Source organism: Coregonus clupeaformis, unplaced genomic scaffold, assembly GCF_020615455.1.
Source record: "Coregonus clupeaformis isolate EN_2021a unplaced genomic scaffold, ASM2061545v1 scaf0800, whole genome shotgun sequence".
Classification (NCBI taxonomy): domain Eukaryota; kingdom Metazoa; phylum Chordata; class Actinopteri; order Salmoniformes; family Salmonidae; genus Coregonus; species Coregonus clupeaformis.
Genome location: NW_025534255.1, coordinates 188,082 through 241,303, shown reverse-complemented (window position 1 = coordinate 241,303; position 53,222 = coordinate 188,082). Strand labels below are relative to the sequence as shown.

General features: G+C 45.5%; 1 pseudogene; it reads left to right on the top strand.

Annotated features, from left to right (window-relative positions):
• The first annotated feature begins 6,566 nt into the window (after positions 1-6,566).
• On the top strand, positions 6,567-49,168 carry LOC123485685 (annotated as a pseudogene).
• Positions 49,169-53,222: the final 4,054 nt, after the last annotated feature.

Here is a 53,222-nt window from a genome sequence, read left to right as displayed (position 1 = left end):
CCCTCTCCCCTCTCCCTCCCCCTCCCCCTCTCTCCCCTGTCCCTCCTCTCCCCCTGTCCCCTTCTCCCCTCTCCCCTCTCCCTCCCTCTCTCCCCCTGTCCCCTCTCCCCCTGTCCCCTGTCCCCTCTCCCCCTGTCCCCTCCTCCCCTTTCCCCTCTCCTTTCTCCCTCTCCTTCTTTTTTTCCTTTTTTTCCTCTCTCCTGTCCCCTTTTCCTCTCTTCCCTCTCCCTGTCCCCTCCTCCCCTCTCCCTTCCTTCCTCCTCCCTCTCCCTCTCCCCCCCCCTCTCCTGTCCCTGTCCCCTCTCCCCCTCTCCCCCCTGTCCCCTCTCCTTTTCCTCTCTCCCTTTCCTCTCCCCTATCCCCCTATCCCCCTCCTTCCTTTCTCCCTCCTCCTTTTCTTCTTCCTCTCCTCTCCTCCTCTCCCCCTCCTTTCTCCCCCTGTCCCCTCTCCCCATGCTGTGGGTGTGGTATTGGGATTGCGGGTGTTATCAGCATTGATTGGTCACACTGGGGGCTACTTGAGGCACATATGTGTGTCTGGAGAAGCCTCCCACCCCTCTCTCTCTCGGGGACAGATTTAGGTTAAGCCTTAGGCGACAATTAAAACTGTCTAGAAATTCTAGCGAAGAAGAAAACAAAATCCAAATCCTCTAGATGGAATATTGTAGCAAAGTTTTTTTATTGTCCTTTCCTTTTGTCATTTGAGTGATCATAAGTTGTCCACTTGTTTTGCTAACCACAGTACATGGAGATCTCAAACACCCTTAGTGAAGTTGGTTCTAGTAGTGACCACCAAGAGGTAGGGAGGTGGTCACTGCCAACCGTAAACATTTAGTGGATGACTGGTTACATCACAAGCTAAGAAAGCTAAATCACAGGGACCAAATAAACAGCAGTTGTTTTTGAGAAGAACTTGCCTAGGTTTACTCAAAACTAGATTTGGAGCTGCCCCATAGGAGAGGCATGAAGAGAGGGTGTTAGAGTAGAAACAATATCCCATTTTTTCACCTTCAAATCTGATAGAGATAAGAAGAAGAGATAAACTTGAGGTAGGAGAGAGAGAGAGAGAGAGAGAGAGAGAGAGAGAGAGTAGAGAGAGAGAGAGAGAGAGAGAGAGAGAGAGAGAGAGAGAGAGAGAGAGAGAGAGAGAGAAAGAGAGAGGGCAACCAGTGAAGCACAAACACCATTGTAAATACAAACTATATTTATCTGTCTATTTATTTTCCTTTCATACTTCAACTATTTGCATAGATTGTTACAACACCGTACATAGACACCCTGTAAAAATGAAATGCTTTGTAACACTAAAACTAGTGGCAACTGGAAGCTGCCACCACCTTAAAAGGAGAGACGAAACCTTAACTTTGCTGGAGTATTGAAAGACATGATTGTGAGGGGTATTAAGACAGATTGAAGGGGTGTTCTGAAACCTTCATCCTGAGGTGTTCTGAAACATGGTGTGTTGTTACACCATATAATCAAGAGTTGTGCAACACCTTGCCAGAGACTGGGAGCCTTAACCCGAAAAAGGTTGAAAACACTCTTTATGGTGTTTGAGTACTGTGTTGTGCAGAATTAGATCCCTTCTCTTTTGGTGCTGTTTTCTCTCTAAAGCTCCTAAACACTATGATGGTGTTTCACATCCTGTCTAGTGCAGAATTAGATCTCTTATTCTGGAGTTTCCAAATATTGTAAATGGGAGTCTCTCCACTTGTTGTGTATTCCCTGCTCTTACAGTGCCTTTGGAAAGTATTCAGACCCCTTTTAGAAATGTTTGCTAATTTAAAATACCTAAAAATGGAAATATCATATTTACATGTAAGTATTCAGACCCTTCAGTACTTTGTTGAAGCACCTTTGGCAGCGTACTACAGCCTCTAGTCTTCTTGGGTATGACGCTACAAGTTTGACACACCTGTATTTGGGAGTTTCTCCCATTCTTCTCTGCAGATCCTCTCCAAGCTCTGTCAGGTTGGATGGGAAGCGTTGCTACACAAATATTTTCAGGTCTCCCAGAGATGTTCGATCGGGTTCAAGTCCGGGCTCTGGCTGAGCCACTCAATGACATTCAGAGACTTGTCCCAGGCAATCCTGCGTTGTCTTGGCTGTGTGCTTAGGGTCATCTGTCCTATTGGTAGGTGAACTTTCGCCCCAGTCTGAGGTCCTGAGCGCTCTGGAGCAGGTTTTCATCGGATCTCTCTGTACTTAGCTCCGTTCATCTTTGCACTTGATCCTGACTAGTCTCCCAGTCCCTGCCACTGAAAAACATCCCCACAGCCTGATGCTGCCACCCCATGCTTCGCCGTAGGGATGGTGCCAGGTTTCCTCCAGACGTGAAACTTGGCATTCAGGCCAAAGAGTTCAATCTTGGTTTCACAGACCAGAGAATCTTGTTTCTCATGGTCTGAGAGAGTCTTTAGGTGCCTTTTGGCAAACTCCAAGCAGGCTGTCATGTGCCTTTTACTGAGGAGTGGCTTCCGTCTGGCCACTCTACCATGAAAGGCCTGATTGGTGGAGTGCTGCAGAGATGGTTATCCTTCTGGAAGTTTCTCCCATCTCCACAGGAACTCTAGAACTCTGTCAGAGTGACCATCGGGTTCTTGGTCACCTCCTCACCAAAGGCCCTTCTCCCCCGATTGCTCAGTTTGGCCAGGCGGCCAGCTCTAGGAAGAGTCTTGGTGGTTTCAAACTTCTTCCATTTAAGAATGAGGAGGGCACTGTGTTCTTGGGGACCTTCAATGCTGCAAAAATGTTTTGGTACCCTTCCCCAGATCTGTGCCTCGACACAATCCTGTCTCGGAGCTCTACTGGACAATTCCTTCGACCTCATGGCTTGGTTTTTGCTCTGACGTGCACTGTCAACTGTGGGACCTTATATAGACAGGTGTGTGCCTTTCCAAATCATGTCCAATCAATTGAATTTACCACAGGTGGACTCCAATCAAGTTGTAGAAACATCTCAAGGATACTCAATGGAAACAGGATGCACCTGAGCTCAATTTCGAGTCTCATAGCAGAAGGGGATCTGAATACTTATGTAAATAAGATATTTCTGTTTTTAATTTTTATAAATTTGCAAAAAAATTGAAAAGCCTGTTTTCTTTGTCATTATGGGGTATTGTGTGTAGATTGCTGAGGGGTTGAATCCATTTTAGAATAAGGCTGTAACGTAACAACATTTGGAAAAAGTCAAGGTGTCTGAATACTCTCTGAATGCACTGTATATGGTGTGTTTACAAACTCTTCATCGGTAATTCCAGAAGGTCAAATGTACAGTATTATGCTCAAATGACAAAAATAGGTTTTGGTGAAAATACAAATTACGTTTGTCCAGGATAATAATTGAGTACAAAATTTACTTTTTCAAGACATGATTGAAGCTTCAAATGCTTTATCTTTTATTTACTAATTATCAAATGACAAAACATTGAAAGTCTTAAAAAATGATATTGATGAAGAATGTTCAAAGAACTATGGTATTTATCATATTCCTCCAAAATCAACAGAAATGTGGCATTATATGATGACTGCTAATGTTAGCAGTAGCACTCTACACAAACTTCAGACTTCAGCCCAGGGCTCAATGCCGATCCACCTTTATGCTGATGTCCTGACCTGAGTCTTTATTTCAGATGAATTGAATCACACTACAGTTAAGTTAGATTATATGGTTGACAGTTGACAGTTCAGTTGGCATTAGACTGTGATCCTGGTCTTGATTGACTTTGGTTAGGATTGGCCAGCCGGTGGGTAACGTAGTATGTTTGTTTTTCTGCAGGAGACAGAGAAATAGCTAATAATAGCAAGCAATGATGACAGTACATGAATGTATAATTAGGTTATCAAATGCTATAATATTAATAAATTGCAATATGAATGTAATTATTTAACATATCAACAGCAATATGCAAAAATAAAATACTTAAGCTATGCAAATATAGTAATGAGATTACAATATGAATGTCAAAAGTGGGATGCAATAACGTGGTGTGGTAGGCCAAAGCTAGAGCAGGTTAAAATGGCAGTGGCTATATAGTGTAGCATATAGTATGTGGGGTACACATCAAACAGTAGATATAACTCATAAAGCTAGTAGGCAAACAAGCCAGCAGTATTAACTGAAAAAGCAGGCCTTAATTTGCATAACAAAGTGTGAAAGGTGCAAACAATGAGGTGTCAATTACCAACTACATGTAGCATCAAGAAAATTGATCAATTAATCAAAATGGCTGTTTTACTTGGACTATTAGCATTAGTGGCCAACATGCTATACAAAACAAATGTTCTTATTGAGTCAATTCCTTTTCTGTTTCCTTCTTCAATGTGAGAACATTGTGTACTGACGTTTTTCTTGACGCATACTTTCTGTCTAAGTACGTGAAAGGCCAGAATACAGGAGGCGCCCGAGTAACGTTCATGTTTTTATACTTGACCATAGAGTTTGTTAGAGGGAACACCAGCCCACGAATGCCCTCTTTCACCTCCGCCTCAGACTGGGGGAATGTTGAACAGTACAGAATCACAATGTTTGAAGTTCATATTTTTCCTTTAATCTAAACATTTGTATTCTGATATGAAGGTATGAAAAATAAAAGTGGAATTTCACACAAAAACATTCTCCTATGCCTTAGACTTGAGATAAGTTGATTTAAAGTGGTCAATTTTTAATTGCATTGTTAAGTCTACTTATCTCAAGTCTGAATTGGTCACCATGTGATCAGTGTAAGAAGGGTGGTTCAGCACAGTAGTTTACTCCTGAAGACTGGCTGAGTGGGGTAAAGCAGTGTTTTGACAAGCAGGATATCTGGGTTCACATCCACCTCCTCACATGAATACACTTTATTAATGTTACCTCTGCTATAACTTACATACCCCTAAGCATTTTGATTGTAAGATTATTTCTAATCTCACAAAGTTGCCTGGCAACTGTAGCCTATAATTAGTGCCAAAGTCTACCCTAGGAAAATTATGTAATTCTTATTTAAAATGTAATTACAATATTGACAAGTTCTGTCAATATTTATAATCAATCAGTATTTATGCTATAAACCATTTGCAATTTAAAAACATTTGATTATATGAGACACAACGAAAAAAATAAAATAAAATGCATGCATGCAGAGCAGAATTAGGCCGATACCCACTAATTATCAAAATCCAGAAAAGAGCAGTTAAGAATTCTATAACCACTTAAAAGGAAATGATTCCAAAACCTTCCATAACAAAGCCATCACCTACATTTACATTTTAGTCATTTAGCAGACGCTCTTATCCAGAGCGGCTTACAGTTAGTGAGTGCATACATTTTCATACTGGCCCCCGTGAAAAACTAACCCACAACCCTGGCGTTGCAAGTGCCATGCTCTACCAACTGAGCTACAGAGATATTAACTTGGAGAAGAGTCCCCCAAGCAAGCTGGTCCTGGGGCTCTGTTCAAAAACACAAACAGACCCCACAGAGCCCCAGGACAACAACACATTTAGACCCAACCAAATCATGAGAAAACAAAAAGAGAATTACTTGACACATTGGAAAGAATTAACAAAAAAACAGAGCAAACTAGAATGCTATTTGGCCCTAAACAGAGAGTACACAGTGGCACAATACCTGACCACTGTGACTGACCCAAACTTAAGGAAAGCTTTGACTATGTACAGACTCAGTGAGCATAGCCTTGCTATTGAGAAAGGCCGCCGTAGGCAGACCCGCGCTCTCAAGAGAAGACAGGCTATGTGCACACTGCCCACAAAATGAGGTAGAAACTGAGCTGCACTTCCTAACCTCCTGCAAAATGTATGACCATATCAGAGACACATATTTCCTCAGATTACACAGATCTACAAAGAATTTGAAAACAAACCCAATTTTCATAGACTCCCATATCTACTGGGTGAAATACCACAGTGTGCCATCACAGCAGAAGATTTGTGACCTGTTGCCACAAGAAAAGGGCAACCAGTGAAGAACAAACACCATTGTAAATACAATCCATATTTATGTTTATTTATTTTCTCATTTGTACTTTAACTATTTGCACATTGTTTACAACACCGTATACACGTAATATGACATTTGACATGTCTTTATTCTTTTGGATCTTCTGAGTGTAATGTTTACTGTTAATTTTTATTGTTTATTTCACTTTTGTTTATTATCTACTTCACTTGCTTTTGGCAATGTTAACATATGTTTCCCATGCCAATTAAGCCCTTAAATTGAATCGAATTGAGATAAAGCATGTACTATGGAGGAGGTAGGGTGATAGGGCAGAGAGAGAGAGAGAGAGACTGAATGTGAAGGGGGTGGGAGGAGAGAGCGAGAGAGGGAGAGAGAGAGAGAGTGAATGTGAAGGGGTGGGGAGGAGTGGTTTGTTCTTACTCAGTGGCTGTATATAGAACTCAGTGGCTTAAGCCTGACTATACAGTGCCTGAGTGAAAGAAGAGAGAGAGAGAGTGAGGGAGAGAAATACTTTCTCTAGTTACTGAGAGGAGAGAGCAGCAGGAAAGAATATCAGATTTCACAGGACTGTGTTTTCCATTGGATTACAAACAAGAAGAGGGGGAGAGATATTTCACAGAACACACATACAAGGTAAGAAGATATTTTATTGAACTTGTTCCCCTGTTACAGTACCTCTTTCCTAACCACCTCTGATCCTCTCTCTCATTGTGTGCCAGATCAGGCAGGTGCAGGTTTCAGGTCATAATCCATTGTTTTGGACAAATTTACACAAGGCTTGGATGGCTTGTTTGAAGTACTTTTGATGGTAAACCACTGAATAAATTGTATGTTTACAAACTAGTTGGATTTTTCTTGCCATGCTAGTTTTATGATAATGTATCTGTAACAAGCCTTTTGGTTCAGTTACGTACAGGTTTCCTAATCCGATTCTGTGGATAGTTTGTTTTCAGGGTGTGGATTGGTCGGACGGACATGACAACAGTAATGTAACCCACATATAATACTAACATATGAGACTTGAATATGTGCCATAAAAGTGCCATAAAAATGTCTGAGTGTACAGCTTGTTATATATCCTACATAATATGATTATTGTGAACTTTGTCTTTGGACTATGTCTCCTGTGTTATACCAAGGGAGGTTTGTGTGACACCTGTAAAATAAATGGTTTCTTTATTGAGTGTAGTCTTGATTTGTGAATAAAAGTAAACAGAACTCAAGGAGTCCATGACACAGTCTTAGAACTCTATAGAAATACCTCACTCCATTGAAATGCTTTTAGACTGATACTGACTGGGAGTGCTTGAGTCTAGTGGGACCTGTAGTAATGTTTCAGCTGACTGTCTTTGTCTGGATTTGAAGAGTTGAGAGAGAAAATAATGTGAGGTGGTGTGTGTGTGTGTGTGTGTGTGTGTGTGTGGTTGTTTGTCTGGCTGTCTCAGAACAAGTAGAATGATACTGCCCAGGTGAGATGAAACCAGGGCGTGTTGAGCTTGTTCAGTGACTCCATACAGTATGAGGAAAACAGGCAGCCAATTGACTCTTCAAGTTGTTGCACAGCTGGAGGAATTTGGTTCTAGGGCACTGCCTCCCTCTTTGATTTCCTAGTCGTTATGGGTTATAATAACTGTGTAATGTCTATAAGCTGGTTGTGTGTGTGAGTGTGTGTGTGTGTGTGTGTGCAGCAGCAAGGCTACAGATGTCTACAGTACTGCAGCACCGTGCCATTCTGTATGTCTGAGGCACTCCGTGTCAGACTGGAACCAGACTGGACCCAGCAGACCATATCATATTCACAGGGATTAGATACACAAGACAAAGCTGCTGTCTACAAAGAAAAGTTTGATTAGCAAGTAAGACCTCCAGAGGACATAGGTTTACTGATCAATAGGTTTATTGATCAATAGGTTTACATGGCTTGATCAATAATGGAAAGTATTTGCTGTATTTGCACCATACAGGCTGTTTTCCTTTAAACTTTTTGTGTTTTTTTTGCCTTTTGCCTCAGACCGGCTCTTCACCTCTCAGAGTCATTGTCTTTCCAAAGCATATTGCATGTCCTGTATGTGAATTCTTCTACTAGATTATGTAGGGTAAACATGTGACACAATTTTCCCATTCAATTTGCCCATCACCACTACCATCAACACCATCATCAACCACCATCAACACCATCACCAACTACCATTAACACAATCACCAACCACCATCAACACCATCACCAAACACCATCAATACTATCACCAACTACCATCAACACCATCATCAACACCATCACCAACCATCATCATCATCATCAACACCATCAACACCATCACCACTACCATCAACACCATAACCAACTACCATCATCAGCATCACCAAAAACCATCAACACCATCACCACCACCATCAACACCATCACCACCACCATCAACACCATCACCAACTACACACACACACAGGCACACACACACACACACACACACACACACACACACACACACACACACACACACACACACACACACACACACACACACACACACACACACACACACACAGACACACACACACACACACACACACACACACACATACACACACACACACGCACACACACACATCACACACACACACACACACACAAACTGTCCCAAACTGTCCCAATACTTTTGCAGCTCACTGTATATATGGCTATGGCAGATCATGTCTATCTAAATATACAGTAGAATGCATATAAAAGAAAGAGACACACACACACACACACACACACATACATGGGTACACACAACTCAGTCACAAACACTTGTATAATCCCATTTATACTCCAGTTGACGTGTCTGGCTCTCCAACAAAGACCCCAGAGGATTCTGGAACACATCCACATGGACATGGAGATAATATTGACCACTCCTTAATAACCCAGCAGTTGTTGTTGATGTGTGTTATCCCTGATTAGCCCCTGTTCCTAAGCTGAAACTCAGTGATGCATGAACTCCCACATTTCACTCTCACTCTCTACACAGCAAATTGTGCCGGACAAACATTGGCCACCGTGTGTGTGTGTGTGTGTGTGTGTGTGTGTGTGGGAAAGTTACAGAGGCATAAATATTATACCCCCAAAAATGCTAACCTCCCCTGTTATTGTAATGGTGAGAGGTTAGCATGTCTTGGGGGTATGATTTTTTGTGCGTCTGTAACTTTCTCACTCATCATTATTTATGATTCATTCAGGACTATCCATAATTATGGTAGCATCCACATTAATGTAGAAGTGTTTAGAAACATATTATATTCTTATTTACAATAAAAGTGACTCCAAAATGACACAATACAGTATTTACCATTAATTTCTATTGGGCACAAAAATAATCTGAAACACAACCAAAACAAACAGCAAATGCATCCAACAAGTTTGTAGAGTCACAAGCTTGCGGCTATGAATATGGGACCAAATACTTAACTTTTGGCTACTTTAATACACATAAGTGAATTTGTCCCAATACTTTTGATCCCCTATAATGGGGTGACTATGTAAATAAAAAGTGCTGTAATTTCTAAATGGTTCACCCGATATGGATAAAACGACCCTCAAATTAAAGCTGACAGTCTGCACTTTAACTTCACAGTCATCATATCATTTCAAATCCAAAGTGCTGGAGTACAGAGCCAAAACAACAAAAATGTGTCACTGTCCCAATACTTTTGGAGCTCATTGTACATGTGGTCTGTAGGACAGGATAGAGAGTGAGGCATGCTCTTCGGGACATTTCCTGAAGTGCTGACAGATTAGCTCTGACAGACAGCAGGAAGTTTGTCTGTTTCCGGACCGACATGATAACATTATACTACGGAGCTGATAATAATGTAATGCCCCTCGTTTCTGACTGTGCCCTGGTGGCATGTCCCTTTAGATAAAAAGTCAAGTATAGCATTCAGTGCTATTTTAGTGTGGCCGCATTCATCAAATTATTAAGCAAAAGAGACTCCAGAGAGCCATATTTATACCACTTAAAGGCTGTATCCCAAATGGCACCCAATTCCTTATATAGTGCACTACTTTTGACTAGAGTCCTACGGGCCCTGGTCAAAAAGTAGTGCACTTTATAAGGAATAGGGTGTTATTTGGGACACAGTCTAGCAATGTCTCTGACTTGAAGCAATTGAAACACAGTAACAATATAGGGCAGTTTAACCTTTGTAGCTTTAGCTAACAGTTGTCCAAATTGAAATAGCACATCCTTTGTCCGCTATAGATTTAATTTGAAGAGTAGTAGCATTTTAAAGCTTTGTTGAGAGGTCCCTTGACATTTTTACTTATGTCAAAGCTACATAATTTACAAAGCGATATGTCCATTCTTGTTGATTATAAACACTTATTACATAAAAAGGTGCTATGTTACTATTCTTACTAGTTCTTTTGAAATAATCTACACCTACATGACAGGCCTTATTCAAAAAGATCTTGTTAAACACAGGAAGAGGTTTAAAGAAATACAGTACTTCAATCATCAGTTGCTTACAGTAGGTTCACACTTTAAATCAAATCCAATATGTTGTTGTATGTTATCACAGTTAGTTGATGCTTTTGATACACTCTATGGCCCTGTTGAAGATTGTGAGTGGATTGTTTAATAAAGGGACCAGATGAACCTCCTCCTCCTCCTCCTCCTCCTCCTCCTCCTCCTCCTCCTCCTCATTCTCCTCCTCCTCCTTCTCCTCCTCCTTCTCTCCTTCTCCTCCTTCTCCTCCTCCTCCTCCTCCTCCTCCTCCTCCTCCTCCTCCTCCTCCTCCTCTTCCTATCTTCCTAAGCGCTCTCTCCAGCTGTTAAATGACCCACTGAGGGTGACTTTAGGGGTTACTGTTAGATTTAGACTATATTCTCCTACTGTGTTAGGCCCACTTGATGGTCTACAGGACTGGGCCTATAACACATGGTTTTGTTAATCTTATTCCAAAATAATCCATTACTGTTAGATTTAGACTATATTCTCCTATGGTTATGAAAAATGGCTGATTATCTACAGAACTACTTCTGCATCCTAACAGATGTTCTTCTTTGTCGCTTCTGTCAGGGTGATAATGAAGCTTCTAGCAGCCACAGCTGTGGTGCTCCTCCTGGTGGCGGTGGAGAGTATGGCGGCCAGAGGCACTTCCAGGAGGACCAAGAGGGAGCTGATGAGCACGCTGCATATGGGGGGCATCAGGGACCCGTTTGGGTCGTACTGCGAGCGGCGGGGTGGCTGCTGCCCGGGTCGGGACGATCAGTGTACGGTGCCCTACCTGGACACCATCTGTTACTGTGACCTGTTCTGTAACCGCACCGCGTCTCCGACTGCTGCCCCGACTTCTGGGGCCACTGTCTCAGCATCTCACCCCCTTTCATTGGTAAGTTAAAGGGTGTGTGTGTGTGTGGAGGGTGTGTGTGTGTGTGTGTGTGGAGGGTGTGTGTGTGTGTGGAGGGTGTGTGTGTGTGGAGGGTGTGTGTGTGTGGAGGGTGTGTGTGTGTGTGTTATGGAGGGTGTGTGTGGAGGGTGTGTGTGTGTGTATGTGTGTGGAAGGTGTGTGTGTGTGTGTGGAGGGTGGGTATGTGTGTGTGGAGGGTGGGTGTGTGTAGGTGTGTGAGGGTGGGTGTGTGTGTGTGGAGGGTGTGTGTGGGTGTGGCGGGTGGGTGTGTGTGTGTGTGTGGAGGGTGGGTGTGTGTGGAGGGTGGGTGTGTGTGGAGGGTGTGTGTGTGTGTGTGGAGGGTGTGTGTGTGTGTGTGTGGAGGGTGTGTGTGTGTGTGTGGAGGGTGTGTGTGTGTGTGGAGGGTGTGTGTGTGGAGGGTGGGGTGTGTGTGTGTGTGGAGGGTGTGTGTGTGTGTGGAGGGTGTGTGTGTGTGGAGGGTGTGTGTGTGTGGAGGGTGGGTGTGTGTGTGTAGGGTGGGTGTGTGTGTGTGTGGAGGTTGTGTGTGTGTGTGGAGGGTGTGTGTGTGTGTGGAGGGTGGGTGTGTATGTGTGTGGAGGGTGTGTGGGTGTGTTTGTGGAGGGTGTGTGTGTGTGTGGAGGGTGTGTGTGTGTGTGTGTGTGGAGGGTGGGTGTGTGTGGGTGTGGAGGGTGGGTGTGTGTGGAGGGTGGGTGTGTGTGTGTGGAGGGTGTGGTGTGTGTGTGGAGGGTGGGTGTGTGTGTGTGAGGATGGGTGTGTGTGTGTGTATGTGTGGAGGGTGGGTGTGTGTGTGTGTGGAGGGTGTGTGTGTGTGTGGAGGGGGGGTGTGTGTGTGGAGGGTGGGTGTGTGTGTGTGGAGGGTGTGTGTGTGTGTGGAGGGTGGGTGTGTATGTGTGTGGAGGGTGTGTGGGTGTGTTTGTGGAGGGTGTGTGTGTGTGGAGGGTGGGTGTGTGTGTGTGTGTGGAGGGTGGGTGTGTGTGGAGGGTGGGTGTGTGTGTGTGTGGAGGGTGTGTGTGTGTGTGTGGAGGGTGGGTGTGTGTGTGTGGAGGGTGGGTGTGTTTGTGTGGAGGGTGGGTGTGTGTGTGGAGGGTGTGTGTGTGTGTGTGGAGGGTGGGTGTGTGTGTGTGGAGGGTGGGTGTGTGTGTGGAGGGTGAGTGTGTGTGTGTAGGGTGGGTGTGTGTGTGGAGGGTGTGTGTGTGTGTGGAGGGTGTGTGTGTGTGTGTGTGGAGGGTGGGTGTGTGTGTGTGGAGGGTGGGTGTGTGTGTGTGTGTGAGGGGGTGTGTGTGTGTGGAGGGTGTGTGTGTGTGTGTGTGTGGAGGGTGGGTGTGTGTGTGGAGGGTGGGTGTGTGTGTGTGGAGGGTGTGTGGGTGTGTTTGTGGAGGGTGTGTGTGTGTGTGTGGAGGGTGGGTGTGTGTGTGTGTGTGTGGAGGGTGGGTGTGTGTGTGTGAGGGTGTGTGTGTGTGTGTGGAGGGTGGGTGTGTGTGTGTGTGGAGGGTGTGTGTGTGTGTGTGTGTGGAGGTGTGTGTGTGTGTGTGTGTGTGTGGAGGGTGGGTGTGTGTGTGTATGTGTGGAGGGTGGGTGTGTGTGTGTGGAGGGTGTGTGTGTGTGTGTGTGGAGGGTGGGTGTGTGTGTGTGGAGGGTGGGTGTGTGTGTGTGGAGGGTGTGTGTGTGGAGGGTGTGTGGAGGTGTGTGTGTGTGTGTGTGGAGGGTGTGTGTGTGTGTGGAGGGTGTGTGTGTGTGTGTGTGAGGGTGGGTGTGTGTGTGGAGGGTAGGTGTGTGTGTGTGTGTGAGGGTGTGTGTGTGTGTGTGGAGGGTGGGTGGGTGGGTGGAGGGTGGGTGGGTGGGTGTGTGGAGGGTGGGTGTGTGTGTGTGTGGAGGGTGGGTGTGTGTGTGTGTGGAGGGTGTGTGTGTGTGTGTGGAGGGTGGGTGTGTGTGTGTGGAGGGTGGGTGAGTGTGTGAGGGTGGGTGTGTGTGTGGAGGGTGGGTGTGTGTGTGGAGGGTGTGTGTGTGTATGGGCCTTCCATTTAGGATTAAGACAGAAAGGCCCAGTACAGTGGGAGACTACTGTAGCCAAAGGCATAATAACTCCACTAACCCTAGCCCTACTGACAGGCCCCCAACCCTAACCCTAGCCCTACTGACATGCCCCAACCTAACCCTAGCCCTACTGACATGCTCCCAACCTAACCCTAGCCCTACTGACAGGCCCCAACCTAACCCTAGCCCTACTGACATGCCCCCAACCTAACCCTAGCCCTACTGACATGCCCCAACCTAACCCTAGCCCCTACTGACATGCCCCCAACCTAACCCTATCCCCACTGACAGGCCCACACTGAGTGGCTACTATAGGACTACTGAATGAATAGCAACTACCAACTGCTAATCTTATACGCACAGGCAAAGTTATTTGTTCAGTTGTCACAGACGCTTTACAATTCGATAACGCTCTAGGTAGGAGGTCACATTGGCCTGTGAAATATGAATAAGCACACTGGTTATTATGCTCCACATCCAGTATATCTCTGCTAGTTGTTGCAGAGGTGTAAAAAGTTCCAGTGGCAGCAGGGCCGTACCTGAGAATAAACCCAGGAACAGTGGTCTTCTTATTAGTCTGAGACAGAGGGAGGGGGGAGTCCAGGGAGGGAGGGATGTATGAATGGAGGTCAGGAGAAAGAATGCGCGCTATGCAGAGGGAGGGAGCGATAAGCGACAGGAATGGGACAGGAGGCAGGGAGAGGACGAGGCAGGTATGTGCTCACTAGACAACATGGGGCATGTTCACACACACACACACACACACACACACCCGTGCACACACACACATACACATACACACACAATCACACCTTAGCCCAGGGTTTCACAAACTCGGTCCTGAGGACCCCAAAGGGTGCATGTGTTGTTTTGTTCTAGCACTACACAGCTGATTGAAATAATCAACTAATCATCACGTTTGATTATTTGAATCAGCTGTGTAGTGCTAGGGCAAAAAACTAAATGTGCACCCTTTGGGGTCCCCAGACCGATTTGGGAAATGCTGCCTTAGCCTGTGGGAGGTGGGGGAACAGAAAGGAGTGACACCTTCATTTCTCACTCTCTCTACCTCACGTTCTCTCTCACTATCTCTCAGCTCACCTTATCAGAGAGCAGCTCAGACAAATACTGTGGGATGAAGTCCAAAACTATTTCACAGAACAGAACAGCACAACACAAAACAGAACAGCACAGATCAGCAGAGCAAAGAACAGCACATCACAAAACAGAACAGCACAGAACAGCATAGAACAGCATAGAATAGCACAGAACAGCACAGAACAGCACAGCTCAGAACAGCACAGCTCAGAACAGCACAGAATAGAACAGCACAGAACAGCACATCATAAAACAGAACAGCACATAACAGCACAGAACAGCACAGAACAGCACAGCTCAGAACAGCTCAGAACAGCACAGCTCAGAACAGAACAGAACAGCTCAGAACAGCATGGAACAGAACAGCACAGAACAGCACAGCTCAGAACAAAACAGATCAGAACAGCTCAGAACAGCACAGCTCAGAACAGAACAGCACAGAACAGCACAGCACAGAACAGAACAGAACAGCACAGAACAGCTCAGAAAAGAACAGCACAGAACAGGACAGCTCAAAACAGAACAGCTCAGCGGCAGCTTCTGATCCTCCTCCTCCTAGCACTAGAGGAGAGGTAGAGGGGAGGGGTCACCAGAGATGGTGTAAATGTCTATCTCAGTCAGTCCAGGACTTGAACTGGACATTGAAATGATTCTGTAAACCTTTGTTGACAATAAAAAACATTGGAAAGGAAATAGTTTTGAGAATACCTGGAATAATAAAACAATAGGAATAAGACATTTATACTACATTTTTTGATTCAAACTCAATCGCATGTCCAACCCTATACTGTTACCACACCTCTGGAGGCTAAATGGGTGTGTGGGTTTTGTCTCTGTCCAGTGAGGGGTGGGAGGTGTGGGGAAGAGTGGCGCCCCTGTCCCCTGCAGACCCGGTGGAGGTGGCAGGGTTGTCATTTAATGTGTATGTGTGTGTGTGTGTGCTTGTGCGTGTGTGTGTGTGCACTTGTGCGTTTGCGTGTGCGTGTGTGTATATGTGTGTGTGTGTGTATGTAATGAAGTTCGTTAAGGCATGAGGCGTTTGAGGACCTGGTATTCTGGGAAACAGAGGATAAAAGCCAACAGGACATTCCAACAGCAGATTACTGCAGCTCAGGGTTCCCCAGACCCACCTCACAGCCAGGGTGTTACTGTTAACTCTCTCACTACACACTCTGTAGTGTAGAGTGTCTGTCTGTAGTGTGGAGTGTGTGTCTGTAGTGTAGAGTGTGTGTCTGTAGTGTGGAGTGTCTGTCTGTAGTGTGGAGTGTCTGTCTGTAGTGTGGAGTGTGTGTCTGTAGTGTGGAGTGTCTGTCTGTAGTGTGGAGTGTCTGTCTGTAGTGTGGAGTGTCTGTCTGTAGTGTGGAGTGTCTGTCTGTAGTGTGGAGTGTCTGTCTGTAGTGTGGAGTGTGTGTCTGTAGTGTGGAGTGTCTGTCTGTAGTGTGGAGTGTGTGTCTGTAGTGTAGAGTGTGTGTCTGTAGCTTAGAGTGTCTGTCTGTAGTGTAGAGTGTCTGTCTGTAATGTGGAGTGTGTGTCTGTAGTGTGGAGTGTCTGTCTGTAGTGTAGAGTGTCTGTCTGTAGTGTAGAGTGTCTGTCTGTAGTGTAGAGTGTCTGTCTGTAGTGTGGAGTGTCTGTCTGTAGTGTAGAGTGTCTGTCTGTAATGTAGAGTGTCTGTCTGTAGTGTAGAGTGTCTGTCTGTAATGTAGAGTGTCTGTCTGTAGTGTAGAGTGTCTGTCTGTAGTGTAGAGTGTCTGTCTGTAGTGTAGAGTGTCTGTCTGTCTGTAGTGTAGAGTGTCTGTCTGTAGTGTAGAGTGTCTGTCTGTAGTGTAGAGTGTCTGTCTGTAATGTAGAGTGTCTGTCTGTAGTGTAGAGTGTCTGTCTGTAGTGTGGAGTGTCTGTCTGTAATGTAGAGTGTCTGTCTGTAGTGTAGAGTGTCTGTCTGTCTGTAGTGTAGAGTGTCTGTCTGTAGTGTAGAGTGTCTGTCTGTAGTGTAGAGTGTCTGTCTGTAATGTAGAGTGTCTGTCTGTAGTGTAGAGTGTCTGTCTGTAGTGTAGAGTGTCTGTCTGTAATGTGGAGTGTGTGTCTGTAGTGTGGAGTGTCTGTCTGTAGTGTAGAGTGTCTGTCTGTAGTGTAGAGTGTCTTTCTGTAATGTAGAGTGTCTGTCTGTAGTGTAGAGTGTCTGTCTGTAGTGTAGAGTGTCTGTCTGTAATGTGGAGTGTGTGTCTGTAATGTGGAGTGTGTGTCTGTAGTGTAGAGTGTCTGTCTGTAGTGTGGAGTGTCTGTCTGTAGTGTAGAGTGTCTGTCTGTAGTGTAGAGTGTCTGTCTGTAGTGTAGAGTGTCTGTCTGTAGTGTGGAGTGTCTGTCTGTAGTGTGGAGTGTCTGTCTGTCTGTAGTGTGGAGTGTCTGTCTGTAGTGTAGAGTGTGTGTCTGTAGTGTAGAGTGTGTGTCTGTAATGTAGAGTGTCTGTCTGTAGTGTGGAGTGTCTGTCTGTAGTGTAGAGTGTCTGTCTGTCTGTAGTGTGGAGTGTCTGTCTGTAGTGTAGAGTGTCTGTCTGTAGTGTAGTGTGTGTGTGTGTGTAATGTAGAGTGTCTGTCTGTAGTGTAGAGTGTCTGTCTGTAGTGTAGAGTGTGTGTGTGTATCCATGGGAGGGTTGTGAGGAGATTCTTTGAGTCAGCCGCTCAGATCTTCCACCACAACAGGATCAAAGTAATCATTAATGTGATCCTATCTTCTGGCAACATCTTATCGAATTTCCTCCTTTTGTTTCATTCAAGGCTCCTGTGAAAGAAACGGACACAAATTCCTCTCAGGACAAACATACAAAGAGAACTGCAACTTATGGTAAGTGTCTCTAACCGCTTTCTCTCTTTCCTCTCTATATACCTTTATCTCTCCTTCAAATCGTCCTCTTTCTCCTCTCTCTCTTCCTTTCTTTACATGTCTTCTGATGACATGACCGTTCTGGTGTACCACAGACAGCCACGTTTCCATGGAGAGTTTTGGGGCCTTTTCTCATGATGCTGTCTCATTCATAACTCTTCTACATAATCTTGGGACCCCTGTTCATTCATTTGGGTTATTGTAGCTAGCTATCGCCTTCATCTAATGAAAGAGTCTTGCATCTTATCAAACAAGCAGCCTTAGAAAACAATGGCAAGACATGGCATCCCATCACACTACAATGCAGCACTTAGCATTGGGCAACATTAGGCAACATCGGGCAAAATTGGTAAACATTCGCAAATTTGAGCAACAGTGGGCCTTGTGGGGGCTAGAGCAGCCAGGTTACCCGTGATACAAGTCAGTATTCGACGTCCATCCATGTCTGAGGACATCAGGAGAGTACTTCGAAACCGGCCACTAGGGGCAACAGCGAGCGCTGTTATCTTCAAGTAGGTTTCGGTTTTGCTAGGGTGTTGTGGAAAGCGATGGCAGATGGGTGTAAGTATCTGCAGCTGATTCCAAAGGTTGCACGTTCTAATCCAGTGATAGAAAGTTATTTTTGTTTTAAGCCTATCCCAAACCTTAACCCTTACCTTAACCATTTGGTTAAGGCACTGCATCTCTGTCACTACTGACCCTGGTTCGATTCCAGGCTATATCACAATCCGGCCGTGATTGGGAGTCCCATAGGGCGGTGCACAATTGGCCCAGCGTTGTCGGGTTTGGCCGTGGTAGGCCGTCATTGTAAATAAGAATTTGTTCTTAACTGACTTGCCTAGTTAAATAAAGGTTAAATAAAATAATGCCTAACCTTAAGATTTCAGAGTTAATGCCTAAACTTTATCTTACACACTTCGAAATTTGACGTTTGCAACAACTTCGAAATTTGACGTTTGAGAAACATGGATGAATGTCTAATTCTGACGTGAGACTGTGAGAGCTAGTGGGGCTATAGAGGCAGGGGTAGGATGTGCTACCCCTAAACGCTACACTCTTAGAAAAAAGGGTTCCAAAAGGGTTCTGCGGCTGTCCCCATAGGAGAGCCCTTTTTGGTTCCAGGTAGAACCCTTTTTGGTTCCAGGTAGAACTCTTTTTGGGTTCCATGTAGAACCCTATGTGGAAAGGGTTCTACATGGAACCCAAAAGGGGTTCTACCTGGAACCAAAAGGGTTCTACCTAGAACCAAAGGGTTCTTCAAAGGGTTTTCCCATGGGGACAGCCGAAGAACCCTTTCTTGTTCTAGATAGCACCTTTTTTTCTACGAGTGTAGAGAACTGAACACATTCCTCAAATACCCAGTGTCCACCTCCTCTCCTCCTCCTTCTCTCCTCCTCTCCTCCCGCCCTCCATCTGTTCCTCCTCTTTACAGCGATGTTTTACAGTAATGAGAGGGACAGCAGAGCAAACTGGCGACAGGTAAATACTGTACATCAGCCTTTCTTCAAGTCTGGGAACACAGTTCTGGGTTTCTCATCTACAGCAGGAAAGCAGTCTCCTGCCTGGCTGAGAAAACAGTAGATGTTCTGATCCAGTTTGGCACCACATACCTATGCCAGTCAGGGTTCTCAACTCTGGCGTACTTTAAAAAAAGTACAGAAACAGACTCCATGCTGAGCATGACCTCAGGGTTGCACTGTCATAAACTGAGCCCAGAATAGACATGCTTGTTGAAGCTTCAACCAGCCACACACCTCTCATTAGGACTGTGTGTGTGTGTGTGTGTGTGTGTGTGTGTGTGTGTTTTCTGGTCTACATCTGTGTGATGTGATCAATCAGTTTATTCCAGTTCAGAATGAAAATGATTTATTGTATTTTAACAGCAACAGTTCCAACCTAGACAGATATGTAAGAGTGTTTTTAATGGGGGAAAAATAAACATGAATAGCTATTTCATTTCATTGTTATTTGTTTTTGTCTATATTGCATTTGTTTTAAGCATAAGGGCAATTAAATGTACCCGATATTTACGTATAGTTTAAGAACCCCTGCTGTACATACTGAAGACCATGCACGTTCAGTTTATCTGCTAGTCTGTATGTTTATGTGTTTGATAGGCATTAGAGACCACAGGAGGCTGCTGAGGGGAGGATGGCACATAATAATGACTGGAACGGAGTGAATGGAATGGAATCAAAACACATTGAAACCAAGTGTGTGATGTATTTGATACCATTCAACTTATTGCCACGAGCCCGTCCTCCCCAGTTAAGGTGGCACCAGCCTCCTGTGTCAGAGACCCAATATGGCATAAACCTTATATGGGATTTTCACCCTTTCAGCTGTGCATTACTCTAACCCAGGCATGGGCAACTTTGATGTAGATGGGGGCCACAAAAATTTGAAGTCATCATGAGGGGCTGCAGTTTCTCGCAGGTCTGCGTACCCACATCCCACACCCACATTGCGAGCAAAACATTTTAGTGGCCTCCCTCTTGACAGAGTTTTAGAGTTAATTTTACACAATTCTACACATTTTGCCATGGGGTGTAGAGAAAATGTGACGGTTTTAAAGCAAGTTTGCTGCAATTCTACACATTTTGCCATGGAGTGGTGAGAAATGTTTGCAGTTTTTTGTATGATGTCTGACTGAGACTGACTAACAAGAGCAATGGGGGCCCCCCGGCCGGTAATTCGACCATGATAACAAGTTTAGACAGCTGACCTCTACACTAATTTAGCAATCTAAAAACATTGACTGACTATCAGTGACTGACATAAGAGACATTCTAACACACAGACACCTGGAAAACCTATCTCAAACACACAGACACCTGGAAACCTCTTTCTAACATACAGACAACTGGAAACCTCTTTCTAACACAAAGACACCTGGATAACTCTCTCAAACACACATACACCTGGAAAACTCTCTCTAACACAGGAATATGTAGAAAGACAAAACCAGGTTATCTCATAGACACCAAACTCTGTGATTTAATTGCATTGAGTTCTCCTCACCTGTAGCTTTTCAATTGGACTCTTTGATTTGACTTAATTGCATTGAGTTCTACTCACCCTTAGCTTTTCAACTGGACGAATTGCATTGAGTAGCCCTCACTAAAAGCTCTAGGCTTTTTGTCTTTATGGGATGGACTGTTTTTGTTCTAATCACCTTGCATGTGGGGTGTGGATGGTTTTCCTGTCCGGGGGATATACAGTCATTCAAAATAACAGAGGGGACAGCGGGTAGGGGATAAGGGGTGAGGACAGTTTCCAGGATGAGGGGTGGTAGAATTCCTCACCTGTCTGCTAGAATGGTTTCTCACACCCCGCCACGGGCAGATTTGCAGAGAGTTTGTTTGGTTTGGTGTGTGTGTGTGTGCGCGCACACTGGGGATGCAAAGGCAAGTGTCTGTGTGGCGTCTGCCCCCATTCATGTATCCATATCGTATTTATTTTCATACTCATGCAAAATGTCCTGTAGCTGTTTCTCTGGGAGAGTCTAACTCCTGCCATATTCATGTCTGCCTACCCGACCTGGGTTCAATACTATTCGAAATCTTTCAAATACTTTCAGCGTTTGCTCTAGCCAGACTGGAGTGCCAGATGGGTGGGCTTTGTAGTTTGGGGACTATTCTATTGGGCTATTAAGCCAGGCAAGCTCAACCAAGTAGATTAAGTATTTTAAAGGATTTCGAATAGTATTTGAACCCAGGTCTGCTGCATAGCTTCAGACTGGTAGTCCTGAACCCTGTCTCATATCAAGACAGGAGTCTATTAGTGGCGACCTAAGGGTCAGATAGGAGCAGAGATATTAAAGGGGAGCCTATAGACGCCCAGTCTAGCCTTGATAAATGGACCTACTGTGTCTCCCTCTTCTCCTTTAAGAGAGACGTTTGGAGGTTAAATAAACACAACCTCCCTGGTAAAAATAAACCCTGCTTTCAGTACAGCATGGACCTGCATTTAAGTGTAAATTCCCCTTTCACTGTTAAATTCAAACAAAAAGGTCACACGCAAGAAACACTCACAACCATTCATGCACTCACACACAAGCATGTAACGTACACACACAGGTAGGCACATACAGTATGAACAAACACACACGCACGCACACACACACACACACACACACACACACACACACACACACACACACACACACACACACACACACACGCTCCCCTACTCTCCTCTCATTTCCCATGTGTGCATATTGTTCCTAACACTCCTACACACTCCCAGGCCATTGTGTCTTTTTAACACACAGGGTTTTGGGTGGAAGACAGTTTCCATTCCTAAATAACCAAGCACTCTCCTTGTCCCTCTCCCTCAGTGTGCCCTCCTCTCCCCTCTCTGCTCTGGTCAGCCCCCACTGTCTTCATCTCTCCCGCCTACTCACCTTGGCTGACCATTCTGATCTCCAGTAGGCTAATGTATTACAGCAGTTACCTCATGACCAACACCACACTATTAACATGCAGCTCAATTGGTAGAGCATGGCGCTTGTAACGCCAGGGTAGTGGGTTCGATCCCCGGGACCACCCATACGTAAAAATGTATGCGCACATGACTGTAAGTCGCTTTGGATAAAAGCGTCTGCTAAATGGCATATTATTATTATTATATGCAGTTCAACATCTGCTCGAGTACCTGCGAATGCTTTGTCCGGGGCATCTACAGCTCTAGAAAAAATTAAGAGACCACTGCAAAATTATCAGTTTCTCTAGTTTTATTATTTATAGGTATGTGTTTGGGTAAAAATAACATTTTTGTTTTATTCTATAAACTACTGACAACATTTCTCCCAAATTCCAAATAAAATATTGTCATTTAGAGCATTTATTTGCAGAAAATGACAACTGGTCAAAATAATAAAAAAGATGCAGTGTTGTCAGACGTCGAATAATGCAAAGAAAATAAGTTCATGTTCATTTTTAAACAACCCAATACTGATGTTTTAACTTAGGAAGAGTTCAGAAATTAATATTTGGTGGAATAACCCTGATTTTCAATCACAGCTTTCATGCGTCTTGGCATGCTCTCAACCAGTCTTTCACATTGATGTTGGGTGACTTTATGCCACTCCTGGCACAAAAATTCAAACAGCTCGGCTTTGTTTGATGGCTTGTGACCATCCATCTTCCTCTTGATCACATTCCAGAAGTTTTCAATGGGGTTCAGGTCTGGAGATTGGGCTGGCCATGACAGGGTCTTGATCTGGTGGTCCTCCATCCACACCTTGATTGACATGGCTGTGTGGCATGGCGCATTGTCCTGCTGGAAAAACCAATCCTCAGAGTTGGGGAACAATGTCAGAGCAAAAGGAAGCAAGTTTTCTTCCAGGACAACTCTGTACATGGCTTGATTCATGCGTCCTTCACAAAGACAAATCTGCCCGATTCCAGCCTTGCTGAAGCACCCCAGATCATCACCGATCCTCCACCAAATTTCACAGTGGGTGCGAGACACTGTGGCTTGTAGGCCTCTCCAGGTCTCCGTCTAACCATTAGACGACCAGGTGTTGGGCAAAGCTGAAAATTGGACTCATCAGAGAAGATGACCTTACTCCAGTCCTCTACGGTCCAATCCTTATGGTCTTTTGCAAACCTCAGCCTGGCTCTTCTTTGCTTCTCATTGATAAAGGGCTTTTTCTAGCTTTGCACGACTTCAGCCCTGCCCCTAGGAGCCTGTTTCGAACCGTCCTCGCTGTGCACTTCACCCCAGCTGCCGTTTGCCATTCTTTTTTGTAGGTCACTTGATGTCATCCCTACGGTGGTTGAGTGACATTCGAATGAGTTGGCGGTGATCCCGGTCAGTAGAGAGTCGTTTTCGCCCTCTGCCAGTCTGTAGCTTTGTTGTCCCCAATGTCTGCTGCTTGAACTTGTTCTTATGAACCACCGTCATTTACATTTAAAGGATGGAAGCAACCTGACGCTCACTGTATCCCTCTGCCAGTAAAGCCAGAATTGAACCCTTCTTTTCCTCACTCAAAACTTTCCTTTTCAACTCTTTTGGCATGGTCAATAGTTATTTTTTGATTAATATTACTTTTGAGGTACTATTAGTACTGTTTTTGCCATCCATCTGGTCCTATTGCAGGAGGATAGTGAGGACCACAGCAGTGGTTTTTATACTTTTTCTCGTTAAATAAGATTTGGTTCAGGTGATCACCTAATCAGTACCTATTTCAGTAGAATGAGGTGTGCCTGTGTTGGAATTCAACAGACACTGGAATGGAATGGCTGTCATACATGTAGAGATGCTGATTTAAGAAAAATGTGTATTTGTGTTTGAATGTGTAAGTGTGTGTGTGAGTGTGTGTGTGCATGCGTGTGTGTATGTGGATATCTGTGTATGTGTTTTTGTGTGTGTTTGTTGATGTTTATTTGTCTATCACCATGTGTTCCTGTCTGATAAGCCCAGGCTTTTGTGTTCCTGATAGAATCTTCAGCGGAGGCTTTGAGTCATTAAGCAGTTGGCTGTGATAGCTCCTGGATAACGCTTTGTCTAATGGAGGTCATCTCTGTGGCAGCACCTCCCGCTTTCAGCAGCTATATCATTCATCTGGCTGTGGGGTTATCTTCCTATTGATCTGACTCTGGGCTTCTGTTGGATCTGGCCTGCGTCCCAAATGGCACCCTATTCCCTATTTAGTGCATTACTTTTGACCAGGCCACATAGGGCTCATGACTCAACTCTAGTGTAGTCTACTGTGTGTTGGCCAGTGTCCTATAGTAGAACAAGTGTCCCATAGGGGTAGACTATGGTATAACACACGGCCATAGCCACAGTAAAATGTTCACTGTGAGGGGATTATAGTGACGTATAAACCCAGCTAGAGTATAAACATGGCTGTGTTTTCACACAGAGAGTGCTGAGAGGCTTTGTGCCACCATTTGTGTTCATGCCACAACCCCCCACAATGTCCTTTTCACTGTGTGTGTGTGTCTTTGACTTTGTGTGTTTGCGTGCATGTCTTTTGTATGTCTTTTCGTGTTTCTGCCTGTCTGCCTGTCTGCCTGTCTGCCTGTCTGCCTGTCTGTGGTCTGAGAGGGGAGAATCTCCCTGCTGGGTATCATCCCTAGCCTCTTGTTTCCAATGGTGAAGTGTGACGGGGAATCTGAGCTATGGTCTCCCAGTGTTCACACAGCCCTCATATTTCACCGTCTGTCTCTGTACCAGACCTAGACCTCAGAGTGCGTTCTGTTGGCCTCAGGTTCAGGTCTGTGCCAGGGTAGCAGGGTGTGTGTGTGTAAATAGTAGGGGTGTAACGATTCGTTTTAACAACGATTCGATTTGTATCACGATTCGTGGTTGTCGATACGATTCAAGGACGATATTGGTTCATTTAGAACGATACGATCCGAAGCGATTCAGTGACTTGAAATCGATTCAGTAACCTTTAGCCAAAAATTCAAACAGTGTGACTGAAATAAATACCCGGATACTGGACAGTGCAGGTGAAGTTTCCTAGATTCCTGTTTCTTGTAAGGACCGCAATGGTGGCTTGATAATTTCTCGCTCGTCGGCTTCTCCTCTGTCGTCCGCCATGCTATGTTTTGTTGTCTTTGCGCCTTTGCGCTGCTGCTGGCGGGGGCGATGACGTCACGGATAGGCAGACTGAATCGAGTAATGTTTAAAGCCTTTATCATTAAAAAGTGCTAAGAAAAAACATCCATATAAAGTCTGACGTGCTTAAATCCAATGGGTTATTTCCTAGTATCGATACAATCGATTTATTACATTTTAAAACGATGTTAGATTGATATATGTTGTCCAAAAGGCCAACTCGCGAGCACAGATCGATGTAGTTGGATCATAGGAATATAAATCGATATAGCGATGTAGTAGATGGATCGTTACACCCCTAGTAAATAGCCTTGGCTTATGCGAGCTGGAACGGCTCATAGGGCAGGAGCCTATCTCCTGTTTCTGTAGCGTGAGGCAGCTTGATGTACCAGTACACCCCCTGGACAGGACGCTAATATATCTCAGGCCTTACCCCAAATCTATCTCCTTAATGTTGAGTGCCAAGCAGAGACGCATCAGGTCCCATTTTTATAGTCTTTGATATGACTCGGCCAGTGATTGAACTCACAACCTTCCAATCTGAGGGCAGACAGTCTAACCACAAGGTCACTGAGTGTGCATGTGTGTCTGACTGAATGTTGTCCCCTGGAATGTTATTTGTTAGCTAATACACATATTGGACCTAGCATGACTAAATGAGAATGTTTCGGTGGTTCTGACTGGGGAACTAGACAGGGACTCCACTCTATAAAATAGGACCACAGATCCAGTAGACTTTATAGTCTGAGGTTTATAGGTACAAAAGGGTTCTTCGGCTATACCCATAGGATAACCCTTTTGGTTCCAGGTAGAACCGTTTTTGGTTCCAGGTTGAACTATTTTGGGTTCCATGTAGAACCCAATGTGGAAAGGGTTCTACCTGGAACCAAAAATGTTATTTTAGGTTGTAGATAGCACCTTTTGTTATAAGAGTGTAGAGCTGTGTGTGAGAGAGACCAGTGATAGGGTTAGTATTATCTTAGGATAACGATAAGGTAAGAAGTTAAGTCATCATCATCATCATCATCATCATCTTCCTTTAGATAGCACAGTACATGAACCACCTGTGTGAGTATGCACTGTAACTCATTATGAATGCATACAGTAGATTGCTATTAGGAGTCATGAGAGCTAGTATGAATGTTTATGGCTAGTATGAATGTTTATGGCTAGTATGAATGGTTATGGCTAGTATGAATGGTTATGGCTAGTATGAATGTTTATGGCTAGTATGAATGTTTATGGCTAGTATGAATGTTGTGGCTAGTATGAATGTTATGGCTAGTATGAATGTTTATGGCTAGTATGAATGTTTATGGCTAGTATGAATGTTTATGGCTAGTATGAATGTTTATGGCTAGTATGAATGTTTATGGCTAGTATGAATGTTTATGGCTAGTATGAATGTTATGGCTAGTATGAATGTTATGGCTAGTATGAATGTTTATGGCTAGTATGAATGTTTATGGCTAGTATGAATGTTATGGCTAGTATGAATGTTTATGGCTAGTATGAATGTTTATGGCTAGTATGAATGTTTATGGCTAGTATGAATGTTTATGGCTAGTATGAATGTTTATGGCTAGTATGAATGTTTATGGCTAGTATGAATGTTTATGGCTAGTATGAATGTTATGGCTAGTATGAATGTTTATGGCTAGTATGAATGTTTATGGCTAGTATGAATGTTTATGGCTAGTATGAATGTTTATGGCTAGTATGAATGTTATGGCTAGTATGAATGTTTATGGCTAGTATGAATGTTTATGGCTAGTATGAATGTTTATGGCTAGTATGAATGTTTATGGCTAGTATGAATGTTTATGGCTAGTATGAATGTTTATGGCTAGTATGAATGTTTATGGCTAGTATGAATGTTATGGCTAGTATGAATGTTTATGGCTAGTATGAATGTTTATGGCTAGTATGAATGTTTATGGCTAGTATGAATGTTTATGGCTAGTATGAATGTTATGGCTAGTATGAATGTTATGGCTAGTATGAATGTTTATGGCTAGTATGAATGTTATGGCTAGTATGAATGTTTATGGCTAATATGAATGTTATGGCTAGTATGAATGTTATGGCTAGTATGAATGTTATGGCTAGTATGAATGTTTATGGCTAGTATGAATGTTATGGCTAGTATGAATGTTATGGCTAGTATGAATGTTATGGCTAGTATGAATGTTTATGGCTAGTATGAATGTTTATGGCTAGTATGAATGTTTATGGCTAGTATGAATGTTATGGCTAGTATGAATGTTATGGCTAGTATGAATGTTTATGGCTAGTATGAATGTTATGGCTAGTATGAATGTTTATGGCTAATATGAATGTTTATGGCTAGTATGAATGTTTATGGCTAGTATGAATGTTATGGCTAGTATGAATGTTATGGCTAGTATGAATGTTTATGGCTAGTATGAATGTTTATGGCTAGTATGAATGTTATGGCTAGTATGAATGTTATGGCTAGTATGAATGTTATGGCTAGTATGAATGTTATGGCTAGTATGAATGTTATGGCTAGTATGAATGTTTATGGCTAGTATGAATGTTATGGCTAGTATGAATGTTATGGCTAGTATGAATGTTATGGCTAGTATGAATGTTTATGGCTAGTATGAATGTTTATGGCTAGTATGAATGTTATGGCTAGTATGAATGTTTATGGCTAGTATGAATGTTTATGGCTAGTATGAATGGTTATGGCTAGTATGAATGTTATGGCTAGTATGAATGTTTATGGCTAGTATGAATGTTTATGGCTAGTATGAATGGTTATGGCTAGTATGAATGTTTATGGCTAGTATGAATGTTTATGGCTAGTATGAATGTTATGGCTAGTATGAATGTTTATGGCTAGTATGAATGTTATGGCTAGTATGAATGTTATGGCTAGTATGAATGTTTATGGCTAGTATGAATGTTATGGCTAGTATGAATGTTATGGCTAGTATGAATGTTTATGGCTAGTATGAATGTTATGGCTAGTATGAATGTTATGGCTAGTATGAATGTTATGGCTAGTATGAATGTTTATGTCTAGTATGAATGTTATGGCTAGTATGAATGTTATGGCTAGTATGAATGTTTTCTATTGCACTATGAGTGTCAGGCCCTAAACATATTATATAAAGTTGGTTTAAGGAGTTGTTACCATGGTGATGTATATCTTCATCAGACACTGTTACAGTATGTTGTACAGTAGGCCTATCAGACTTTATTACTGTGTCCCAAATGGCACCATATGGCCTACATAGTCCACTACTTTTTGGACCCTGGTCAAAAGGAGTACACTATGGGATAGGGTGCCATTTTGGTCTATGACTGTACTGTACTGTATGTGTGTGTGTCCGGCTACTAGTTCTTTCCGGGGGCCATGGCACACACACCTCCCCACAGTGACTCAGCACAACACAGACAGTAGGAATGCTCTACTTCAGTGGATCACAAACATTTTCATGCGGTCATGTTTCAATATCTACTTATCGTGCCCATCAGACTGGTTAGTATTCACTGGGTCCTTGGTACTAAAAATGGACATTTTTCTGTGCTCTGTAGCCTTAAAAGGTCCTTTGTTCCTCCCCTTCATTCTCTCTCACTCCCTCTCTCTCTCTCTCTCTCTCTCTCTCTCTCTCTCTCTCTCTCTCTCTCTCTCTCTCTCTCTCTCTCTCTCTCTCTCTCTCTCTCTCTCTCTCTCTCTCTCTCTCTCTCTCTCTCTCTCTCTCTCTCTCTATGCCAAGTCCCCTGTTCCCCTTGTTCAGTCTCTCCCTTGGGAATTAGGCTATACAGTGTAGCTTCTTATAAATGTTTTATTCTTAAAACGTTCTCTCTATATTGACTGTTGGCTTCCTTGTTCCTTCCGTTAATTCAGCATCATTACTTCAAAACAGTGGACAACGGTCAGTTGTGCTTTTGTACAGTAAATTACATCAATCACTTGAACTACAGTGTGTGCAGTACAGTAATACACTTCCAATTATTATAATTAAGCCCTAAGAATGTGGCATCATTAGCCATGAATCTAAAGCAGTGTTCTGAGTTCTGACCCCTGCCCATTCTAACTTTGTATCTCTTGTACCCTCTCTACTCCCCTTTTCTTTTCTCTTCCCCTCTTTATCTGCCCCCTTCCCCTCTTTATCTGCCCCTCTCTCTGCCCTTTTTACCTCTCTCTCTCTCTCGCTCTCTCTCTCTCTCTCTCTCTCTCTCTCTCTCTCTCTCTCTCTCTCTCTCTCTCTCTCTCTCTCTCTCTCTCTCTCTCTCTCTCTCTCTCTCTCTCTCTCTCTCTCTCTCCCTCTCTCTCTTCTCCCCCTCCCCTCCTCTACCTCCTACAGCACGTGTGGAACAACTGGGCGTTGGGAGTGTGAGCAGCATGCCTGTCTGATAGAGAATGACATGATCCAGGCTGTCAACAGAGGAAACTATGGGTAAGGGCACTTAAACACACACGCACACAGGCACGCATGCACACACACACACACACACACACACATACACACATTTTTCACACTCACTGTCCTGACTTTCCTCTCTCTCCCTAGCTGGCAGGCAGCAAACTACAGCCAGTTCTATGGCATGTCTCTGGATGAGGGCCTGAGGTATCGCCTGGGGACACAGAGGCCCTCCAGGACCATCATGAGCATGAACGAGATGCAGGTGAGAGGACCTGTCTGCTGGGTAGGGCGCGATAGGGGGTGGGGGTGAGGCTGGGTGATTCATGGGATGGATCTCCAATGCCATGGCACCCTATTCCTTATAAAGTGCACTACTTTTTACAAGGGCCCATGTAGGGGACCATAGGGCGCACTATGTAGGGAATAGGGTGCCAATTGGGATGCAGACATGGTGTCGCAGCCTCACATTCAGAGTGAGGGACAGAACAGTCTGTTTTTCTCTCAGAACATTAGCTATGTAAACTTGAGAAGTATCTTCCAAAGATCATTTGGTGTAATGCAAAAGTGTATGCATCAAAAGGGACCTTTGACATAACATTTTACATAAAGATTCTGCTTGCCTGGCATGTATCATTACCAGCTATGGCTACCAGGCGGAGTCTGGTATTGATCTGTTGATAATTCTTTGTCTGTCTGGATCTTGGAAGCTTCCCCTCTGCTGTGTGCTGTCTTTAGCTCTGTTTACATTCTAACCAGACATATTATGTAAGAGCCAATCATATCATCAGAGAGGGGCTTGGGAGGATAGGGGTGGAGGGGATGGGGTAGAGGATAGAGGTGGAGGGGAGGATGGGGTAGAGGATAGAGGTGGAGGGGAGGATGGGGTAGAGGATAGAGATGGAGGGGATGGGGTAGAGGATAGAGGTGGAGGGGATGGGGTAGAGGATAGAGGTGGAGGGGATGGGGTAGAGGATAGAGGTGGAGGGGAGGATGGAGTAGAGGATAGAGGTGGAGGGGAGGATGGGGTAGAGGATAGAGGTGGAGGGGATGGGGTAGAGGATAGAGGTGGAGGGGATGGGGTAGAGGATAGAGGTGGAGGGGAGGATGGAGTAGAGGATAGAGGTGGAGGGGAGGATGGGTAGAGGATAGAGGTGGAGGGGATGGGGTAGAGGATAGAGGTGGAGGGGAGGATGGGGTAGAGGATAGAGGTGGAGTGGAGGATGGGGTAGAGGATAGAGGTGGAGGGGATGGGGTAGAGGGTAGAGGTGGAGGGGAGGATGGGTAGAGGATAGAGGTGGAGGGGAGGATGGGGTAGAGGATAGAGGTGGAGGGGATGGGGTAGAGGATAGAGGTGGAGGGGATGGGGTAGAGGATAGAGGTGGAGGGGAGGATGGAGTAGAGGATAGAGGTGGAGGGGATGGGGATGGGGTAGAGGATAGAGGTGGAGGGGAGGATGGGGTAGAGGATAGAGGTGGAGGGGAGGATGGAGTAGAGGATAGAGGTGGAGGGGATGGGGTAGAGGATAGAGGTGGAGGGGAGGATGGGGTAGAGGATAGAGGTGTAGGGGAGGATGGGGTAGAGGATAGAGGTGTAGGGGAGGATGGGGTAGATAGAGGTGTAGGGGAGGATGGGGTAGAGGATAGAGGTGGAGGGGATGGGGTAGAGGATAGAGGTGGAGGGGGAGGATGGGGTAGAGGATAGAGGTGGAGGGGAGGATGGGGTAGAGGATAGAGGTGGAGGAGGATGGGGTAGAGGATAGAAGTGGAGGGGAGGATGGGGTAGAGGATAGAAGTGGAGGGATGATGGGGTAGAGTCATCTCCTTTTAGACAACACAACTGACTGGCCCTCCCCTCTCCCTGCTCTCCTTCCCAACCCCTATCCCCCACCTCTCCCACCTTACATCCTCCAGACCAAACTCCCCCCACCCCTCCTCCCTTCAACTGCACTCTCTCCAACCCCCCACACCCACTCCCCCCACCCCCACCTCCCTTTAACTCCACTTTCCAACACCGCCCTCCCCCACCCCTTCCTTCCTTCAACTCCATTCTCTTCAACCCACCACTCCCTCAGCCCACCTGTCCCTCTCCTCCCAACATGCCCCTACCTGTCTAAGCAGGAGAGCTTATTCATAAATCCCCACATGTCTAACAGTCCTTATACAGGGTAATGGACAGGCCCAGTCCTAACTGAGGCCTGGGGGTTGCAGCCTCACACACAGGCAAAATTGTCTCCCATTTCTCACACCCCTTATCTCTGAACACATCAGTACCGGGCTCTCACCTCCAAGCTGGCTCAAGCGTCGCTCCGAGGTGTGGTCTGGTTTGGACTTTGACCACAGCACACACAAACACATTCCTAGATTTTATATCAGGTGTTTGTCTGGGGAGAATGGTTGAGATATTAACAGGAGGAATGTGAGTAGGCCGTACCAGCAGATGTAGTATGTCTAAACAGAGCTAGAGTTACACAGGTAATACGCTAATGCTACATACCTGCCTCCCACCTCCATACCTGGCCTGTCTCCGTCCCAATATATAGTGCTCCAATTTTGACCAGGGCCCACAGAGCTCTGGTGAAAAGTAGTGAACTAAGTAGGGAACAATGTCAGAGACCGATATTAGGCCAAATGGTCCTAATCGTCTGTGAATAAGTCATCTCTACCGGAATAACTGAACAGACTTTTGCCAATGATATGCGTGTGTCACACAGCCATTCTACTGTAATTACATTCATGACAGTCCTATTGTGGATAATGAATCACCATGCGCTGAGCACGCTCCACACAAAAGCATCATTAGGAAGTTGTTGTTGTTGTTGTTGGTTTGGCAGTCACCTCTTGATGTTGGTTTGTCAGCCTCCTCTTGCTGTTGGTTTGTCAGCCTCCTCTTGTTGTTGGTTTGTCAGTCACCTCTTGTTGTTGGTTTGTCAGTCACCTCTTGTTGTTGGTTTGTCAGCCTCCTCTTGTTGTTGGTTTGTCAGTCACCTCTTGTTGTTGGTTTGTCAGTCACCTCTTGTTGTTGGTTTTTCAGTCAGCTATTGCTGTTGGTTTGTCAGTCACCTCTTGTTGTTGGTTTGTCAGTCACCTCTTGTTGTTGGTTTTTCAGTCAGCTATTGCTTTTGGTTTGTCAGTCACCTCTTGTTGTTGGTTTGTCAGTCACCTCTTGTTGTTGGTTTTTCAGTCAGCTATTGCTTTTGGTTTGTCAGTCACCTCTTGTTGTTGGTTTGTCAGCCTCCTCTTTTTGTTGGTTTGTCAGTCACTTCTTGTTGTTGGTTTGTCAGTCATGTCTTGTTGTTGGTTTGTCAGTCACCTCTTGTTGTTGGTTTGTCAGTCATCTCTTGTTGTTGGTTTGTCAGTCACCTCTTGTTGTTGGTTTTTCAGTCACCTCTCTACTGTTGGTTTGTCAGTCACCTCTTGTTGTTGGTTTGTCAGCCTCCTCTTGTTGTTGGTTTGTCAGCCTCCTCTTGTTGTTGGTTTGTCAGCCTCCTCTTGCCGTCTGGCCGCTGGAACACCTACTGTAGGTTTTTGGGAGTAATAATTCATTTTATTTGTGTACTTCCAAGTACATTGAAACAGGATTGAAACTGTACAGTAGCTATTTCCTGTTTTTCCTCCTTCTCTCTATCCCCATGGCAGGTGAATATGGACCCTCAGAATGACCGTCTGCCTCAGTACTTCAACGCAGCAGAGAAGTGGCCTGGAAAGATCCATGAACCTCTGGACCAGGGCAACTGTGCTGCCTCCTGGGCCTTCTCCACTGCAGGTGAGACACAAAATGCTAGTAAAATACTGGCAGAATGCTGGCAAAATACTGGCAGAATGCAAGTAATGACGAAAATACTGGCAAAAGGCTGGTAAAATGCTGGTAGAATACTGGTAAAACACTGGTATTTGGGTGAATTACTGGAATTTCTGTAAAATACTGGTAAATGTGGGTAAAGAAAATTGAGAAATATTGCAAAATACTGGAAAGATGCTGGTAAAATGGTCATAAAATTACTTATTTGAAGTACCAGCTCATTCCCACAGAATATCTTAGAACATCTCTAAGGACATTTCACAGAATTTATTTTAAAACACTCTCTTTCTTTCTATCTCTCTTTCCTCGCTCAGCGGTGGCGTCGGATCGAATCTCCATCCAGTCGATGGGTCACATGACCCCTCAGCTGTCGCCCCAGAACCTCATTTCCTGTGACACGCGCAACCAAGGGGGCTGTGCTGGAGGACGTATCGACGGAGCCTGGTGGTACCTGAGACGCAGAGGGTAGGACATATTTCACTGCAACACCAGGCACAATATTTTGGGTCAGTTTTTTTATATTTTTATTGAATATGCTATGTTCTCTCTCATCTCTATCTGTCTCCATCTCTCTATGTCTCTGTTTTTTCTTCTATCTCTCTCTCTCTCTCTCTCTCTCTCTCTCTCTCTCTCTCTCTCTCTCTCTCTCTCTCTCTCTCTCTCTCTCTCTCTCTCTCTCTCTCTCTCAGTGTGGTGACAGAGGAGTGCTACCCGTTCTCTGCCCCCAGCAGACACCAGCGGAGGTGGGCCGCTGTATGATGCAGAGTCGCTCTGTGGGCCGAGGGAAGAGACAGGCTACAGCACGCTGCCCCAGCACACACACCTACCACAACGACATCTACCAGTCTACACCTCCCTACAGGCTCTCATCAAACGTATGTACACACACTCGCACGCACACACACACACCATTACCACCATCAAAACATCTCCTGTTCAACACCTCTCCACGGGATGTGTACCTCTGACATCAGCTCATCACCGCTTGCAAAACATACTCTGTAATCCTCCATAAACATGGTAAAGTACGTTGCATAAGCTCTGTACACACATGGCTGAATTCCTCATGCTACATTAGCCCATTAGCTCTCTCACGTATTTGTCTTAATGTGTTTTCTCTACCGTCGAGAAAGTACAGAAGTCTCAGTTTGCTCGCTCATAAATTAATTCCTTGTGAAGGATGCAGACCTTTACATTTCCATGTGAAGTGGCAGAAAGAGAGAGAGAGCAGTGGTGTAGATATTAAGTGGTAGGCTAAAGTTGGATTACTTCTGGGCAACATCTGTCGTCAACATCACTCACCTGTAGGCCCTATTTTCCGGTTTACACTTGAACACGCCAGATTTCTCAACTGATCTAAGACAGAGTGGGTAGCAGTAGGGAATGTTACTGGAGTGAGCTACAGTAGATCAACTGGAAAGCCTGTAGCTATTACATTAAGGTTGTGTCCCAAATAGCACCCTATTTCCTACATAGTGCACTACTTTTGATAGTACTCTACCCTAAGGACCCTGATCAAAAGAAATGCATGGGTCCTGAAAAGAGTAGTGCACTATGTAGGGAATAGGGTGCCATTGAGGCAGCCTAACTGTTTCCAGAGTACATGAGCAGTTAGAGAACCCACATGCACCCACTTGTTTTATATCCTAATCAAAGTAGACCCACTGAGCTACAGCCTACCTGTGGTTTATTACCTCTCACCATCAATCATTCTAAATGATGCCTGATGTTGGAAATCATTACAGCATGTTTCTCTTCCTCTATGACCTCTCAAGTCACCAAAAGATGTACTGTACTACATGGTCTACTGATTTATGTTGATATCCTCTCCACTTTATCTCTTTCATCTAATTACAGATCTGTCCATTTCTTTCCTTTCATCAAATCACAGTTCTGTCCATCTCTCGTTTCTTCACAGGAGAAGGAGATCATGAAGGAGATTGTGGATAACGGCCCAGTGCAAGGTAGGATTATCTATTGACCATGACTTCCTGTGTGTGTGTGTGTGTGTGTGTGTGTGTGTGTGTGTGTGTGTGTGTGTGTGTGTGTGTGTGTGTGTGTGTGTGTGTGTGTGTGTGTGTGTTTGTGCGTGCGTGCATGCAATTGCCATTGGCAACTATAATACTGGAACCACATGTGTATGCTGTAGCGCTCAAAGCCATCTCTTGGTTTTCTGAATGAATACAGACGGGCAAGACAGCCTGCTTAAGGAGGAGCATTGGGTATGAGAGGATGTGTGTATCAGATGTTTGGGCTATAACTCTGATTCATCATGCCATTGTTGGACATTGTTGGACTGGTATTCAGGAGGAAGAGTGTCTTTGTACAGGGTATGTAATGTGGTGAACATGCCAGAGACCTAAAAACCATTGTCAGCCCCCAGAGGCTTTAGCTTAGAGGGATAACTCTACATTGAGGCAGCTCAATTAACCCAAGCTCGAACCCCCAGTGATTAGGACTGTTTATAGTGTAGCTTCCAACCCCGGCCCTTAGTTCATACACCTTCATATGTAGACTTCTCACCTTCGCCCCTAATGATTTGCTTATGATTTGTTGACAATGTCCTAAGATATTGACAATTCCCTATACAATTATTTTGGACCCAAATGTGTCACCTGGAAAACACCTGGCTGAAAATAGTTAAAATCACCAAGCATCTGCTCTTAAGGGCTAGTATTCATAAACAGACATAGCTGAGCTACCTCTCTCTTTGTAGAACACAGGGAAGTTCTAAACACGTGCTTCACAAGTGTCTCACAAGCAGTGAAAAGTGTAAAAGTGTAAAAAGGTGAGGCCTCAGGTAGGGAATTTGACCTTTGAAAGAACTTTGATGTTGTCCGTTGTCTGTGACCTCAGTCTCAATTTGACCTGGGTCACTTAGCCAGGTGGATACAACTGGTGTTCCTGATGCTATTCATTATACACGGTTGTCCGCACAATTGTAAATTCCTCAGAAGTTGGGATGGAGAGAGTGATGGATAGAGGAAAATGAACAGAAAGAAGGGGAGACTGAAAGGAGGAGAGAAATAGAGAACAACAAATAGACAGTGGAATGTTGACTGTGTGAGTGTTAGTACACTGTATACCTTTGTGTGTGCGCGCGTGCATGTGTTTGCATGCACGTGTATGTGTGCACGTGTGGTTGTACAGAGGTAGTCTGAGCCTGGTCCAGCCTTGATGTATTGTTGCAAACAGCAGGACTGAATCATTGGCCTGCCGACAACTTGTCCTTTCTTTTTTCATGAATATTGTCGTTACCTTTGCCATAGAGGAGTGTGTGTCCTGGTTTATTGGCAGTAAGAGAGCAAGATAATGGTAACTTTGTAAGAACAAGTAGTCCTCCAAATGTGGGAATTACTCAGCGAGAGTTCCAGATAGTTTTTCCCAGTGGGGTTTCTAATGAGAAAGTCACAGGGGTTTAGCTCTACTGGGTTTATAGTGCACCGGTTCAAAGAGTCCCAACACCGCACCTGAGAGCCTCCACAATCCCCCGACCTCCACCCAATTGAGATGGTTTGGGATGAGTTGGACCGCAGAGTGAAGGAAAAGCAGCCAACAAGTGCTCAGCATCTGTGGGAACTCCTTCAAGACTGTTGGAAAAGCATTCCAGGTGAAGCTGGTTGAGAGAATGCCAAGAGTGTGCAAAGCTGTCATCAAGGCTGTCACGCCCTGGCCTTGAGAGGCAGGTTCTCTTTAGTTGGTTTGGTCAGGGCGTGAGAATCTATGCTAGAAATTCTATGTTTATGTTCTAGGTATTGTATTTCTATGTTTGGCCGGGTGTGATTCCCAATCAGAGACAGCTGTCGCTCGTTGTCTCTGATTGTGAATCATACTTAAGTAGCCTGGTTGCCTACCTTAGTTGTGGGATCTTGTTCCGTGTTTAGACTTGTATGTGTATAGCCTGAGGACTTCGCGTTACGTTGTTTCTTGTTTTGTTTATGTTTATTGAGTTTAATAAACATGTTTGCATACCACGCTGCACCTTGGTCTGACCCGTCTCTCAACGATCGTGACAGAAGATCCCACCCCCAACGGACAAAGCAGCGTGCTCAGGAGGAACAAACACCCTGGACACAGGTGGGGAAGATGTGGTCTTGGGAGGAGATATTTGCGGGTAAAGGACCCTGGGCGAAGGAGGAAGCCCAAGCAGGAGAGGAGAAACGGCGACCCAAAAGGACTCGGTCAGGAAGAAAGCCCGGGAAGCAGCCCCAAAAAATTTTTTGGGCGGGGGCACACGGGGTGGTTGGCGGAGCCAGGGTTCAGAGCAGAGCCAACTCTCCGTAGTCACGCTAGGAAGCGTGTGACCGTGCAGGCTCCGTGTTATGCGGAGCTACGCAGTGTGTCGCCAGTGCGCCGGCACAGTCCGGTGCGTCCTGTGCTAGCGCCACGCACATGCCGTGCGAAAATGGGCATCCAGCCAGGACAGGTTGTGCCTGCTCAACGCTCCTGGTCTCCAGTACGCCTCCTCGGTCCAGCATATCCTGCGCCGGTTCTACATACTGTATCGCCATTGCGCGTGCACAGCCCGTGCCAGCTCCTCACACCAAACCAGGGGTGCCTGTCGCCAGCCCAGTACGCCCCGTACCTGCTCCCCGCACCAGGCCAGTGGTGCGTGTCTCCAGTCCGGCCCGGCCCGTGCCTGCACCTCGCGCACCAAGACAGTGGTGCGTGTTCCCAGTCGGTGCGACCCGTGCCTGCTCCTCGCACCAGACCAGTGGTGCGTGTCCCCAGTCCGGCCCGGCCCTGCTCCTCGCACCAGACCTGTGGTGCGTGTCTCCAGTCTGGCCCGGCCCGTGCCTGCTCCTCGCACCAAGACAGTGGTGCGTGTTCCCCAGTCCGGCACGGTCCGTGTCCATTCCACCGGTGCCCAGTCCAGCTCCGGTCAACGGTTCCACTCGGAGCCAGAGCAGTCCGCTCCACCGGTGTTGTCCAGTCCAGCTCCGGTCAGCGGCTCCACTCTGGCGCCAGAGTAGTCCGCTCCACCGGTGCCTAGTCCAGTTCCGGTCAGCGGTTCCACTCCGGAGCCAGAGCAGTCCGCTCCACCGGTGTCCAGTCCAGCTCCGGTCTGCGGCTCCACTCCGGAGCCAGAGTAGTCCGCTCCACCGGTGCCAAGTCCAGCTCTGGTCAGCGGCTCCACTCCGGAGCCAGAGCAGTCCGCTCCACCGGTGTCCAGTCCAGCTCCGGTCAGCGGATCCACTCCGGAGCCAGAGCAGTCCGCTCCACCGGGGTCCAGTTCAGCTCCAGTCAGCGGCGCCACTCCAGACCCAGAAGTCAGCCCCTCTCCAGGGTCGGGGCCTCCCACACCAGGGTCCAGACAGGGCTTGGTGCATCGCGGGAGGATTGCCGATCCAGGCCCAGCCGTCAGCCCCTCTCAAGGTTCGGGGTCTCTCACACCAGGGTCCAGACAGGGCTTGGTGCATCGTGGGAGGAAGGAGAGGGGAAGCATCGTGCCGAGGTCCAGACCATACCAGGGGCGCAACGGGGAGGCAGAGAGGGAGAGGTCGTCACGCCCGGAGCCGGATCCGCCTCCGAGGCGGAATGCCCACCCGGACCCTCCCCTAATGAGTCAGGTTGGTGCGACCGGAGTACGCACCTTTGGGGGTGGGTACTGTCACGCCCTGGCCTTGAGAGGCCGGTTGTCTTTAGTTGGTTTGGTCAGGGCGTGAGAATCTATGCTAGAAATTCTATGTTTATGTTCTAGGTTTTGTATTTCTATGTTTGGTCGGTGTGATTCCCAATCAGAGTCGGCTGTCGCTCGTTGTCTCTGATTGTGAATCATACTTAAGTAGCCTGGTTGCCTACCTTAGTTGTGGGATCTTGTTCCGTGTTTAGACTTGTATGTGTATAGCCTGAGGACTTCGCGTTACGTTGTTTCTTGTTTTGTTTATGTTTATTGAGTTTAATAAACATGTTTGCATACCACGCTGCACCTTGGTCTGACCTGTCTCTCAACGATCGTGACAAAGGCAAAGGGTGGCTATTTGAAGGATCTAAAATCTCAAATATATTTTGATTTGTTTAACACTTTTTTGGTTACTACATGATTCCATATGTGTTATTTCATAGTGTTGATGTCTTCACTATTATTCTACAATGTAAAAAATAGTAGAAAATAAAGAAAAACCCTTGAATGAGTATGTGTGTCCAAACTTTTGACTGGTACTGTAAGTATTCAGACCCTTTACTTAGTACTTTGTTGAAGCACCTTTGGCTGCATTTACAGCCTCAAGTCTTCTTAGGTATGACGCTACAAGCTTGGCACACCTGTATTTGGGGAGTTTCTCACATTCTTCTCTGCAGATCCTCTCAAGCTCTGTCAGGTTGAATGGGGAGCGTCGCTGCACAGCTATTTTCAGGTCTCGCCAGAGATGTTCGATCGGGTTCAAGTGCGGGCTCTGGCTGGGCCACTCAAGGACATTCAAAGACTTGTCCCGATGCCACTCCTGCGTTGTCTTGGCTGTGTGCTTAGGGTTGTTGTCCTGTTGGAAGTTGAACCTTCCCCCCAGTCTGAGGTCCTGAGCGCTCTGGAGCAGGTTTTCATCAAGGACCTCTCTGTACTTTGCTCCGTTCATCTTTCCCTCGATCCTGACTAGTCTCCCAGTCCCTGCCGCTGAAAAACATCCCCACAGCATGATTCTGCCACCACCATGCTTCACCGAAGGGATGGTGCCAGGTTTCCTCCAGACGTGATGCTTGGAATTCAGGCTAAAGAGTTCAATCTTGGTTTCATCAGACCAGATAATCTTGTTTCTCATGGTCTGAGAGTCCTTTAGGTGTCTTTTGGCAAACTCCAAGCGGGCTGTCATGTGCTTTTAACTGAGGAGTAGCTTCCGTCAGGCCACTCTACCATAAAGGCCTGATTGGTGGAGTGCTGCAGAGATGGTTGTCCTTCTGGAAGGCCTCACCTTTCTACAGAAGAACTCTGGAGCTCTGTCAGAGTGACCATCAGGTTCTTGGTCACCTCCCTGACCAAGGCCCTTCTCTCCAGATTGCTCAGTTTGGCTGAGCGGCCAGCTCTAGGAAGAATCTTGGTGGTTCCAAACTTCTTTCATTTAAGAAAGGCCACTGTGTTCTTGGGGACCTTCAATGCTCAGATCTGTGCCTCGACACAATCCTGTCTCGGAGCTCTACAGACAATTCCTTTGACCTCATGGCTTGGTTTTTGCTCTGACATGCGTTGTCAACTGTGGGACTTTAAATAGACAGGTGTGTGCCTTTCCAAATCATGTCCAATCAGTTGAATTTACCACAGGTGGACTCCAATCAAGTTGTAGAAACATATCAAGAATGATCAATGGAAACAGGATGCACCTGAGCTCAATTTCGAGTCTCATAGCAAAGGGTCTGAATACCTACGTAAATAAGGTATTTCTGTGTCTTATTTTTTAACAAATTTGCAATTCACAAATTTGCAAACATTTCTAAAAACCGGTTTTCGCTGTGTAGGTTGATGAGGATATAAATTAATTTAATCCGTTTAAGAATAAGGCTGGAAAGAGGGAAGGGGTCTGAATACTTTCCAAATGCACAGTAGGCCTATGCAGTCATCGGTTTTCATTTGAAGCATATTTTAATCCTTCGCTTAACAATTGCAAAGATATTGGCAATTTTGTATTTGTAGTAGAGCTGGGCCATAATGAAGAAAATGCATATCGTGATAAATTGCCTGAATTTATGCAATAATGTTAAATAAAAGGATAAGTTTATAACATTAATGTGCACAACAGTTTTTTAAATCATCCTTTAAACTATTACTACTAGATTGATGGTTGTAGCCATCAATTATCCCATCAACAATCACCCATATTAGCAAACTTATTTCATTTCAAACTTCACATTTGTCTAGTATGGGCTACTTATCGTAATGAACAATATCAGCAAAATGCCTGCGATAAGTGATCGGTATGGTTGGTGTCAATTTTCGGTTTATCTTGATTCTATGTTTAACAGAGATCTTCTGTGTATAATGTGGCGCGGTAGGGAAAAAATGCATCTAACGAAGTAATTAGCTGTTCGACGACTGGTCTGAGGCAGTCAGTAAATAACGAGCGTTTTAAAGAGCAACTTTATTAACAATGGTTTTGGGAAAAAGCTCAGAGATTTAACGATGCTCCTACAAAGGTTATAACGATGAACTTAGCCTTAAGATGCTTTTGGGAAACCAGGCCCAGATTGGTTACCTTTGAACTACAGTGATGCTTTCTTTACCTGATATGGGTTAATAGTAAAGTTGATTGTATCTATGTTTTTCAACAATATTGAAGCATGAACTAACTGCCTTTGGTTGGTCCTTTTATAACCATCTGAGAAGCTATAGATTTGTCTGGCTGTAAAAAGTGTGTGTTTCTGTGTTTCCAGTTCATCTAACTTGTGTTTTTCTTCCTGTGTATCCTGCAGCCATCCTGGAGGTCCATGAGGACTTCTTTGTCTATAAGAGTGGGATCTACAAACACACAGACGTCAGCTTCACCAAACCACCACACTACCGCAAACACAACACACACTCCGTCAGGATCACAGGGTAAGGCTGTCAATCATCTGCCATCTGGTAGAGCTTTGTGTTGTCTTTTATCCATTGTTATGTGATTACATTTCATTCGACATTCAGTATGTGGGAGGCAGTCTAGGAAGAAAATGGCGGTATTACTTTGGATGTCTTGTGTTCAGTCTTCACCTTCCTCAAATGTTATTGTAGGCTAAATGCATTCAATATATCTTATCAAATGTTCCATAATTTATATCTAAGGCCGGGATTCAATACAAGGCCGATTATAGTGCAGCACACTATACAGGTGACAATGTAGCTGTAAATGACCTTTAAAGTCTGTTATAGCGCACGGTGCTATAATTCGCCTTGCATTGAATTCCGGCCTAAGTCTACCAACAATAGAAAACCTCAGTATACTTGTTTGCATTTGCCAAGTTATTAAATGATGAAACCATCTTCCTGTATACAGTCCCAGACCGCATGCTAGCACAGGTGTGTTATGTTCTTCAGTGTGACTAAGAGAGTTGCCCTCCCTCCCCGTCTGTCTGTCGCTCCTTCTGTTGGAGACACCTTGGCTCCAGTCCTCATTTCCCCAGACAAGCCCCTTAGTTACCACGGAGACCACAAAAATGCAGGCAGGCAGACACTACACACCTGGATCACCTCCCCATCCCTCCCTGTCACTCCCTATCACCCCACCCCCACCCCTCTGTCTCCCTCTGGGAGTAGAATCAACTAGTCCCTAGACACTGATCTAAGGTCAGTGTTGATGTTTGGAGGTTAGGTTTTGGGGAGGGTAAGCTGATCCTAGATATGTACCTAAGGGCAACTTCTATGAGGAGCGAACACTTCCTCCGAGACATTGTTCTCTCCACTCCCCCCCCCAACCTATTACCACTAACCCCCAACACCCCATCCCGGCCAAATACTCACATTATAGTTTAGTCTGAGTGACCAGGTGTTTGTTTTGTGCTGTCTGTCTGGGCTGTCTATTCTAGGCATTACAAGCCTTGTGCCTAGAATGAGGAAAGATATGCGTTATGAACATACTTTCCCCTTGTAAAGATCCATTTGATGTGTTTTTCTATCTGGAAATTATCACCTTCTGAGTCTGTTAGCTACCGGTGGAATGTTTGGCTTGTGTGTGTGTATGCGCAAGAGTGTGTGTGTGTGTGTGTGTGTGTGTGTGTGTGTGTGTGTGTGTGTGTGTGTGTGTTTGTGTGTGCTCCAGCGTTGTGCAAAAACTGGAGTTGGAGGGTTTGTTGTCTTTGGCTTGAACAATGCTGTCAGTTGAATAAAAAGGAGCAGAGCCGCTGAGAGCCATCATGGAGGCAGTTTCTCTAACTCTTATCTGATCGGCCATTGATCAAGAGAAACAGAGCATGGAGATCCACTTCCTGCCCCGTCCTGCTGGCTCTGTTTGGGTCTCGTGATATTGTGTCATTTAACTTTTAGTAATGTCTGTATTTGTCAGTGTGTATTTCTACCTGCATTTTTGAGGTATAATTCATAACCAGTGGGCATGTCTGAAGACTTTATTTACCTATACCTGGTTTGTCTCTGACATCAAGTGAGTGCTCTGTTTGCTTGGTTGTTTGTGAGTATGTATTTCACATGTATGTCATAAATGCAGTATATTAGATTATGTGGGCCATATACATAAATTCTGTATATATGGCTTTGTGGGGCTGTACAACTATGCTAAGTATTCTAGGTCAGGAAAGTCTAGGGCAGGGATCATCATCTAGATCTGGCCCGCAGGCCAATTTTTTCTTGAGCGGATGGTCGGGGGGCTGGAACATAATTACAAATAATTTGTAGACTACAAATTGACCGCAAAAAGCCCAAACAGATATAATGTTTGACTAAAACAAAATCGTTTCAAACCTTGCTTACATTTGTATGTGATCACGTGTCTCTCTATTATGCGTGGGAATACTTGGGAAAAAAATTCTTAAATTAAAATCACTTGGAGCTGATTTCCTGGTGTTTTTACAGTCTTTAATGTCCAACAATAAAAAAGAAAAAAAATATTGAAAGAAGTTGGGGAACCCTGGTCTAGGGTCTCGGTCTATCAAGGTCAATAGCATAAGGCTGATTCCCAAATGGCACCCTATTCCCTTTATAGTGCACTACTTTGACCAAGGCTCATAGTGCTCAGCTCAAAAGAAATGCTCTACATAGGGAATATGGTGCCATTTGGGGTGCACACTAGCTCTGGTCTGTCCTGGATCGCTGCTGGAGTCTGGTCTGTCCTGTCTGGTCGGTCTGTCCTGTCTGGTCTGTCCTGTCTGGTCGGTCTGTCCTGGTCTGTCCTGTCTGGTCTGTCCTGTCTGGTCGGTCTGTCCTGGTCTGTCCTGTCTGGTCTGTCCTGTCTGGTCTGTCCTGTCTGGTCTGTCCTGTCTGGTCGGTCTGTCCTGTCTGGTCTGTCCTGTCTGGTCTGTCCTGTCTGGTCGGTCTGTCCTGTCTGGTCGGTCTGTCCTGGTCTGTCCTGTCTGGTCTGTCCTGGCACACTGCTGGTGTCTGGTCTGAGCAGCATGCTCTACTGATGATGATGATGATGATGATGATGGTTGAAGCTCATATTCCCCCTGCATCCAACCTCCGCTGACACTGCGGTTCTTTCGCTGGTTTGGGCCACGAACGCGAGGCTCGGTGGGCACTGAGGGTATGGATTTGGGGTCGGGGTGGGGGGAAGAAGGGGGGTCAGGACAGGGTGCGTAGAGCCTGACTGTCACAAGCACTGATGTTTTTACAAGCAAAATCCCGCTGCAGTGCGTTCTAGTAAGCCAAGGGCATGGGAAAGTTTGTGTTTAGGGCATTGAGGTCCACTCTGGTGGAAAGGGAATTGTCTGGTGTGTTGATCCCAACTGTACTGGACAGAGAGGGGATCAGACCCATAGAGGAGGTCAGGGGTAAGGTGGGGGAGGACTGGTATGTCCCTCATTGTCCAGGGGGAACAACGCTAACTGGGGGAGATAAGGGCTCCATAGTGGTCCAATTCTGTCTGGCTCTCTGGCTCTGCCCGTATACACACACACGTATACACACAAGTACACACACATACAAATGTGCACACACACACACACACACACACACACACACACACACACACACACACAACTGCATGCACAAATGCACCCACACACACACACACACAAACGCACCCACACACACATACAATTTAGCCTCCCAAAACACACATCCTGCCTTGCCTGGCTATCCATCCACATCGCTCCTGCCAAACGCCACGCCCACTAACATTTATTCTCCACCATGAGTCTGGATTTGATCACCTCCCAGACGACTTCTCGAAAGTTAACACATTCTAATCGTTTTATTGGTCTCAGAAACCGATGGGTTGGGCCAGAGCCTGAACACACGTGGTTAAAACGGCGTGGGGACAACGTCCCTCACTTTGGTGTCAGCAGAAAGGGCTTCTAGGATGGCAGTCTCAGACTGAATATATGTAGCGATAGCGGAATTAAATCCAGTCTGAGTCTTCAGACAACCTCCAGTCTCCATCTATTTAAGATGTGGTTGTGATGTTTGTACAGCTGTTTGTATTTGCCTATTCAAAGCATGATGACCCTTGAACTATTGTCCGAACCAGAGTCAAGTAATAAAGAGACTTGCTGAATGAAGATTGGCATTATTCGCAAATATTTTGGTGGCAGGCTACCGAGTTGGCAACAACTCCCGAGTGGCGCAGTGGTCTAAGGCACTGCATCGCAGTGCTAGCTGTGCCACTAGAGATCCTGGTTCGAATTCAGGCTCTGTCATAGCTGGTCGCGACCGGGAGACCCATGGGGCGGCACACAATTGGCCCAGCATCGTCCAGGGCAGGGGAGGGAATGACCGGCAGGGATGTAGCTCAGTTGGTAGAGCATGGCGTTTGCAACGCCAGGGTTGTGGGTTCGATTCCCACGGGGGGTATAACAAATAAAATAAAAAAATAACAAACTGTAAGTCGCTCTGGATAAGAGCGTCTGCTAAATGACTAAAATGTAAATGTAACTGAAAACACCACATCTCTTTCCCAGCATTCCTTTTCTCTTATAAAAGATGAGGCTCTAGAGGCCCTAGGGCCTGGTGTTCACAAACAGGATGGGAATAGAACTGGAGCAAGGGAGGGGGGAGGGAAATTAGGTCTGAGACGCAGGGACTCTGGGCCGTATCCGACTGGGGGCAACTGCCAGATAGGACCAGAAGCTAAAGATGATGGGAATTCATGGGCCTTTGCCAGAAGGAGAGAGAGAGAGACCTCTCTGCAGGGGTAAGGTGAATTTATGAGAGCCTCACTCAACCTTCAGCAATGTTGTTGTTGTCTGTGAGATGACAGGAGTCGGGCGGTGACCACTTCTTCCCTGGCCGTCCATCTCCTTCCTGTTTCCTGCGCTGCGATGGGGGAAGTGGCAGAGGGGGGAATTCAGTGTGCTGCTGAGGAATCTGAATGATGTGGGATCAAATCAAATCAAATCAAATTGTATTTGTCACATGCGGCAAGTACAACAGGTGCAGACCTTACAGTGAAATGCTTACTTACAAGCCCTTAACCAACAATGCAGTTTTAAGAAAGAATACCAAAAAATAAAAATAAACACAATATAAAATAATACGAAATAAAAGTAACAAATAATTAAAGAGCAGCAGTAAAAATAACAATAGCGAGGCTATATACAGGGGGTGCCAGTACCGAGTCAATGTGCGGGGGCATCGGTTAGTCGAGGTAATTGGGGTAATATGTACATGTAGGTAGAGTTATTAAAGTGACTATGCGTAGATAATAAACAGTAGCAGCAGCGTAAAAGAAGGGGTGGGGGGGGTTTATGGCTTGGGGGTAGAAGCTGTTTAGAGGCCTCTTGGACCTAGACTTGGCGCTCTGGTACAGCTTGCCGTGCGGTAGCAGAGAGAACAGTCTATGACTAGGGTGGCTGGAGTCTTTGACAATTCTTAGTGTTGAGGATCAGCGTGGCGGATGTGTTGTTACCTACCCTTACCACCTGGGGGCGGCCCGTCAGGAAGTCCAGGATCCAGTTGCAGAGGGAGGTGTTTAGTCCCAGGGTCCTCTGACACCGCCTGGTATAGAGGTCCTGGATGGTAGGAAGCTTGGCCCCAGTGATGTACTGGGCCGTACACACTACCCTCTGTAGTGCCTTGCGGTCGGAGGCCGAGCAGTTGCCATACCAGGCAGTGATGCAACCAGTCAGGATGCTCTCGATGGTGCAGCTGTAGAACCTTTTGAGGATCTGAGGACCCATGCCAAATCTTTTCAGTCTCCTGAGGGGGAATAGGTTTTGTCGTGCCCTCTTCACGACTGTCTTGGTGTGCTTGGACCATGTTAGTTTGTTGGTGATGTGGACACCAAGGAACTTGAAGCTCTCAACCTGCTCCACTACAGCCCTGTCGATGAGAATGGGGGCGTACTCGGTCCTCTTCTTTTTCCTGTCGTCCACAATCATCTCCTTTGTCTTGATCACGTTGAGGGAGAGGTTGTTGTCCTGGCACCACACGACCAGGTCTCTGACCTCCTCCCTATAGGCTGTCTCGTCGTTGTCTGTGATCAGGCCAACCACTGTTGTGTCATCGGAAAACTTAATGATGTTGTTGGAGTCGTGCCTGGCCATGCAGTCATGAATGGGAGTACAGGAGGGGACTGAGCACGCACCCCTGAGGGGACCCCGTGTTGAGGATCAGCGTAGCGGATGTGTTGTTACCTACCCTTACCACCTGGGGGCGGCCCGTCAGGAAGTCCAGGATCCAGTTGCAGAGGGAGGTGTTTAGTCCCAGGGTCCTTAGCTTAGTGATGAACTTTGAGGGCACTATGGTGTTGAACGCTGAGCAGTAGTCAATGAATAGCAGTCTGCTAAATGACTTAAATGTAAATGTGTTCCTTTTGTCCAGGTGTGAAAGGGCAGTGTGGAACGCAATAGAGACTGCATCATCTGTGGATCTGTTGGGGCGGTATGAAAATTGGATGCAGGAGAGACGTGTGTGTGTGTGTGTGTGTGTGTGTGTGTGTGTGTGTGTGTGTGTGTGTGTGTGTGTGTTTGGGCAGTATAATCACTCTGGTGTTCCTTAGCCATGGTCATAAATAACGTCTTGTTTTCAGGATGCTGTTAAGAGATGAAAGATGTTTTGTACTCAGCATCTCTACCTATACTTATAGCTCTGACTCGAATTCCATGTCAGTTGTGTCAAAACACTCTCAGGTGTGCACATTCCTACGTGGGCGTGGGATGTATTTAAAAGCTACTTGTAAAAGGTTAAAAACAACACAATTCACAACAGAATAATTTTCCGATTATTTTTATTCCCAGTGAAAAATGAAGAAACCTCTGAAGTTCATAATAGTGTGTTCCCTTCAGTTGAAAACAATCATGTCAGTAATCCGTCTCTGTGTGTTCTGTTCCAGGTGGGGAGAGGACAGGAACTATGATGGGACAACAAATAAGTACTGGGTAAGTAATGGCTCCTCACATTACTCATCACATCTGTTTCTCTCTGTTGTGTCTCTTATTTGTGTAAATATCTTATGATGTATCTACCACAGGAGGATGGTGGCACCTTAATTGTGGAGGACAGGTAAAGGTAATGGCTGGAGCGGAATCAGGGGAATGGTATCAAATACATCAAACACATGGTTTCCATGTGTTTGATGCCATTCCATTCGCTCCGTTTCAGCCATTGTTATGAGCCGTCCTGCCCTCAACAGCCTCCTGTGGTCTCTATCTACTATATCTACATTCTAACCCATTCCACTCTTTCTAATGACTTTTTCAGATCGCTGCCAACTCGTGGGGGAAGAACTGGGGGGAGAACGGCTACTTCCGTATCGCTCGCGGAGAGAATGAGTGTGAGATCGAGGCGTTCGTGATCGGCGTGTGGGGTAGGGTCACCATGGAAGACATGCAGAGCCACCATCACCACCAACACCGGCGACGCAAGTAGAGACAGACACTCTAGGAACCCAGCACCCCCAGAGCCCCTACCCTTCACCCCGTACCCACTTCTCTTCCTACCCTGGGGGAGCAACACAACCAGCCCCAGAGCCCCTACCCTTCACCCCATACCCAGTTCCCCTTCCTACCCTGGGGGACCAACACAACCAGCCCCAGAGCCCCTATCCTTCACCCCATACCCATTTCCCCTTCCTACCCTGGGAGAGCAACACAACCAGCCCCAGAGCCCCTACCCTTCACCCCGTACCCACTTCCCCTTCCCACCCTGGGGGAGCAACTCAACCAGCCCCATACTAAACTCTGGGGGAGCAACACAACCAGAACCCTGGAGTTCCCACTCTGACCCATGGAGGAACCAACTACCCCAAGAACCCCTACTCTTACCCCCTTACCCCCTTACCCCCATATCCCCTTACCCCACACTGGGGGTAATGAAACCCCAGCCGCCCCCAACATAACTCAAGGTTTATGGCACCAAAACAAGCTCATGGCCTGCAGGCCTCCCCGGCTTCAGGACACAGCAATAAGCGCCTCAGGACTCACTATCCCAAAGACCACACTTCCCAGACTCTCGGCATCAACTGTTTACTTCCTGCTTCTGTTCAGAAGCCTTCACTTCCACTGCTATGAGGATGAAAGGACTGGCTTGATCTGAACTCTCTCTCTATCGCTCTTTGGATAGTGAGAACCAGAGAGACAGAATGGTAGATGATACAGGCACCAGAGAGAAATGAACAATCCACTTGTGTTACAGTTTAGTTAGTGGTATCACTGAGGACCTAACTCTTAATCATGCTAGCTACACTACCAGTCAAAGGTTTGGACACACCTACTCATTCAAGGGTTTTTCTTTATTTTTACTATTTTTTACATTGTAGAATAATAGTGAAGACATCAAAACTATGAAATAACACATATGGAATCATGTAGTAACCAAAAAAGTGTTAAACAAATCAAAATATATTTGAGATTTGAGATTCTTCAAATAGCCACCCTTTGCCTTGATGACAGCTTTGCACACTCTTGGCATTCTCTCAACCAGCTTCAAGAGGTAGTCACCTGGAATGCATTTCAATTAACAGGTGTGCCTTGTTAAAAGTTAATTTGTGGAATTTATTTCCTTCTTAATGCGTTTGAGCCAATCAGTTGTGTTGTGACAAGGTAGTGGGGTATACAGAAGATAGCCCTATTTGGTAAAAGTCCATATTATGGCAAGAACAGCTCAAATAAGCAAAGAGAAACGACAGTCCATCCTTACTTTAAGACATGAAGGTCAGTCAATACGGAAAATGTCAACAACTTTGAAAGATTCTTCAAGTGAAGTCGCAAAATCCATCAAGCGCTATGATAAAACTGGCTCTCATGAGGACCGCCACAGGAATGGAAGACCCAGAGTTACCTCTGCTGCAGAGGATAAGTTCATTAGAGTTACCAGCCTCAGAAACTGCAGCCCAAATAAACGCTTCACAGAGTGAACAGAGTAACAGACACATCTCAACATCAACTGTTCAGAGGGGACTGTGTGAATCAGGCCTTCATGGTCGAATTTCTGCAAAGAAACCACTACTAAAGGACACCAATAAGAAGAAGAGACCTGCTTGGGCCAAGAAACACGAGCAATGGACATTACACCGGTGGAAATGTGTCCTTTGGTCTGGAGTCCAAATTTGAGATTTTTGGTTCAAACCGCTGTGTCTTTGTGAGACTTGGTGTGGGTGAACGGATGATCTCCGCATGTGTATTTCCCACCGTAAAGCATGGAGGAGTAGGTGTTATGGTGTGGGGGGTGCTTTGCTGGTGACACTGTCTGTGATTTATTTAGAATTCAAGGCACACTTAAACAGCATGGCTACCACAGCATTCTGCAGCGATGCGTCATCCCGTCTGGTTTGGGCTTAGTGGGACTATCATTTGTTTTTCAAAAGGACAATGACCCAACACACCTCCAGTGTAAGGGCTATTTTACCAAGAAGTAGAGTGATGGAGTGCTGCATCAGATGACCTGGCCTCCACAATCCCCCGACCTCAACCCAATTGAGATGGTTTGGGATGAGTCGGATGGAAGAGTGAAGGAAAAGCAGCCAACAAGTGCTCAGCATATGTGGGAACTCCTTCAAGACTGTTGGAAAAGCATTCCAGGTGAAGCTGGTTGAGAGAATGCCAAGAGTGTGCAAAGCTGTCATCAAGGCAAAGGGTGGCTATTTGAATAATCTCAAATATAAAATATATTTTGATTTGTTTAACACTTTTTTGGTCACTACATGATTCCATATGTGTTATTTCATAGTTTTGATGTCTTCACTATTATTCTACCATGTAAAAAATAGTACAAATAAATTAAAACCCTTGAATGAGTAGGTGTGTCCAAACTTTTGACTGGTACTGTATATCATTGATTAATGTATTCCTATTACTGTCACAGATCTGCAGTTGCAGTTGCAGTAGCCACGCATCTCTCTACACATTCCAAAGAAAGCAGAATCTTACACTGGAAAGGGTGTTGGGCTAAGGCTTGGTGAAAGGTGGGGTTGAGGGTTTAGTGAACTTTCCTTTTGACCAATAATTTATTTCCCCTCATTTACCAAAAAACAATGTTTTATTTTTAGGTTAATCCCACTAAGTGCATAGTACAGGATTGAGTCTCAGCAAGCTCTGGAAATGTTCAGTACCACATAACCTGTCTGTTTATGGAAGACATGGTGTCAACCTTCAACTTAAATCTCATGACCATGACAGCTCTTCACTGAATCCAACTGCTTGAACATAACATTTCTGTATGAATAATATTAGTGGGTCAACCATTTATACATCTGCCTTAATAGACAGTATACACTCTTAGAAGTAATTGAGCCTGGAAGAACCTTTTGAGGTTCTAAAAACTGACACACAGGGGGAACCTTTTCAGTCCAAAAAGGTTCCTTGAAGAATCCCTCTGAAAAGGGTCTTCGAGGAACCCCTGTGTAAAGGTTCAAATCGGAACCTTTTTTTGATGGGAGGGGTTCAATTTTGAACCTTTTTAATAATATATTGTAGAAGTGGAAGCCTCTCTGTTGAAAGTATCCACCGTTTGTGTATCATAGTCTTAGTCTGTTTCATTCTGTGTACACTGTGTTACGATGATGCTGAAAATATTCTTATTGTTGCTGTTGTTGTATTTTACTCTTATTTTATTACTTGCTTTGAGATATGTGGTTGTCTCACACACTCACACACTCCCCCTCCCCCTGACCAGTTGCTTTGAAGAGTGCATGGGTGGTGCAAATACCCTATTCTGAAAGGTGAACACACACAAAATCAAAGTGCCTGTCTCTAAGGAGAGGAGGAGGTCGGACTCAGCTGTCAAAGTCTGTTCAGTGCTGTTTCATTGTAGTATTTTTGTCAGTTCGATTATCTAAGCCTAATATTTCACAGACACAACATGCTACTAACACTTCAGTATTTAGTAATAGGCGTGTGTAGGCCTACAACAGACTCATTGTGACATTTCAAAGGTTGTGCATTTCCAAAGAAGTGTTAGGTAGGTAGCTCAAGCCTCAACTGAAGCCAGTGATCACACAGGTTCTGATATACTGATATAACTTGATTTAACTGCCTTATGTAATGTTGCCCTAGGTGCTCTTTTTATACTTTCTTTTTAAATGTTTTGAAATGTTGTTCCAATTTGAGATATATTTTGTGTGCCTATCATGAGTTTTTAAATGTCTCAGTTTCCAGAGGTGGCAACTGTCCTTTTAGAGACCACATCATGTATCAGTTCACACCATGCAGTCTCACTTCACAATAAACTGCTTGGCTTCCCAGAAATTATGTATTTTTAACTGTGCCACCTTTCCAATATGGCTTCATGTTTTCACATTGTTCATGTAAATCAGCCAGGCTCCTATACACAATTTCGTACATTTCAAGTAGGCCTCAGTTTTAAACCCCATTACAACCATCACCTCATGAGAAAAGGATAGAGACGCAGGAAAACCGATATGTTCAGATGGACAAGCAATGTTCAATGTGGAGGAAGGGTACACTCTTAGAAAAAAGGGTTCCAAAAGGATTCTTCGGCTGTCCACATAGGAGAACGCTTTTTGGTTCCAGGTAGAACCCTTTTGGGTAATCTGGAGGTGAAAGAAACTCACACCTGTTTAGGAGAGGTGCTGGCTAGCGGATTAGAACACCTGTTTAGGCGAGGTGCTGGCTAACGGAGTAGAACACCTGTTTAGGAGAGGTGCTGGCTAACGGAGTAGAACACCTGTTTAGGAGAGGTGCTGGCTAACGGAGTAGAACACCTGTTTAGGAGAGGTGCTGGCTAGCGGAGTAGAACACCTGTTTAGGAGAGGTGCTGGCTAGCAGAGTAGAACACCTGTTTAGGCGAGGTGCTGGCTAATGGAGTAGAACACCTGTTTAGGAGAGGTGCTGGCTAACGGAGTAGAACACCTGTTTAGGAGAGGTGCTGGCTAGCGGAGTAGAACACCTGTTTAGGAGAGGTGCTGGCTAGCAGAGTAGAACACCTGTTTAGGAGAGGTGCTGGCTAGCAGAGTAGAACACCTGTTTAGGAGAGGTGCTGGCTAGCAGAGTAGAACACCTGTTTAGGAGAGGTGCTGGCTAGCAGAGTAGAACACCTGTTT